This window comes from Abrus precatorius, unplaced genomic scaffold (genome assembly GCF_003935025.1).
Source record: "Abrus precatorius isolate BTA unplaced genomic scaffold, Abrus_2018 Scaffold7, whole genome shotgun sequence".
Classification (NCBI taxonomy): Eukaryota; Viridiplantae; Streptophyta; class Magnoliopsida; order Fabales; family Fabaceae; genus Abrus; species Abrus precatorius.
The window spans coordinates 7922199-7994287 of record NW_020874417.1 but is presented as its reverse complement, the minus strand read 5'-3'; the positions used below and the strand labels follow the sequence as shown (position 1 = coordinate 7994287).

At 28.2% G+C, this 72089-nt stretch overlaps 5 protein-coding genes across 7 annotated transcripts in view; 3 read left to right on the top strand and 2 right to left on the bottom strand.

The window, feature by feature from the left end:
- LOC113872810 (transcription factor bHLH48-like) overlaps positions 1-2301 on the bottom strand; it is a 5482-nt gene extending 3181 nt beyond the window's left edge. The window contains exons 1-3 of the mRNA XM_027510640.1: positions 1526-2301; positions 1312-1440; positions 1128-1193 (exon numbers count right to left, since the gene is read on the bottom strand). Coding sequence (XP_027366441.1) covers positions 1128-1193; positions 1312-1440; positions 1526-1933 — 603 coding nt within the window. The 5' untranslated portion in view covers positions 1934-2301. The remainder of the gene's footprint in view (positions 1-1127; positions 1194-1311; positions 1441-1525) is intronic.
- A 24334-nt stretch (positions 2302-26635) lies between these two features.
- On the bottom strand, positions 26636-34040 carry LOC113873285 (protein cornichon homolog 1-like). Its single transcript, XM_027511336.1, has 4 exons — positions 33852-34040; positions 33561-33742; positions 31164-31286; positions 26636-26898 (listed from the first exon to the last, which is right to left on the bottom strand). Exons 1-4 carry the CDS (start codon positions 33927-33929, stop codon positions 26829-26831), a joined length of 453 nt encoding a protein of 150 aa, XP_027367137.1. The 5' UTR covers positions 33930-34040; the 3' UTR covers positions 26636-26828.
- A 3860-nt stretch (positions 34041-37900) lies between these two features.
- Positions 37901-42191, top strand: LOC113872600 (OTU domain-containing protein At3g57810-like). 3 transcript variants are annotated; one of them, XM_027510288.1, is made up of 8 exons: positions 37901-38107; positions 38857-38922; positions 39390-39552; positions 39994-40590; positions 40752-40873; positions 41135-41175; positions 41496-41594; positions 41697-42191. In XM_027510288.1, the coding sequence occupies exons 4-8, from the start codon at positions 40005-40007 to the stop codon at positions 41866-41868; spliced, it is 1020 nt and encodes a 339-aa protein (XP_027366089.1). In that variant the 5' UTR covers positions 37901-38107; positions 38857-38922; positions 39390-39552; positions 39994-40004; the 3' UTR covers positions 41869-42191. The 3 variants fall into 3 exon arrangements, with proteins under 3 accessions (XP_027366089.1, XP_027366088.1, XP_027366090.1); XM_027510287.1 differs by lacking the exon at positions 39390-39552; XM_027510289.1 differs by lacking the exons at positions 38857-38922; positions 39390-39552.
- A 10063-nt stretch (positions 42192-52254) lies between these two features.
- LOC113873575 (receptor protein kinase-like protein ZAR1) lies at positions 52255-55670 on the top strand. The gene is made up of 2 exons (XM_027511744.1): positions 52255-53586; positions 55030-55670. Exons 1-2 carry the CDS (start codon positions 52257-52259, stop codon positions 55668-55670), a joined length of 1971 nt encoding a protein of 656 aa, XP_027367545.1. The 5' UTR covers positions 52255-52256.
- A 14569-nt stretch (positions 55671-70239) lies between these two features.
- LOC113873069 (transcription factor bHLH130) overlaps positions 70240-72089 on the top strand; it is a 3828-nt gene continuing 1978 nt past the window's right edge. Inside the window, exons 1-2 of the mRNA XM_027511039.1 lie at positions 70240-71120; positions 72009-72089. The exon at positions 72009-72089 is cut by the window's right edge and continues 257 nt beyond it. Coding sequence (XP_027366840.1) covers positions 70679-71120; positions 72009-72089 — 523 coding nt within the window. The 5' untranslated portion in view covers positions 70240-70678. The remainder of the gene's footprint in view (positions 71121-72008) is intronic.

The following is a 72089-nucleotide window of genomic DNA, read 5'->3' as shown; positions in this document are numbered from 1 at the left end:
ATAGCCAGTTATGTTTTCCTTGTGGTAGATGCACTCCAAAAGGAATGCTTTCTTTTATTTACCCCATTTTCGTCATCCCATAAATGATTGATGGATACCAAACTCCTAGAAAAAATGGCACCATCACCGTCACAAGATGGATTAATATTTCAATTGCTTAGGGGACCCATGCATGCTAGTTTCAACACACCCCCCTATGTGTCTCCCAATAGTTTAAAGCCAGAGTCCAGCAATAATACTAGCCCCCGCTATCGAGCCCCACACGCCCACCCTTCTGTCTCTTCCATAAGGCAGAAAGGGTGGAGAAAGCAACGAGGGTGGATTGCCTTAATTGTCTTGTACAAGCCATGACGCATATTTATGTTAGTACTTTTCAATATACAACGACTAATTTATGGCCGAGAAGGAAAAAAAATAAAGAATCACTAAATTACTTTTTATGCAATATTCTTGTCTTGATGTCACTTTTTGTACACTTCACGCACAGCTTCTTTCAAATTGACATCTAACATCCAGAGTCAGAGAAGCATGTTACGGAAACGAAACTAGTTGATGAGGGGAAGGAAAGGCTTGCTATTAGTTGCCTCCATCTCCAAGCAACATCACATGGATATAACACGGCTTATAGTGTGTTGTTTAGATTTCAGTTAATAACCTCTAAACTATGGTTTACCCAAATAATCATAATTAGGGACTTATTTTAATGACAATCCAAATAGAAGACCAAGATCGGAATGACAAAGGCTTTTGGTTTTTATGGGTGTGTTGGAATGATGAAGCTAACCATCAAACAGTCTTGTTAAGTACGTAGCAAGTTGTTATCAATCTTCAAAAAGCAAGACCATAATAGGCACAGGAAGTGAAGGGAGCATGAAATTACAAAAATGCCATGTTGACACCGAGTGGAAGTGAGCACTTTTCTTGATGCAAAAGCATGCACTTTTTTTAGGTGAAAAGGTGACAATGACACAATCTGGTTTACTAAACACCATAATCCAGAGACATAATCGCACTTTTGGGAGACAAATCAGACAGATAATCATGGCATAATCATGCAAACTGAATAAATCACAATTAATACCAATAGTTATATTTATATGCCCTTAAAAACAAGGAAAGGGACCAACCTTATTGCAACCGGGGACCAGGTCTTGTAAAAGTTTCATCCGAGCGTTTATCTTCTCTCTCCTAGCCTACAACACAAATAAATAAAGATAAAATAAAACAATATCATTAAAAATATCTAACTTAACTTTTATTATAAATAACTGTAATTAAAGTAATTAATTAATGGTTAATTAAAGAGGCTACCCTTTCTGCTAAGCTATGGCTGTCAGTGGCTTGACCTCGACGAACTCGAACGTGAACGTACGGAAGCTTCTCGCCGTCGCCGGAGCTTTCGTCGGCTACGCTCTTGCTCTTCTTCGACGACACTTTAACCTGCGTTTCATAGAACCAGTGAATTCACCCAAATTACCGAAACCCTAATTCTCGAGAACGGTTGCAATTGAATCGCTAGGTCTACCTTCTTCTCTCGCTCCTTCCTCTTCGCGCCCTTCGGGTTCTTGTTCTCAACCGCGGGATCGGAGACGCACCCACCGCCCTGAGTAGAACTCGGGTTGGAATCAGTTTCCGGCTGCTCGTGCTTTACCGCCGGCGAGTTATCACCAGCGAACACAGAGAACCTGGCTGCGCGTTCGATCAACGCGGCGTTGGAAGGGAAAGTCAAGTTACCGCCGCCGGAAGCGAAGGAGCTCATCGGATTGTGGCGAGGTGGTTTTCCGGCACGCTCCGGCGAGTGGAGGAGCTCCACGGCCTGCGTCGGTGGGAGCTCGAGAAGCGCGGTGAAGGAATTGGCGGTTTCCGTCGCCGGAGCCATGATTCCCTGAATTTCGTCGTTGAAGTGAATGGATTCGAGTGCCGTTTGTTCCATGATCGAATTGAACCGAACCGGACCGCCGAACTGAACCGAACCGCACTGGGTAAGAATATTGAGAAACTGGAACGGTGGTTTGATTTTGAAGTTTTGGAGAGTTGGAGAGCGTTGTGATGTTAAAGGGGAAGCATGAGAAGAGGGGGAATTGAGGAGAGAAAGAGAGTGGAAAATGGGAAATGAAAGGAATGTGTTTGGGAGTGATATAAAAAAGGGGAAGTGATTTTTAATGGCGGTCAATGTGTGTTTCCTTGCTTTCTCTCTCTTTCAGTTCAATTTTCCCTGTCTCGTGTGTTTTTCTCTGAGGGATTGCTTCTCCGCCATTTCAAGTACTACGAAAGCAACATTGCTATGCTACGGTTTCTCTCTACTCTCTACGCTTCTAGCTTTCTCAATTATACGGGTCTTTTCGTACGGTCGCAAGGGGAGCTGTTCAATACGTAGGTGTGAGGATCCGACGGTTCCATGCTTGTCCCTCTTCCATCGCCAGGCAAATTATAAGAAAATTAAAACACTTAGTTATACTTTTTATTATTACAATTTTATTTACATATAATTTTAGTAATGATTTAATTTTAAAAGTTATATATTTATAATTTAATTTTTAATATATTTCGATAGTTAAAAAAATTTAAATATTAAATATTTAAATATATTTTTTAAGTAAATATTTTTTAAAAATTAATTATAACAGTTACCAAAATAATTTTTTTTATTCACATGAAATTCAATCTTATTTTATCAAACACACTCTTTTTTATTTTTGTTTTTGAATTTAATTTAAATATTTTTATTATATTTTTAATTGTTAATTCAATAAATTCAATAAATATAGTTAAAATTGAAGCGATAAAAAATTGAATTGATATCTAAATTAAAAAAATTAAATAGAATCAAGTAATTCTAACTAATCAAGTAATTTTTACTTAGAGTAAAAATTTTGTTTAATTCCTCTTTATTTTACTTCAATTTTTCTTTATTTTCTCTTCCTAAATAGTATGTAAACATATTTCTTTAATCTAACAATTTAAATAACTATTTTTTTTTTTTTGCATCATCATACTTTAAATTGTGATTTTTATAAATAGAACTGATTAAATTTGTAAACATCATATATTCATCTCAATTCTCTAAGAATGAATAACTTGACTAAATCAGAATAGGAATAATGATTAAAGAGATGTGGTTAAATACCAAAAAAAATGAGAAATTTATTCTGTAGTTTTTGCTTAAGTTTTACTATATTCACTTAAGCTAATTTTATATAATAATAAACACACAAATTTTATTAATATTCGCTTAAGTCATTATTTTTAACTTAAGTCAAGTCAATTTCGCTTAAGCCATACTAATTTGGCTTAAGCAAAAATATGATACTCAATCTTCTTAAGTTAGACTTTATTCCCTTAAGAGAATATTAGAATATCTTGTTTAACTTAAGTAAATTAATGATTGTTGATATTCATCTAGTAAGCTATTTTTTTTCCTGTAATTCTTGCTTAAACGAGAAAAATATGACTTAAGTGAAATTTATAGAAATTATGTGAAGCAGATGCTACTACAAAAAGACATGGAAAAGATATAAAATAGCATTGAACAATATATTAATACAAAAGTTAATTTTCATAATGAATTGAAACTATGAGAATGGATAAGAAAATTTTAATTCTAAAAACCATGAATTATTAGTAATAAATAAATTTCTATTTTAGTTACTAATTTTATAATTTTTTTCAATTTTAATCTTAACATATTAGTAACTTCTTTTTAATTCTTAAATCAATAAAATGTTTGTTTTAGTGGAAATAAAATTGATTGAAAGTTTTAACAAGAGAATTACTAATAATATGCTTATTTAATATATTTTTTATTATTTTCAACTTTTTAAAATTAAAGTCAAAGTATTTATCTTGTAAATTTAAAGTTTACTAAAATATTGATTAATCATAAGAATTATATTAAATAGTATGTTAATAGCCTTCTTTTTTATTAATTGTCATCTTAAAGATCACATAACAACTTTTAGAATATAACATGTCAATGTATCAACTTAAAATTTGGCTCGTGAAATAAGCAATTTTGTTATTACTAATTTTACTTAATTATAGATATTAATATAAAATATATTTTAATATGTTAGGATTTAAATTGAATTTTATATAAATTAAAAATTAAAGTGAAAAAAAATGAAATTAAAGAGTATAATAGTCATTTATAAAATCTCAAAAATTAGTTGATTTACTTAGAGAATATTATTTATAAATATAAAATAAAATTATTTTTTTGCTTTTCCTTGCCACATTTTATGATAAAATTGTTAAAAGTTTGGTACTAATTCTTTCTTTAAAAATTATTGTTTAGTTCATAAACTTTAGATGACAATTGTGGTGCAACTAAAGAACGACAATGAATGTTCCCCTAAAAAAAACGGTGATGTCTAGTTAGAGAAAATGTTGACAGTGAGAATTAAGGGGTTAAATTGCATACCTAATTTGCCTTTATTATATATTCCATATTAAGCAAAAAGTCAATTCAAAAGACATCACTTTATTTGGTCATGTTAAACAGCGTGTTAAAAGATTGTTAAGATTGTACTTAGTCACCAAACATCAATATGATCTAGACTAAAATTAAGTTTACTTGAAGAGTGTCATGACATATACTAGGTGATTGATAGGACCTAACAAACTTTGGTCCATAAAGTTACGCATAATAGGCAATAGTCTCAATGACTAAGCTCAAATTACTTGAATTGACCTTAGATCACTTGTTCCTAACTTAATGCAATGTGAGTTATGGTGCTAAGGTGTCTTGACTAGGATAGATAAATCATTAATTACTTGTTGTTTCTCTATCAATTTTTGTCATCGTAAGGCAACCTTAAGATGACAATAGTTAAAACAATGACATCTTTTTTTTCACGTGGCAAAAGCTTAAGGATACAACATCTCTCATGTTTTGTACACTTTTAAAGCAATAATTATCTCAAGGCATGACAGTTAAGACTAAAGTGAAGGTACAAAGTTGTCCTTCCTTTCATGTACTAAGTTTTTTTTTTTTTAATTTAGTTGCTAAAATGATATTTTTGCACTCATTATCTGTCTTTAAATTTGTAGGGATTTTTTTTTCTCTTTCTCTTTTGCATTTCTTTTAGAAACTCCTTGCACTCCTTTTTAATTTTTCTTAGAAACTACTTCATTTTTCAAGCAATGTTTTCTAGGTAAATTTTCATTTAGCTTACTCCTCTAATAATTTTTTTTTCTTTTTTAGAACAACTCCTACTTCCGAGACACATTTTTGGTGAACTAACCATGGTGTGAATAGTTGGGTGAGTTGAGGGTGGTGGCAATAAAGATGGTGATAGCAATGACTTACGGAAATGTATATTTTGTTGTCACCACTAAGATTAATATAGAAATAGTTGAAAATTTGGTACCAGATAGAATATTGAATGAATGTTTCTCATTAATTTTTCAGTGTACAGTGGTACCCATTTATACAGTTATGGTAATTAATTCTATGTTAAAATCATGGATGTCAATCATACCTAATTATGCTAATTACATAAATAAGAAAAGGGAGAAAAATAGGAAAGGAAACCAGAATATTTTGCAACACTCTCTCTCGAGTTGGTGAATGAATATTTATCATTCCCAACTTGTCAATAAGATCTTGAAATTGCTTTGTGGGTAGTCCCTTAGTAAGAACATCTACCAATTGACTTCCAGATGAAACATATGTCATCTTTATAAGTCCCTAATATAATTTCTTCTTAATGAAGTTTCGATCCACTTCTGTGTTTTGTTCAATCATGTTAAACTGCATTATGAGCAATGCTTGTAACAAATTTATTATCACAAAATAATCTCATAAGAGCTTTATATTGTATCTTGAGATCATTTAGTATATTTTTCATCCACAACAGCTCTGAGATCATTCAGTATATTTTTCATTCACAACAACTCACATATCCCTTGGGCCATAGATCGGTATTCAGCCTTTGCACTTGATCTTCCTACTACATCTTGTTTTTTGCTCTTCCATGTCACCAAGTTTCCTTTTAGGAACATACAATATCCTGAAGTGGATCTCTTATCAACAACTGATCCAGTATAGTTTGCATCTGTGTATGCTTCCAACAGTAACTCACATTCTCTCTAAATCTTCTTCTCAAGTTACCTTTCAAATATTGAAGAATTCTATTTACAACTTGTAGGTGTCTCTCTTAAGGATCATGCATAAATTGACTGACTACTCTTACAGTATAAGTTATGTTAGGTCAAATATGGGATAAATAAATGAGTTTCCCAACAAGTATCTGACAATAGGCTTTATCAACTATTGAACTCTCTTCTTTGTTTCTAATTCAGTGGTTCTGCTTAATAAGAGTTCCAATGATTTTGCACCCCAACTTGTCTATTTCTTTTAGAAGATCAAGGACATATTTTATTTGAAATATGAATATGCTTATTTTTTAATAAGAAGCTTCAATCGATAGGAAGTATTTCAATCTTACGAGATCTTTTAACTCAAATTGAGCTGCTATTTTTTCCTTTAACACTTGTTTTTCACGATCATCATTACCTATAATAACCATATCATCTACATAGACCAAAAATAGTGTCAGTTTACCACCCTATGAATGTTTTATGAAGAGGGTATGATCACCTTGGCTTTGCATATACCCTATGGAAACCATAGCTTAAGAGAACCTTCCAAACCAAACACGAGGAGATTGCTTGAGCCCATATAATGTCTTCCTTAATCTGCACACATTGTCTACTTTGGAACCATATCCAAGTGATATCCTCATGTATATTTCTTTCAATTCTCCATGTAAAAAGTCATTCTTTACATCAAATTGATTTAACTCTCATACGAAGTGGGCTACCAAAGAAAGGATAACTTTGACTGTATTCATTTGCCATCAGAGCAAAAGTTTCCTCATAATCAACCCCATATGTTTGAGTATATACTTTAGCAACAAGTCTTGCCTTGTATTATTCAATGGAGCCATCAAATCTATATTTCACTATATAGACCCATATGCAATATCGTTTTGTTTTTGGGCCTTTTAACAATTTACCAAGTCTTATTTTTCTCCAAAGCATGCATCTCTTCGTTTATGGCTTGAACCTAATTCTTGTCTTTTAACACTTCATGTACTGATGCGGGGATCTGGATAGAGTCAACAGCTGAAACAAAAAGTCAAGTGCTACATGGAAAGGTGTTTAGTAGAGACAAAGTGGGAAATATGGTACTTGGCACAAGACCTTTTTTCTTTTCTCAAGGAAATGGATAAATCATTAAAATTACCTATACTTTTCTTTGGTTCAAATAGTTGGACTTGATGTAGGACTAGGTCGAGTTTTCTTCATCTTTGGTAAACCAATATTGGAGCTGATGTTGGTTCTCAATAGGAGCATATGTTGATGTCTTAACAATATTGTTTAGTGTAGATGTCAAATCCCACATGGTTAAAGAGATAAAAAGATGACCATTTAAAAATTTAAGACACTCAAACTTTAACTTAGCTTTTAACACATTCTCCCCTTGAAGCTAAGGACTAGAGTAGAAAGGTGTTGTTTCATGAAAAGTGACATTTATAGAGGTATAGATACGATGATTAGGAGAATGATAATACTTGTAACCTTTTTTGTTAAGCAGGTAACCAATGAAGCACACTTAAGAGCTTTGAGATCTATTTTTTCACAATGTTACTGATGGATATAAATAAAGACAGTACATCCAAAAACACAACACTCTAGTCTACTCATAATAGGAACAGAAGGAAAGAAAAAAGACATAACTTAAATAGGACTGACTCCATCAAGAACACGAGTCAATAACCTGTTTATCAAATATACAGATGTCAGGACTATTTCTCCCCAACAAATTAAGGAACTGAAATATGAAAAATAAGATCTTTGAAAACTTCTAACAGATGACAATTTTTCTATGCAACCCTATTTTGTTGTGGGGTGTCAACACATGTTAGCTCATGAAAAACACCATTATTTTTCAAAAAATTAGATAAGGATTGGTTCACATGATATCTTCCATTATTAGAACGTAGTCATTTTATTATTTTTCCAAACTGAGTTTGAACCTTATGAAAAAAATTCTAAAAAATTTGTACAACATCAGTTTTATTCTTTATCAAATATATCCATGTTACTCGAGAGCAATCATCAATAAAAGAAACAAATCACTTGCACCAGAAATATTAGACACAGAAATAGGTCTCTCTCACACATCAGAATAAATAAAGTGAAATAGCTTAATACTTTTGTTATTATTACTACGAAAGGTTGTATAATGATGTTTTGCAAATCGACAAATATCACAATTAAAAGACTTAATGGACTCTTTTCAAAATAAAAGAGGAATACATAAACCTTAGAATACTAAATGATGAATGACCTAGACGCTTGTGTTGAAGCCAAAATTTGAGATGTTATAGAATCTGAACTCATTTGAAGGCAAGATTGTGACACCATTTGTCCTTCATTCTCCTTTATTCCTATGCTTTGTACATAATATAAACTTCTTTATTCCTTAGCAGTTCCAATCATTCTACCTATGGTAAGATCCTGAAAGACAAAATGGGAAGCAAAAAATATTACTTTACACTTCAAATCTTGAGTAAGTTTTTGGATAAATTGGATTATTAGATAGTTGATAAACATGTAACACATTATAAATAGGTAGAAAATAATTTAGGAAAATGGTACCACTCTCAACAACTAGGGTATGGGACTCATTAGCAATATTAATGTGTTGGTTGATAAATAAGCTAGAGTAGGTCAAGAAACAAAAAGAAAGGAGTGTCGTATGATCAGTAGCACCAGAGTCAACTATTTAGAGATACTCAAGTATAGTACTAGAAACATTAAAAGAAATGATCATATTCTCTTCACCTCGAACAATGAAGAATGCCTCAGAAAGGGAATAATGATAGCAAACACACACTAATTACTAGTCTTTGTATATATAAATTAATTTGTAAATAGTATTTTCAATGCAACGATTAAATTTTGATAATTGTTTCTTTCAAACAACAAACTTTCTTTGAATTTATTGTTATTCACATGAAAACTTTATAATTATCATATATTTATAATCACAAGTATGGTTTTATTTGGCTAAATTGCATCTTTATTTAGGTCAAGCATAATTTGTATAAATAATTTCACACTAACATATACATAATTTTTAATTAAATCAATTTCTACAACATAGATGCTTTGCTAACATATTGCATTAACCAAATTAATTAAAAACTACTAAACAAAAGAATATAAGGAGGGTTCATTATTTACCTAATTTACACTCAAATATGATAAATTTTATAAAAATTTATTAAAACTACCTAATATATCTATTATCCAAATAAGGGCTAGATTCTTTATTTATAATCTTGATAGGCTTATACTTTGACTAGAGCAACCAAAGCTATCATAAAAAAATATACCTCATTTGGCAAACATGTGTAACATAGTAATTAACACATAAACACTTATAAATAAATATAAATCCTTATGCACATGTCATATGCTAAAGATCAAGTTAGTGTAACAGTAATTAGTTTAGTTACAAGTCACATTATACACACTAACAATTGCAAATGCTTTCAATTATAATATATATATATATAGATAAACTTTTAAAAAAATCTAATTTTATATTTAAGAAGTTATATATAATAATTTATTCAATAATTTTTTTATAAATTTATATTTATTGATGTTTTACAAAGGCAAAACATTAGTGTGCATAATGTGACTTATAACTAGTCTCTCCATCATTTACTATAACTAATCCTAAGACACAGTTAAAAGCTTTTTTAAAATCAACCTTTATTGTTAAATATTCTCAATATCATTTTACTAACATGAATAATATCAATCATGCTTTTATACAAATGTTTTTATCGTTTGATCACTGAGTTTGCATTCCAAGTTATCTTTCAGTATATATGCATATTATTTAGGACAACCATATAATGTTTGATAAAATTTATTTAATCAATCATAATTTAAATATCAAATGAATTATTAAATTTTATTAACTTACTGTTAGAATAAAAAAATTTAAAAAGTTATTGGTCTCCAAAATTTTTAATAATAATATAACTTTATAGATAAAATTACTTAACATCTTATCTAAAGTTTGTAAAAGTATAAAAGATTCTATAATTTGAAAGATGAAAAGAAAAAGTGCATAAAATAACTCACAAAAAAGTATGTGAAAAAGTCGTTGAAGTCTTATTTAAACCTGTATATTGATTTTTTTTTGTGCAACTTAATTTAAATCAAAATATACTTTGATTTCGTACAAAAATAAGTGATGTTGGAAAAGAATAACAAAAACTAAATACTTATTTTACTCAAATTATAATTGTTAATAATTATATATATATATATAATAACAATAAAAAATAAAGTAAAAAAATGAGTATTTTTTAAAATATTAAAGATTGAAATGATACTTTTTATAAAATTAAAGACATAATTAATTGACGTTTATAATTTTAAGAATTAAAATGATAAAAAGTATAAAATATTTTCTAAAAGATAGATTTGTCATGCAACTTAAAATACTAATTTATAAGACAAACTTATAGAATGACCGCATACCTTTAATACTAATTTAGAATATTCACTTATTTAATGAAGAAATCTTAAACCTTTGTTTGAGAGTTTTTAAGGGAAAAGAAAAAAAAATGTTTATTTAATGATAATAATTGTTTGAGAGCTTTTAAATAAAAATAAAATATTTTATAAGTTCTTTAAAACTCTCCAAAGCTTGTATTTTTATACTTTGTTTGAGAGTTTGAATGGAGAAAGAATAAAAGAATTGAAAGACAAGAGTAGAGAATCGAGAATTAATATAAAATTTTCTAAATTGAAAAAACTTAAAATATGATATTAAAATAGTTTTAAAGGGTTTATAAATCCTCTCTCTTTCATATAAAAACTCTTAAACAAGAATTTAAACTCTTAAACTATCATTAACCATTTATTATTGATTTTTAAGATAATATTTAAAGTTAAATTATTTTTTATACATTTATTGGGGACAAAGCTTAAATAGCTTTATTAAGAAAAAAAAATACTTGGATTTGAAATGGTTTCAAGAGTCCAAAGATTACCTAGATTTAGTTTTTTTTATCAAATTGTATCTGTTTGTGATGTTATTAAAAATCTTGTTTCTATGTAATAAAAATTGCAACTTTATTCTTAGCAGTTTGGGAGTGAACCATTATAAGTATTTAATTTTCTTTGCTGGGATTTCTAACGTTGTTTTTGCTAACCTAACCAAGGGTGATTTTGTGCATTTCTTTTTAAATGTACTCACTCTTATATATAAAAAAATCTTTCAGAATGAAAAATATCATTTCTAAAGAAGTATTTTTCAAATGTTCAAACAAATCTCAAAACACAATTTAATATAATCCCATGTATATATTCTGTAATATTTACTGAAATATATTATCAACTTTTTTTACCAAATTAATTAAGAAGTTTCGTTATTACAGGAATTACTTAGAAAATTTGAATATTTTAATAATGTAATATTATTAAATGATATTTTAATAAATTTATATACGTTGATTTAATATTAAATTTGATATTTTTTAAAAATCTGCGTTATATTTATATATCATGGATGCTTCTCTTTTCAAGGGTTCAAAGGTTATACTCTTCTTAGAACCAATTATAAATAAAATTTGTGGTTTTGTTGTATTGATTTGAGAATAATATCAAAATTAAATCAATTCAAACTGATATTGTTCACTTTAAATTTTATTTTATTTATTTATTTGAATTTTTTCTAATTATTTCAACAACAACCTTATTTTTTTATAAATAATTTTTTATGAATAAAGTCTCAAATTAGGAAATAAATTATTTTAGTAGCTTTTTTTTTTTTGTTTAAGAGACAATGTTTAATTAATAAAAATTTAAATATATAATAAATATAAAAAATAGTTAAAAGTATTAAATCGCATCATAAATAACAACTTATTTTAAATTACAGATCATACATCAAAATAACCTCAATTTTTCTTAACAATATTTATATTTAATAAAACATATACTAATTTAGAGTTAATATAAGAATAGAATAAAAACATTTATATAAAATCAGTATATGTACAATTCAGTTTGTTTCAATTTTATCAAACTAAACTGGAAAAAGTTATATCCTTTTATTTTTAATTTTTATTAATAAATTATCCAATCTTTAATTTTTTTTTATCATTTTCACAAATTAGAATAATTTAAATCCATCCTATACATTACATATCCTAACCTTGTCGATGTTACACATGGTCCGAACAACCTCAACAGTTAACATAATAATATGGCCTGCTGCTTATAATAAAAGTAACTTACTATTATTATTGGCATTAAATGGCTGAAGCAGCCATTCTTCATGCTTGTGTATACATGAAGACATTATTCTTTTTAAAATTTAAAACTTCCATTGTCAATGTTACAAATCATTATCTCTCAAAAATATAAGATGTTATGATATTTTTCTTAACATAGAATTTTGACTAAAATATACTTAGCAAACTAATTTGATGAAAATAAATAAATTTTTGAGAAATTAATTTTATATAAAAAATATTTAATGATTAAATTAACGATAAAAGAATTTTAAGAAACTAATTTGACAATCAGAGTTTTTAAAGTTCTAATATTTAAATAATTAAAATAAATTAAAATTTAACTTAATTTATAGAGAGAATTATTAACAAAAGAAATAAAGTTAAAGAACAATGAAAATAAAACTAAAAGTAACTTTAAGGTCAATCGAGATAAAATTAAATTCTTCATACAAAAGAGAGCAATATATATATATTAACGTTTTTCTGTGCTGTACACACAAACTGAACACACACAGACTAACCAGGAGCTGCGATGGATCTCTTTCTTTCTAGGATCTAAACTCATCTACCATCATTCATTTCATCAAAATGGTCACTGAACTACCTCATTTCAATCTGAAATACGATGCACTCCAACATTTGTATACCTCTCTGCAACTGCTCAACACTCAGCTTGAATTGGCCAAAATTAAGAGGAGTTCATTTTATCTAAATTTAATCCTTGGCCAACCTAGAAAGAGCATTGGAAAAACCCTTGAAATGGAGAAAAAAATATATTCAACATAAACAAGAATTTTATGAACTAACATTTAGGTGATTTTTGAAGAATAAAAGAATTTTTATTCTTTTATAAATGTCAAAAAATAACACTCAACAAGATATTTCAATTACAAAAGCTATTCCTTTTCTAATTAGTCAATTATAGGACAACCAAGCAAAAAGACCATAACTAAAAAAAATAGATCCATTGCTTAAGTAAAATAAAATAATCCTAAACCTAATTTGAATAAAAATAATCTCAAACAACATACAATTTTAGACGTCTCACCATGTCAAGGGTAAAGATTAAAATTATGTATATTCCTATATTTTTCATCATTAGTTAGTAGCTTTCGATGGACAATTTTTCAAAGAAACAAGTCAATCTTAGAAGGTTCATCCCATTTTTAAATTAGGTTAAAAATATTATTAGAAGGAGAATTATCTTTCTTAGGGCAAGAGATTAAGCTATGTGCAAATTTAATAGAAAAAAATACTATTATTAGTAAGGTTGTAGAGAATAGAATCTTGGCTACCTGAATTGAAACGAGGATCAATCCTTACTATGAGGTTACAAATTTCCCTATAAAGACTACCTTATAACTTATTTCAACTCCAATAGTCATTAGAAACAAAAAGAGTTTCAAAAGTCTTTATCCCTATCAAGAATAGGATGAAGGAAGAGGCTATTAAGAATTTTAACATCTGGAATTCAATTACTAGTCTATAACTTGGTAGTTAACCCATCCCCTGAATGCCAATTCAAACATTGAGATAAAGAGGCTAAGTTGAAACTAAGCCTTTCCAAATATAAGAAGTATACTGGAAATTACCAAGAAAGGAAAATGACCCAATCTAAATTTAATTTCATATTAAGAACTTAAGCCTATAAGTCATTTTAAAAGTTAATAAATCTCTATTCAAGTTTCATCATATAAGTTAAATTAAGTTGAGGAAGGTCTCTACAACCTAATCTTCCTTCTTTTTTAGGTTTATAGATTTTCTACCATCCAATGAGATAACATTTTTTTAGCCTTAAGGCACCCCTAAATAAAATGCTTATAAATATTATTTATTTAATTACAAATAAAATATGAATTAATTGAATTTGCATTAGATGATTATGGATGCTCAATTTGCACAAGAGTAACCCTATTAGTTAAAGACATAATTCATTTTCCAAATAGACAAGTAATTTTTCAAATCTTATCTATGATAACAGAAATTTTTTCCTAAATAGGGAATACCTTAGTAAGATCCAAAGTGTTAGACAAATTTCATTCATTAAGAATCACAAATAGAATATTTGACACTCAACATTCTTTAAAAAAAAATAAAAAATGCTTTTCATTATTACTTTTTTAACTAGAAGCTGAACATTATTGATCCAAGAAAAATTTAATAACATCAACTTGTTCTTAACTAATTTGAGCTACTAAAACTAATGTTATCACCAAAAAAAATAAATGAGAAATTTTAGGCCATTAAATGAAAAAAAAAAAAAGATAATCAATCAACATTTAACATTTTATTCTTAATTAAGTAAGCTAGTCTCTCAATACATGTAAATGTAAGGAGATAATCATTTTGCCTAATACCTCTATAAGGTGTAAAAGAATTAAGATAACTATTCAACTAGTTCAAACTAATAAAAAAGGAAAAATATAATGATAAATAATATTGACAAAATCATAAAACTAATTTTTTTTTTGAAGGGTGTCAATGATATAATTCTATATAACTTATTATATCACTATTTTTTTAAAATAAAAAGAATTTTTTGTGACTTATCATATTAATTACCTCACTATCTTTATAATAATTAATAAATTTTAATGGAAAAATAAAAAATAATAATTCAGGTATTTACAAATTAATTTTAATATTTTTTAATGAATCAAATCAAAGAATTTTCTATTTTTTAATGACTAATTTAATATTTTAGTCCTAAATATCATTAAATATTTTTTTAAAAGTAACAAGTTCTCAAACAAGCATACGCGTGTTTTGATCAATTTATTTTACATAAAAAAAGGCACCTTTTTATCCTTTTAAATAAATTTTAAAGAAAATATATCATTTTTAAACATTTAAAGTAAAAAACATAGAGTCAAACTTGCTTAATTAACTAAAAAATTAATTTTAAAGTCGATAATGGATCATTCAATATTTATTGGCTCTTGACCCAAAAAGGTGAGGGAATATTAATTTATAGGTGTCTAGAAAAATAACATGTAAATATTGATAGAGTTATCCATACTATATAAGTGAAGCAAATTATTTAGTACATGCATTTAAGAAATGATTTGTGTAAGTTTAGTGAAAAATTATCTACTTATATAATTGAGTAATTTCCTCAAACCAATTATTTGTGACACGTATTTAAATCTTAAATAATAAATGTGATATAAAAAAATATATAAGAAAAAAGGCATTTAATACTTCCTCTTTTATAAACAATATCGTTAGTGAGATTAATAACTATTTAAATATAATTAAAATATGACGTTATAAAAATATTTGATAATTTCGTTTTTTATGTCATGTATAATTAATTATATATTACAATATTAAGAGTGACATTGTAAAAAGAGTTCAGAGGTTTAATTATTGATCAACATAGAAAAATATATATGAAAATTGTTTTAAAAAGTGTAGCTTATAATAAAAGGTTAAGTGACGAATCTCAATATAATTACTTTTATATATATTTTTTATAACAAATGGTACAATATAATTACAATAATTTTTTTAAAAAAATTAACAATACATATTGTTGATTTTAATAAAAAAATTATACATATTACTTTAAAAATATTTTTATCACAAATTATTGATCATAAATTCTCAATTAATAAAAACTGCTTTTGTTGACATATTTTTATATATTTAAAATTTTATTTGGTTCCTATTCAAAACTCATATTTTTAATTTATTTTCTAAGTATAAATTATTTTTTTTATAATGAATAAAAATAAAATGTCTTAAATTTCAAAGATCATCTTATAATAATTTCAATAACTATATTAAAATACAAAAAAATTATTTAAAATTAAGAAATATTTTTTACAATTTGCCATGAATTATCATATATTTTTAACCTTTTTGAACAGTCAATTTTTTGCGTGTTTATACATAATACTTGTTATTTAGTGCTACACAAATAATTTTTTATTTTAATCTCTATAGTTTAAATATTTTTATATAATATATATATATATATATATATATTATGTATAATAAATTACAGTAAAAATATATTATGTATAAAAATCAAAATAAAAAAATTAAATATAAAATAAAAATATTATAACGAAAGTTCATAATAAAGACTATTTTAAAATGTTTTTTATTTAAAAATTAACTCAAAAACAATAGTTTAATATAAAAACTAAAATAATATTTAAAGTTTTTATATTTACATGAATCCGTGAAATGGATGTTTAGTTTAAAACTTAAAAGTAACGAGTAGAAATTACTAACAGTGAATATTTGACAGTAGTTGTTGGATAATTCAAAGTATGCAACAAGAACTGCTGTATTTTATCCAAAAAGAAGAAGAAAATAGTCCCAGCACATTCCATCATTTCTTCTTCTTCTTCAAAAAGAAAAAGAAAACCAGTTGTCTAATTCTGAAAGGGCAATATTCAATAGCATTAATGGGTTTTATTCTTTTCCGAAAATGGAAGGCAGCACAAACTTTGAACGGATTTCTTAAAGTAAACATTAAATATATCATAGTAAATATTTTAAATCATAATATATAAATATTTTTTATATTTTAAAATAATTAATACTTACAATATTTAGTATTAAAGTTAATGACAAGTTTAGGAGTGCATAAATACTTAGCAATTGGCCTCATATCAGCATAGAATGGTGAACTTTTGTGTGGCTCCAAAGGCAAAGTGTTTATGCAACTTACTAATCCAATTTGTTTATGTGAAATGGAGCACAGTGGTTAATAAGCACTTATATATATGTATTAAAGATGCATGAGGAGTGAGTTGTGGTCCAAGGCCTTGAAAAAGTTAAAAACATGACTATTTCTATTTATTGCCAAAGAGTGTTGATAGAAGAAGTAGGGCTACCTATATCCACTCAATAACAAGAAGCTGTTTTAGTGCTCTGATTACGACCCTACAATGAACCATATGTACATGTACCTACGCTATAAACTGCTATATATATATTTCAACTCTGCCCAAAAATCTGGTCAACTTGCAAAATGTACAGGGTTTCAGAAAATTGTTCAGAAATGATACTCTTCGTTTATTTAAACTTTGATATAATAATTAACAATACTTAGGTGGAAGTAGTACATGTTAGTATGTTATCTAAACACAAGTACTTCCAAAAGTCTTTTTGGTTTTTGGTATGTATAGAGAGACTTTTTGTTTTAATTTAAATAATTTACTGTGGATTTTGTGCTTTGATTGGTTGCATGAAATTTAAATAATGGATGGTAGGTAACAAAAAACAAAAATAAAAAATAAAAGTGAGCTGGTTTGGTTTGGTAGGTATACTATGATGTAATACGGATGCAAGAGACAGGACCTAGACACATCCTGACAACGCCAATTGGGCCTGTTCCATGGTGGGTTAAGAGCCCATTGAGTTGGGTTAGATTTTAATGTTACTTAACAAGGGCCTAATCATAAATGTGGGCCATAAAACTTTTAAATTACCTCTCTTTAGATGAGTTTTTTTAACCCCCCCCCCCCCCCCCCCCTCTTTTTTATGCACATTCTCTGTAACTTTTTTCATTTTCAGAAATTAAAATTTGAAAAAAAAAATAATACGTTTTAAAAACTTGATTTTGAAAAAATTTATAAATCACTTCCAAAATTAAATTTTTAAAAGATATTCTAAATTAAATTTTGAAAAAAAAAAGTTACAAAAATCACCCCCCCCCCCTCTTTTCATGGTTGAGCCATCTATGTCTATCTCTATTTCCATCTTGTGATGGAGATTCCTCTGGCTCTTATAGTGTTTACTTGCCCATACCCACAACCTAATTATGTATTTTAACTTTTAAGGGTAATTGGCCTGAGAGAGAGAGAGAGAGGGGACAAGATTGAAAGAAATCAAAGACATGAATTGGGTCTTTGTACTTGGTGATGGGGTTCAATTCAACAGTGAAATACCAATTACAATTACAAGGGTACCGCTATTTATGGACTTTCCAGCTGGGTAAAGCGACCTTATGATATTAGGAGTATTCCCTCTTTCCACTATAAGGTTTCAATGACAAGCTAGGTCATTAGTCTATTCAGAACTTGAATGTGGAATATTTGTCAAGATAATTTTGTAAAATTGATATTTTCATCCTTGTGTGAATCCAACTTTTAATCTTTTTTTGTCTTTTATAAAGACATGCATATGCTGACATTTCATCTAACCCCCTGTACATTTCTACTTGCTATAAGATGATTTTATGTTTTTATTCATTTGTTTCTCATGGGAGAGTAAAGATTCTGATCATCTATATCAGAATCAACCATCTTATATTGGACTTGCTTTTCTCTGGTTCGTTCAAAAACTAATTTAATCCTAGTGCTAAAAATTGTTTATAAAATTAAGATTGGTATTGTTTAATTAAACAATTTGATCTTGTTAAATACCTAACACGTTTTTTTATAGAAGTCAAGCCAAAATTCATTTATTGAATATCTAAAGTGTGTCTAATTTTCTGTTTAGAATCATAATTTTATGGTTTTGGTAGAATTTTTTACTTTCAAAAGAATACAGTAAAAAAGCTTTTACAGACAAATTATATCACATAATCTTAAGTATTCATGATGATTCTTGTAATAATTTGTTCTAAAGTTAAGAACTATAGATATTTGGTGAATTACTTGGATAATAGACACGTGATATGGTACTTTCTATTTTGATTTAATAAAAAAATTAAGATTATAAATGTGTATCTGGAAGAAAGATTCAGTTTGTTGATATTTGATCGTGATAGTATTAAAGTAGTCTAACCTCTAATGTACAAACCATCTAGAAGTTTAATAAGATATCCACTAATTGGTTGTGTTATCAGTAATATAATAGTTATCAATAATTAATATTTAACAATTCAACAAATTATTCAAAATAATTAACTAATTAAAATCCACAACAATATTAAGATAAAATCATCATAGAATTAAGGATAAGAAATCATCATTTCTCTACTTTGACTGCATTAGTCAATTATTGTAAATAGACAGGAGAAATATCATAATTAAGAATCGAAACAATATTAATCATGGCCAAAGCACAAAATCATCCACCTATTTAAACGAAATACAAAGTCTTAATATTGTAAAACATGTTACTATTTTCACACATCATACAAAAGAGTTGTGGATAGTGATAAATGTGAGTAGATAAAATATAAAATATAAAATATGCAAACACTCAAATTTTAAGGATGCTTTCAACGATGTGTCGATATGATCAATATGTCATCGAATGCAAATCTCAAGAGAATAATAATTAGATGTATGAATATAAATATTTACTCATCTAAAATAATAAATTTAGAGTTTGTTTATTTTAAAGTTAAATATAAATATATAATTTAAAAGAGTTAACTTAAAATCGTTAAATATAATTAAAATACATGTACAAATTAATCTTGTCTATTAACTTACGTTAAAAGGTATAACTTTTATTATAAAATATGAAAATTAATTTTTTAATAATGAGAATATAGGGATTTAATTAAACATTTATGAGTCAAATGAGCTTAAAAAAGCTCGAATAACTAAAATTAATCATATTTGTTAGTTATTGAGTCTGTTAAAATATATTATGTAGCAAAAATTAAACAGTATTTATTTGAAGTTAATTATACATAATTAATTGAGTTTTTAGTTAATCTAATTTCTAAGAAGTAAAAACAGTGATGTATGTGAATAGTAGTCATACAGAGTTTATTTGAAGTTAATTATACATAGTTAATCAAGTTTTTAATTAATATAATTTCTAAGGTGTAATAATAGTGATGTATGTCAATAGTAGTCATATAGATATGTAACTAAAAACAATGAGAGGGGAGGAAGATAATTAAAAATTTAAGTAGATTAAATTTATAAAATTGTTGCTAAATTTAAAGATAATTGGGTTGAATTGAACTTCAGTAAGCCAATCAAATGATAAATTAACATATTTCTTAAAATAATAAAATTAAATAAATTTCAATGCAATTAATCTTTCATTATTTTATTTTTTATAACTTTTTATGTTTACTAAAAATATTCAATATAATTTTTTAGATAGTAATTTTTTATTAAAAATATAAATTTTAATATATTAATAATATTAAATATATACATTTTTAATAAAAAAATATTATTTTTTTAATTTATTGTGTATAAGATTATAAAAAACTGCATCTTTTATTATAAAAAAAACACATGTATAAAAAAAAACTTTAATAAACTTAGCCATTTTATTGATATTTTTTTTTTATCGATTGCAAGTTTTTTGAAAATGCTCAACTAATTTATTGTAATATTATATTTTGAATAAATTTTAATTTCTTCCCACAATTTGAAGGGAAATTAGACTGTAATAAAACTAAAGTTAAATATAATACATATTTTTAATTATTAGAAGCTTGAAGACTAAATTGTAATCAACCAACATTATTCTTAATTTAAAATTTTTAGAAAACAGTGATAGAATCCTGTTCACCTTACTTGTATATCTTGTGTCCTAAATAATTATAAAAGAGATATTTAATATAAGAAATGAAGGGTTACAATTTTATCCTGATTTTGTCTTAAAAATTTTTAACTAGTTAATGTTACAAATAATTTTAAGTATTTTGCCTAATCCTATATTCCTTTCTTCATCTCTTTTTTTTTTTTTTTTCTCTTTCTAATGTAATTAAGGGTAAATATAACACATGCTTTTGATCATTAAAAGCTTGAAGACCAAATTGAAATTAACCAACTTTTTATTCTTAATTCAAAATTTTTTAAAATAGTGATAAAATTATGTTCACCTCACTTATACATTTGTCTTAAATAATTATAAAAAATATATTTAACATAAAATATCAAAAGCTACAATTTTATTATGATTTTGTCCCAAAAATTTATATTAGTTAATGTTGAAAATAATTTTAATTACTTTTATTTAATTTCATATTTCTTTTCTCGTCCTTTTTTTTCTCTTCTTCAATTATGTAATGAAATTAAGGATAAATATAATGCATATTTTTAATTATTAGAAGCTTAAACACTAAATTAAAATTAACTAACACTTTATTTTTAATTCAAAATTTTAAAAAATAGTAATAGAATCATGTTAACCTCACTTAAACATTTGTGTCCTAAATAATTATAAAAAATATATTTCACACAAGAAATTAAAGACTACAATTTTATCCTGATTTGGTCTTAAAAATTTAGGTTAGTTAATGTTAAAAAAAAAAAGTCAAATACTTTAATCTAATCTCATATTCCTTTCCTCATCCCTCCTCATCTTTGTCTTCAATTATGGTGAAATTAAGGATAATATAACACGTTATTTATTATTAGAAGCTTAAGCAATAAATTGCAATTAACTAACATTTTATTTTTAATTCAAAATTTTAGAAAATAGTGATATAATCTTGATAACCTCACTTATACATTTTGTCTCCTAAATAATTATAAAATAAATATTTAACATAAGAAACTAAGCGTTTCAATTCTATCTTGATTTTGTCCAAAAAAATTTAGATTAGCTAATACTGAAAATAATTTCAAGTATTTTTGTTTAATCCCATATTCCTTTTGTCATCATTCTTCTTCTCTTTCTTCAATTATAGTTTCTCTTGAAAACATGATTTATGTTTGACATAAATCTGATTAGATTTAGACTTTAGTTTCATGATTGAAGCATGGAAATTAAGATCAGTCAATCCTAAATATATCTGAGGCCAAGTTGATAGAATTAAACCAAACTCGGTATAAAAACTTAATATAAGTTTGCAATTGTATTATCTCATAATGATTGAATTATAGGTTTAATAGGGTTTGCACTCGAAGCATCATTCCTTTGAAAATTTTACTACATAAACTTGAATACCTTAGTTTAATGTTTATGTTAATTAAATTTTCTGTGTGATAACTTTTGGATTCAAGTTTCAATCGTTCTTTGGTTTGGTCCTTTTTCTATATTCATGTTTTATCCTAGCATGAGAAGAAAATGTTTAAAAGTAAGCTTAGTTATTGACTGGTCTTTTCTTCTAAAAATTGAAGAGAAATTGTGGGTCTTAGTCATATGTTGTTTAAATGTGTATGTCAGATGACTTTTTGTTCGTCTATACAATTTTTATTTTTATCTCCTTTTATCATTATTTGATAAATTTATATTTGAATTAGACTTTGTCATTGTTATGTTACAAAATTAAGGTTAAATATTTGACATTGAAAAAAATTAATCCTAAAAATTTCTAAATATAAGTATGAGATAAGTAAGGAGTCAAATAGAATTTGTCTTGGGTTCATTTACACTGTAATGTCCATGCTTTTACAAGTAGTTTGAGAAAAATTCTAATGAAATGAGTTTAGTGCTATAGTATTTGTGCATGATACATAATTTTTTTTATTCTACCTCACACTTTATCAAACTAATATGTTTTCAAGCAAATTGTCTTCTTTTTTTTTTCAAAACACATTAGATGAATTATTTTTATCAACTTAGAACCCATAGTGACAAAAAAAAAAAGTAGGACTTCAATGAATAAATTGTAATAGCTAAAAACATAAAGGTTTTTTCAAATTTAAACAAAACGATTTTGATTCCACATATATGTTACTATTAATCATCATAAAACTAAAGTCCAAGATCATTAACATGCATAGCGAGAGAAGGATAGAAAATTGAAACAGATTCTAACTTAGAAACATAGGGAGGAAGTTAAAGTTGCAACAAACAATTAGAAGTTAAAGGTACAACAAATTATGAACACTATTTGTTATATATGAGATAGAATACTTACCTCATTTTTAGTATTTATTAGTACTTAAAATTTTTAGATATATTTCTTTTAAATTGTATAAAATTGAGATTCCTCTTTATAATTGGAGAATAAATTATCAGCATTTATTGTGGTGACGTGATACTTGGTATAATAGTTTAGAAATAAGAGTATCATTTAGGTTGTTGTTTAGATTTATATTCATCCTTAACTAAAAAAGATATCTGAGTAACATATATTTAAGTTATACAAGACATTTACGAGAAGTAATTACATGTGTGAGAATCTTAGAAATTTTCAATAGGAATAAGTTTACATCAAGACTCTATTTTGAGTTCTTACTTGTTTAATATAATTTTAGATGTGATTAAAAGTGACATACAAAATATTATCATTTAGTGCATGCTCTTTGTAAATGATATAGTGTTAGGTTAGGGATTCAAAAGAAATGTTAGTGCTAAACTTGAGTTATAAAGGGAGATTTTAAAATCTAATAATTTTTGCTTGAGTACAAGTAAGAAAGAATGCATTGTAGGTCTAGCAAAAAACAAGATTAGAATTATGTGTTGAAAGTTAAAATTATAGATGATGTTATACCACAAGTTTCTAAATACTTGGGATCGATTGTACAAAATGATGAAAAAATGAATGAATATGTTACTCACAAAATATAAGTTGGGCAATTCAAGTGAAAAAGATATCAAGAGTTATTTGTGACTGTAAAATACGAGTTAAGATAAAAGGAAAGTTTTACTATACTATAATATAACTATCCATCTTATATGGTAGTGAATTTTAAGCCTTGGAACAACACAAAAAGAAAGTGGAAGTAGCAAAAATGATAATGTTAAGATGGATGAGTGAACACAAGAGAAAAGATAAAATATGAAATAACAATATACGAGAGAATATTAGAACAACACCTACAATGAAAAAGATAATTAAAAATTGACTGAAGTAGTTTGATTATGTGTAGATAAGATCTTTGGAGACAACAGTAAAAATAGTGGATTGCATAACTTTTAGTCAGATGAAAAAGAGTTGATGGAGATCCAAAAGAACCTTAGATAAAATTATTAAAAGAAACCTTTTGCTTAACCAAATTTTTAAAAATTTAGTTTTTAATTTATCTCAAATTTTCAATGATGTCATGTGATCTATATAATCAATTTCATTTAGTAGATAAAGCTTGGTTGTTATTGGTTTATTACTTTATTAAAGAGAATATTAAGAATTCTATTAAATAAGATAAAAGGTCATCAACATAAGAGATCATTTTGATAAATACCTTTGAATGTTTGCTATTTAAATTTAAATTGAGAATATTTTAACTTAAATTTTACCTCATTGAAACTTACTAAAATCTTAATAACTTTTTCATTCACATTTGATTTACTTTAATTGCTCAAATTTAGAATAAGAGTGAGCTTCTTTATCTAAAATTTGCAGCAATTGTGGAAGAAAATAAATTATTATAAATAATTCTTGCAATGTAATATAGAAAGATTAATTGGTGAGATCATGCTCTCATCGGGCTTGACTAGATTGTTCCTTATTACATTATTCAAAAAAAATTACTATTTTTTCTTTTGCATTGGAACTGAGAGGATTGACTTAATTTTTAAATTCTTACACATGCGATAATTTAACATTTTAAAAAGTAATTTTTGGTTCATCAAAATTTTTATATATGTTACACATCCTAAAATAATTTTTTTATCCAGAATTGAAATGTATTAACAATATACAGTGATTTTGTTATGTTGGAAACAAGTCAATGAATAGATGCATCCCCATTTTTAATGGTCAAAATCGTAACTTTTTTAAATTATGTTACAGTATTTTATTTTAATGATAATATAAATAAATATTAAATTTTAAATAATATATCTACATATATCTAATTTATATGAAATTTGATATGCATAATCATAAAAATAATATAAAATTATTAAATAATATAAATGTTCAAGTTTCACACGTTATCAACGGATTCTATATGTATAAGACAAACGATTATCTTCTAAAAAGGAAAAAAAAAATTACCCTTACTAATACATATGAAAACAAAATGTTAGATCAAACACACCCCACTACCACGCGTCCTTTCTTTTTTTTACTTGATTGAAAATACAGCAGAAATTGACTAGTAGATGGTTGAAGTGGCCCAATGGGTCCATAAGGCCACCCAATTGCAGTCAAATCTAGGGCCCAAAAAGGACCCAGCATGTCCCAAACCAGTAAATAAAGGTCAACACGTAAAGGAATAAAAGGCCCACATGATGCTATGGATGGGCCCAATAATCAATTATTAGTTGGAAGAAAGACATACAGTTCTCAAGCTGACGTCAATATGTCGGAAATGGTTAGCTGTTAGAAAGATAATGGGGCCCACTCTAAATGGCATTGTCATTTTCATGGACCACTGCAATTGTATGTTTAGGGGCCAATAAAATCATATTCCTTTTGAACATAATTTATTTTCCACAGCCATAGTCAGGTTTCTCCTTTATCACGATTCCATTCGTTTATCTCTGGAGGATGCAAAAAATGGGTTTAGTAAGAGGTAATTTTTGACATTTTCTTTACAGAATATCAGCTGTAAAGTTCTTCGAAAATAACGTGCATTCAAATAAATCTTGCATTGTTAATTGGTTTGAAAGTCATTTTTCGGTAAATTTTAGAGTCCAAGAACCACAGTTCATTCGCAGTTCATGACTGACCCTAATCTGATAGAACTTGCACAAGGATTGAAACACAGATCCTGCTAAATAGATTGACACGTGAATGCAATAGAATCTTAAACCACTATGCTAACTTCAAATTATTTTTTTATATGCATGGCAATTGATGTAAAATTTTAATACATTTTTCATTTTCCATAATTTATCATAATAAACATACGAATGTGTTTTCGGAAAAAAGATACAATTCACAAACTAAACAATGTTGAGTATCATGAGTCATAACATGATTTCCCTTGTGATAACTCAGTAGAGGCGTAGTAATAAGAAGAATTGGCAAGTTCAAATCCTACAATACATCAAGCTCCAAGGCATACCATGAAAAATGAGAACCTTAAAAAACGAGAACTGTAACGAACCCCAAGCATACGGTATGACGCTACACTTCAAAAAAACACTATCGACCCCGATTCATTAAATGCTAACTTTTAATTTTAATCTACACTGAATTTTAGTGTAAATGCGACACATTTGTGAACATGACTTCGCCTTTTCCCTTTTAATCTTTACATTACTTCAAAGGTGTGAATAAACAATGTAGAAAGAAAAAGAAAAAACCCACTAAACCTTTTAAATAACATGCAAGGCCATAACTATTGCTATAAGTGGGCTCTTTGAGCCTTTTTATATTCACTGGACCGAAAAAACACTAAATCTACACATATCTTGGGAAATATTCTCACCTTGGCATGCATGCTTTGAACACCCAAACTTGACCAAAAAACTAAACACCCAAACAAAATGTACCGTTCAAATAATCTCTCAACACTTTTGTTAACCATGAAATCCGAAGGAAGGGCAATCTTTTTGAAGTGAAAAAGACTTGTATCAAACAATGGGGATCCATGATATTGGAATCTTTCATTCAAATTAATGACTAACAGTTCTATTTCTGTGAGCACCTGAATTCTTAGTTGAGGTACAGATCAAGTCACAAATTCCCACCAAAAAGGGGACCCCTCCCAACAACCCAAAAAACGGGGATTGCAACTTACACATTGTTTGCCATGCTGCCCATGTAGGTTACCACCAAAGGTTTCCCAAGTCATCATCGTCTTCAATTCCTAAATAGTAGACAGCGATTAATGTAAGCCTGCAAATAGAAAATTGGGAGAAAAATTGACCTTCAGGTTCCCTGAGGGAGCTAAAAATATCCAGCCATGAAGAATGAAGCTTGCAAGAATAATTGTAGAACATTTTAGATACCAGATGGAAACAGTTCATTTCATTTTTCCAAGGATATTTTTAAAAAGCACCATAAGAGAAAAAAAAGAAGGAAAAATATTCAAATTTATAGGTCAAGAAGGCAAGTGAAAACATGCTTAAGTTTCTTTGGCACAACATCATCTGAAATGGTTTATAGGAAAAATGTTTTTCATGTTTCATCTGCGACCTTAGCCCCCTCACAAACTCCCACCCAAAGTCAACTAGTGATTTACGAAGCACGCACATTGACATATATACTAGATACAGAAAATTCTCATTCCTATGGTAAGGAAAAGGATAATACTAAAATTTAGGAAATAAGAAGATAGTAGCAACAAGATACACACAGAAACTCACATATCTCGTTTCCATTATTACAAAATGCTAACTTGCCTTCGCACTATCTTAGTAGCATGCTAATAACCAAAAATACATTTGGGAATTAGGAGACCAAATTAATGCAAAGTTATCATGTGCTTAATATCCAGTCAAAGAAAATTCAAAGTTCTCTTTATTTCTTAACCAAGGAAGAGCTAGGGTAAAGGTAGGACCTGGGGAAAGTGCACAGGTAGCCCCATGAGGAGGGAGAGAGGGAAAGAAGATGGAACATGAAGCAGATTGCATTGTGGGACGGGAACACTCATTACATGTTCCACAGCTCTAACAACTGAGCAGACTCAAGGGAATCAAGGTTTTCAGTTTAAAACATAAATACATGATTTTAGAGACCCACAAGAGCCCCAAATTGTGTCGATCAAATAGTCAATTGCAGGCTCTGCAGCCTATACAGTCTGGATAATATGATCACGAGAGAGCAACCAAGCAGTTTGTTAAGGGAAGAAGTTGGTATAAGGAATATAATTTAGAAATTCACAGCACACCATGCTAAAGGGTTTCATTAACCTCGTAATAAAGGTAAATTTGGCACACACTAATATGCTCTAGTACTCAAGATTTTAACGACTAACAGAGACAAGTCATGTAATCTAGACTGATGAAATTACAAAGACTATAATTAGGATATGAAATGACAGATTTTAATGAATGGGACGGTGAAAAGATATTATCTCTTCTCAAGGAGACATTTAAGTCCCCGAACAAAAGGCTAATAGGAATAGGATTATGCTTTGATTCTTTTAGTTACTTTTTACCAAGGAAACAAATTGAATTACTCCATAGGCAAAATGTAGCATGTTGTGATTCAATTAGCTAAAGCAGAAAATGTTCTTTTATGCAACCTATAACAAGTTGAAGCCCTCAAAATGGAATGCCATGCGGTTTTTTATTGTTTATTATGCATAGACCTCACACAACTCAGCCTATGGTCTCATAGTCAATCTCAAACTCAGGTAAAGGAGAAGGGTTGTATTCAGTTTTTACCGGAAAGTAACATAGACTATATGACTTGAAAACAATGTTAAATGAGCTAGAGTCACTACATCAGCATCCAAATGTAGTGTTAAATAAGCAAGGATTTACACATTTATCTAAATGAACATAGATAAAGAAGTTAGAGTGCTAGATTTAATACTTTAAATATTGGTACTTCCATAAATAAGTCTTTAAAAGTGGTAGAGACCATGATTCGAACAAGGATTAACATCATTTACCTTCAAAAAATTAAATGAGTTGGAAAAAAAAACTAAGGAGCTAGACACTTCAGAATGTAAGCAGTGGTACACAAGAAAAGTTAGAAAAAAGAACAAGATTGGGAACAGGTTCTAATCATTTGATTTAATGGTTGCATGAGAGACTCTCAATATCATCAATTTCCATCCTCACAAGTGGGTTGGTAAGCTTTTTTGAAGGAAAAGCTTTCAAAAGATTTGGAGGGGTTGGCTCAAAACATTACCCAAGAAAAGATTTTCATATGTATCTTATAGAAATTTACATTGGTTTTGGTTTTGGACAGCTAAATAAGGAAAGACAAGTTATTATTGATTTCGTAATAAAAATATGATTTCAAGATTGTGAAAACTTGCTTTAAAAAGCAACAAGAACGTCTAACCACCAATAAAAGAGTTTAAAAGAATTGTAAGGTAATTCTAGCAGACAGCCTCATTACAAAACATAGGGTATTGGCCTTTGTTGTTCATTTCAAGAGATGTAAACAAAGAACCCAACAAGTTGTAGATCCTAAAATCAAGTAGTGACAACTCAAAGGTGACATATATATGATTGACTTTTAACAAGTTATTGGAAGAAGCTAATTGAGAAGCATAAAGTAATGCTAAAAACATTTGAGATGAGATATTTAAGAAGGTTAGGAGGGTTATTAAGGCTTTATTTAGTAGTTAGTATTTTAGGGACAAGGGAGGGAAGAGACAGGCTTTTGTGTGATTATAATCCTTGTTTGGGAGTTTTTAGATGAGAGGGGAGGTTTTATAAACCCTTTAAAAACCTCCTAATTTCATGTTCTTAAGTTCTCCCAATTTGGAAGATTTTGTACAAACCATCCTTCCTCCTCCCCTCCTTTCCTTCTCGTACCCTTCAAAATCATTTCTTCTCTCTTCTTCCAAACTCTCAAACAAAGTCTAAAGCAATATTAAGTGAATCCAAAGTTTTGGTTTGGGAGATAAAATCTTAGTGGTGAATTGAAAACAAGCATGAAAAAGATAAAGACTAAAGAAAGTATGTTAACGTTTTACACATGCAATAATGCAAAAATTTGGATAATAACAAAACATTAGAAATGAGACAAAGAAAGCTATGAGGGAGGCACAATTCCAGGCCTTTTAAGAATTTTATTGAGATTTTGGAACAAATGACGAAAAATAAAAGATATATAATTTTGCCAAAAATAGGCAAAGAAAATCAAGAGATTTGGATAAAATAAGATATATCAAGGATAGAGAAATAAAAATTTTATTTACAAATCAAGATTTCAAAGAGAGATAAGAGATCTACATTTATAAATTTTTTAATGATGGGCAAGAATTGACCAATCATACAAAAGGATTAGGAACCCAAGTAAACAAATAAAACTTGGCAAACAATCACAGAATTTTAAAAAGTAAAAGAAGCCTCTAAAAGGATAGATAATGGTAAATCTATTAGTTCTTATAGTATTCCTATTGAAGTTTGAAAATAGATAGGAGAACAAGGCATTATTTGACTCACTTGATTTTTAATAAGATTTTAAGACCTAATAAAATGCCAAATGAATAAAGGAAAAACACTTTGGTTCCTATGAGCTTGCACATGACAATGCAAGCAGAGGGTGACCAGTTAGACTAGGAAGCAGAAATACTCAAGAGGGTTGAAACACTGAGGGAAGATGTACAGCTGGAATTCCCATGCCGAGCAATATTCTCTCTTTCTCTCTCTTCTACTTTTGCATCTTCATCTCTCTCTCTCTCTAAATTCCCCCATATTCTGTTTCTTGATTTGTATAATGCTTGAAATTAGTTAACAATGGAGATTGGTTGATTCTTCATTGAGAATATCAAATATACAACAATACAAATGAAGTGGAATGCTGCTTTTTGGATTGGGAGCCATTTTATTTGGCAGAAAAGAGGCAGGTACAAACAGGGGAGGATAAGATATTCTCCAAAACATAAAAACTAAAAGTGGAATTATGTCAATGAACAAAAAAATGAGACAATGAAATTAAAAAAAAAATGAGACAATTACTATAATGCATGAAAGATGACAAAATATTTTGACGATTTATATGGTGCATGTAGACAGAGACACACCAGCATTCTCATGTGTATGCATATGAGAATGACAAAAACCCAAATGCAATTTCACAACTTAATAATATTGGAGACCAAAAGAATTAGGAAGGAAAAAAATAGTAGGATAGGGACTAGTCAAGAAATTTTAATTACAGGGTTCTAAGAGTTTCTGAAGCCATGGCAGCTAAATTGGTTGATTGCCTAGTTAAAATAAATATTAATATAATAAAGAACAGTGTAGATTATATGTTTCAGGAAGGAGGATTAGAAAATTCCCTAGAAGATTTGCCCAAATATCTAATTCTTGATTCAAACTTGAAAGTGCAGAATATTTTTCTTCCTGCAGCAAGAATCCTAATTAAAGGCCTTAATTAGAAAAAGAAATAGACACAATGTAAGCAGTAAGACTGTGACACCAAAGCATCGTAGATACGCATTAAGCATATGCTATTTTAAGGGTGTGACAAACCTGAAGATGGTGACAATGAGAACCACTAAGTACAAAGCAAGTTTGGCTATCCGAAATTTCTTCTCAGCATTAAGTACCCTAAACACTTCAGTAACATCAATAAGATGCTCTCTTTTCACATACCTAAATCATTGAAATGACATAATCATGACAAAAGAACATAAAATGAGTTTATAAGTTCTAAATGGAAGTACAAAACAATATAAGTACAACTGTACAACACAAACTAGTTAAACATATCAAGGTATTGTCATCGAAATTTCTTATCCAATATGTATATCATCCCAAAATAATTCATCATTAATTTAAATATGAAAGTTGGAAAATTTTTAAACATAGAACTGTCCCTCTTAAGTTGCATGGATCGAAGATTCACTTTATTTTATAAAACCAACAAACAAAGTTAACAAACTAATGCAACACAAGTTCATTTCATTAACACAACACAACTAGTACAGTTAACAAAATAATAGCTCAATAATGTAAAGTAGTAAACTATAATGTCAAAAAATAAACAATAAACCTCATAAGGCTAAACAAAAGAGTTTAAACTTTAAAGAATTCCATCTAACTTGTCATCATGAAATATCTGCTAGGACCCATCTTTTAAAAACCTATATTTAACTAACAGACTTTGGATGGTTCATCATCCATCCAATAATAAATGGTGATCAATCTAACTCATCCATTGAGTTTTATTTTTATAATTGGATGGGTTGGTTGGATTTATGAATGGACAGATTGAATGGTTAATGAATAAAAGGATTGAATTGCCATACCTAGCAGACACTGATGAAGTAAAATTTCAGAGTGAGCCTATTTGCTAATTTAGTAAATTTTTCACAGCAACTTTTCCAGCAAGACAAAGCATCAGCACCTAACACTGTTTCAGATTTTAAAAGGAAATACTATTGCCTCCTAGGCTAAAACAAGTAGAACAGAATATTCTCCAACAAATCAAGTCTCATGAAGTGCAGTGGATTATTGATTCAGGCACTAGAGATTGCATGACCAGTGCTCAAGTCTTGAAATTTTTAATCACTAGTCAATGATAGATTCGAACATTTTGGTCTTAGTGGCAGATGAAGGATCATTTTAGCCGAGGGATAAGAATAAAGATCCATAAAATTTATTTTTCCCCCTTCAGTCTGCATTAAATGTACCAAAATAAAAACATGATCTATCCCCTAGACATAGACTGGTCAAGGAAATGAATTGTAGTTTAACAATATTGTCAACTCATTGTGTTTCCCAGGACCTTTTTTTGGGGAGGACAAGTGACAGCACTGAAGAGAGGGAAGGTTTCTACTATATTACTGGCTGTAGTCCTCCTTCTAGGATTAGATCCCCAGCCTATGCTGTTTCAGTTTTTTCTATCAAAACAGATTCTAAGGTACTCATAGGGCACTATTGTCTAAGTCACCCTAGCTTTCCCCACTTAAGTGTAGCCTCATCTTTTTGTAATAAAAACAATATTATTTTCATGTGAGAATTGCATCCTTGCAAAACAGACAAGAAATTCATTCTATGCCATATAATAAACCTAAACCACTTCATTCCGTACATGGTATTACTTGGGAACTGACATGAATTCCATCATTGACAGGAAAAAAAATGGTTCATCACCGTTTTTAATGACCATTCAAGGTCTTGTGGGGTATTCTTTATCGTTGATAAATTAGAAGCTTTCCAAATTTTTCAAAATTTTCATTATCTGTGCTTAATGTCTTCCAAACTACAATTCAGATTTTCAAGATTGATGATGGAAAGGAATATCTCTCAATTTATGTCATCCAGTATCTCTTCTCCAAAAGGATCTTTCACCAAACTTCTAATGCACATACTCCATGGAAAAATTTTTGGATAAAAATAAGCAAAGGAAATCAAGATATTTGGATAAAGTAATATGTATCTAGGATGAAGAAGGAAAAGTTTTGGTTACAAATCAAATATCAAAGAGAGATGAGAGATCTACTTTTTACAAATGTTTCAATGATGGTTTGTTTGGCCTATCAATAAAACAATAAATGCAGAGTGCCAGCCACGGCCAGAGGAAACCAATATTTCCACTTACACAAAAGTCAGACCAATGCACAACTATTATCACAATCACATCACACAAGTAATAACTTCACCCTCTTGATTCCCCAACCAAAGCAGATCCGTGCAGGCATCTACATAGGAAAAATAAAATAAAATCTAAATATAAAAGTTCCCCTGAAAAGTGTTTGGTTTTCAGTTCAGATTAATTCCTTAAAAATTATCACACATTCGGCATCAGCAACAGAAAACATCACATCTAAACAAAGCAATAAACACAATGTCATGCCAACAACACATTGTTCACTTTCATCAGATTAAAAAAAAAAAAAGAGCAACAAGAACAAGTTCACTTACAGCATGACATGATAGCAAGTAACAGGAACTGTGAGCAAAAACATGAACCAGTGACCAGTGAAGAGGCAGAGAGCACACAACGCTCCTTGTCCAATGAACTCAGGAAGAACGAAGTAGTTAATCCGGGACGAAGCATCGAATGGGTTGATATAATCAGCTTCCAAATCAGATAGGATCAAAACCTTAAACAACAAAATTAATAATAATAATAATAATAATAATAATAATAATAGATTTATTTAAGCTAAAAAGATCACATCACATCAAAAAGAAGGATGAAAGGTAGAAGACCTGGTAGAAGGTTAAAGCGAGAAGAGCAATGTTGGTAGGGAAACAAATCGCGAGCCAAAAGAGGAGATTCCAACCCATTTATTTACAGAGAAGAGAAGAAAAGGAGCAAAGTAGGGTTTTGTGGCCGTTGGGAACAGAAACTATTCGAAATTCAAAGCAGTGTTGATAAAATACTATATGCGAGTTCCCCAGCATGAATCATTACGGTTAACTTCATTAGTGCCTGTCCGGTGCTTGTTTTAAGATTCATAACTGAGATTAATCTAATTCATATTTTAATTATCTCATGTAATTTACTGTTTCGCCAATTAAATAAATGACACTTCATTCAATGAAAAAGTAAATGTCACATCAAATATTATAAATCTTAAATTTTTATCAATTTTTCTAATGATATTTATACTAATAAATTGCTATTTCGTCGTGTCTTAATACTCACATTTTAACGTCATCTTAAATAAAAGAACTGTTTTAAAAAAAGTCAAAAATCAAATAGATTGAAAATTTTAAAAAAGTCCTATTGAATTAGATTAAATTTCAAATTTAATTTTAAAATTGATTCAGTTTTATTCAAATTAAATTTGTATGCACATATATACTTTTATTTATAAAATGAAGTGAAAAGGGGTTGTTCTTTTACAAGAACATTAATTCACAGGTCTACAGAAAAGAACATACCCTAGAAAAATGTTCCACCCAAAAACTACATAATCAGACAAAGAATTATATTACATTACCACCTGTCTTATTACTTTACACCAACATAATCATACTGCGTAGTTAGTTTCAAAGACCAACAATGATATCTACCTTAGGACACAGCCACATTATCCTTGCCTAGAAGGACCGAAACAAAACATGATCTATACGCCAGTATGAGGAGACCACCACTAAGAAATTGAATTAGGTTTCTACAATGAAATATTAGCATCAATATTTACTTGATGTATACTTGGATGGATGTTAAAAGTTTTAAAATTTCATTTTAATATATTAAACGTCAACTAAAATTGGTGTCATTATGTTTGTCAATTTTATAACAATTTTGCTTTTAAGTCAATATGATAAATTATAATATCTGTATTGAGTTAAAAAAATTATATAAAATTTTTACTTACAAACTTACTTTTAAGAGAAATTTTTTTAACTATAAATATATTTTATAAAATTAAATTTATTCAAATTAATGTTTAGAGACACTTACTCAAATTTATATAGATAATTTTAAAAATATAATAAAATTTATACTTTATTCACTAAGAATGATATAACTCATTCATCTTTATTCTTTACTTGAAACTCAAGTTATTAAATCAAGTGATATAAAAAAATATAATTTATTATCTCTCCAAAAATATTAAAGATATTTCAAATTATTTATTGGTTTAAGTATATTTTTAGTCTTTATAAATATTGAATATTTTGCAATAAATCTTTATAATTTTTTTTGTTAGAATTTAGTCTCTTTTGTTAACTCTTTTTTGTTAAATATTAAGCTAGCCGATAGAAAATCAGCTTAATACTGTCACCACATGACTTACCACATTATTTATTTTATTATTTAAAATAAATATTTATAAACAAATCCTTGAACATATTTTACATATTTACAAAAAAAAAAAAATTCTCTTCATCCCCAACTCCCTCCCTCGTTAGTAGCTGTTGGCGCCCCATCTCTCTTCACTTCCAACCTTCAACCCCACCCTCAACCTCCAACTTCTTCACTTCAACTCTAACCTTAACTTTCACCCCTTTTTCCTACCTCACCCCACCTCTTTCCAGCACCTATTCTTCACTCTCATTCTTCTCCTACCCCCACCTGGCACCCTTCCATCTCCTTTTATACTATCCACACCCCTCACATTACTCAACTCCAACCCCTTTCCACATCCTAATCTCAACCACAACTTTAATTCATACACCCTTCCCCTTAGTTAATCTCAACTCCTTTTCACATTGTAATTTCAATTCCAACTTTCGCACCCCTCCCATCTCTCTCTCCACTATTACTCCCATCTTTAACTTCCACACCTCTCCAGCTACCTAACCCCAACCCTTCCCCATCCTAATCTCATCTCCCTCTCCACTACTCACTATAACTTCAAGTTTCACACCTCTCTTGCTACTCACACTCATCCTGTTATCCAACCCTAACCCTTTTTCACATTTTAATCCTAACTTCAAGTTTCACGCTCTTTTCGTTATCCAACCCCTCTCCACATCGCAATCCCATCTTTAGATAAAAAAAAACTTACATTTTTTTCATATGTGCATATGATCTTAAATTTGCATACATATAAAAACTATGCTAAATCCAATTCAATCTTAATGAACATAAAGGTGCAATATATTTATAATAAATATTGTGTAAGGGTGAGAATTGAAGTTGGAGTTAGATGGAGTGGTATGGTAAGAGTGTGATAGTAGAGTAGGGTAATGATTTATGGGAGGGAGAAGGGTTGTGATTTAGGGAAAGGGGTGTGGGGAGGGGGAAGGGTTGTGGTTAAGAAGAGGAGGTGGGAATAGAGGTGTGAGGAGGAGGAGGAATTGTGATCTAAGAAAAAGAGTAATGAGAATAGAAATGTGAGGAAGAAGAATGAGAAAAGTTGGCAATAGGAATAGAGGTGTGGAGAGAGGGAGGGGTGAGACAACAGAAAGGGAAAGAGAAAAAAGACAGATTTATGTACAATTTATGTAAAACATATTTAGAAATTTATTTGCAAATATTACTTTTAATTAATAAAATTTTTTTAATAACATGGCAGTGCTGAATTGGCTTTATGTATGTTAGTTCAGTATTTAATAAAAAAAAATTAACGGTAAAAACTAAATCTAAATTTCTTAATATTTCAGAAACTAAATTTTAATAAAAAAATTTATAATAACTTATCGCAAAATGTCCCATATTTATATAGACTAAAAATATAATTAAGCCTTATTTATAACAATAGATTCTTATTTAGATATAAAAATAATATAAAAAATACACTACTTTATGCACATTTGATTAGAATACTCGTCTTTAAACAATTTTTTACTATAAGACTTTATTTACATTTAATTCTAACAACAATCTTTATTATATATCTTTTATTCTCTAATTGATCTTATATGACTTTATTTAACAATTTTATAAATATATATTTTTAAAAATATAAATTCCTCTTCCAATTTAATTCTAAAATTCATAATTTATTGCACCATTTGTTTATCTCTAACTCAAATTTTCTTCCGAAAATAAAGTTTCACAACCATCTTTAATTACTCTTTTGATTCCTTCTTTAAACTTATTTTTCTTATTTTACTTCTATTTCACTTCATTTTTTTTAAAATCTTGCCACTAAATTATTCATAATCTAAATTTTCCTTCATTATTTCTCATTTCTCTTCTACTTTAGTTCACTTTTCTCTAAATCTTTCCACTAAATGAATCATATTCTAAATTATTCCTCGTTTAAAATTATATTACTGTTCATAAAAGCTCCCTGTACCATAAGGTTTGTTCTTTTGTTAACAAATGGCAACACTAGTTGCTAATGATGCATACAAAGAGACGTATTTTCGTAATGCCATCCTTTTTGCCTTCTTAACATACAAAGTTTTATATATAAAATTCATATTTCACCGTATATATTTATAAAATTACAATATATTGTTTTTTAGATAATTTTATTTTTTAAATTATATCTTATTATTTTAATATATATATATATATATATTAATTTAAATTTATTCTTGTGTCTTATTTTTCATAAAATAAATTTTAATTAGATAAATTACTTTTAAATAAAAACATAAAAAAACCAAATGATTCAATTTAATCTGATTCATTTTTAATAAAATGAAATTAAATATCATATCTAAATTGACTTAAACCAAGCTATTACATATTTTTATAGTCGATTTTTTTTATAAGACGATTCAAACCTACGAATATATAGCTATGTATAAAAGTCTCGATTTTGGAAAAATCGTCAATGGAAGAGTCCGAACCAACTTTCAATCAGTTAAATCCGACCCAGTTGAGTTGCCTTGACCCGTATAATCCAGAAGGAACTCGAACTTGCACTCACGTTTCTGAACTGAAACATTATTTGAATCTACCTACGGATCTTTTCTTGCTTTCCCCATTTACATTCCAAATATTATTATTCTTTTCTTCAATTCCTGAGTATAGCATACCTTTTCTCTTAACACTATTCTTTAGTGCCCCAAACCTCATTTACCCATTCTTCACGTTCCTCTCTCTTCCACAGGTTTGTTCCCCTTACCTCTTTTCATTTCTCCTTCGGTTTTTTTTTTTTTTTACCTTTCTATATTATATTTGTTATAAATAAATTATAGCAGGAGAGGAGTCATTGGGAATTATTATTGTTGTTGTTGTTGTATTACCCGCCCCATGTTTGCTATGTTAAATCATTGCGAATTATAAAATGTTTTAAACACGGTCTTAAAAAATGGTGTCATTGTGGTAGTTTGGATTGTTGATGATGCTAACTGATACGGGATCAATTTTATTCTATTAAAAAATACTGAATTGGGTGCTAGTTGAATTTTCGTTAGTGTAATTCCATGTTAATAACTGCAAAAACAAAATGTTAAATTTAGTGAATTTTTTTATCAAGAGTTCATGATAAATTTGATAAATTCCATGACAACACTCTCAAATGTTAAATTCAGGGTTTTATTTACCAACTTGGAAGGTGCTTGAATAATTAGAATTTCACTTTTTGTAAAGATGCATGATTTACTTTTTTGTCGCAGAATGAATTAGCTTCATTTGGAACGTTGTTGGTAAAAGTAGAGTTGGATGATTGTATCTTTAGTTTAAATTTGTACGTATTTGTTAAGTAGGCCCTGTTCAAGGGAGCTTTCCAATATGTTCAATGAGAGATTTCTAAAGTAAATGAAACATGTAAGTATGAGATAATATAGAGTCTCAACTGATAAATAGGAGAAAAGAAACACCGCAGGGTTTGAACAGGTTCTTAACTTTATTGTGTAGATTGCATAAATGATAAATCCATTGTCAAAAGGATGGCAAAATTACCATTGTAAGATGCATTCAAAGGTGGGAATTACGTTTGCTGTTTTCATTTCTGATTTAGTACTTATTGGCATATACTTAGAGGAGGTGTTTGTAAGAGGTTCAATGGAATTTATTTGAACTTATACTTATGAGAATAACTTGTGACTCTTCTTGGCTCTTTTTGGTTTATTTTAATAAGTTTCTTGGAGTAGCTTATCAAAATAAGCTGTTCTTTTTAGCTTGTTGTGATAAGTTTCATGTTCAAATTTAAATGTAAACTCTTATGTATTAAGAGCTTATAGAAAGAGTGCATGATTGAGCAGTTTACCTAAATGCAGCCATAGTCTTGCTTTTCACGGGATACTGTTATTTCTTTAATGGTTGCTGCTGATAGTGTAAGTAAATGATATAATGTGGTGTGACATGAATGAACTAAATAACTAGGGAGGGAGGTAATGGAATTCAGACTTCTAATGAATCTAATCAATTATTCTTTTCTTTTAATTTAGAAACTCTATCATGGGGGTTAGGCAAGCAATGCCCTTCTGTTCATGGTGTCAGAAACATCTTAAATTTTAAACATTTGAGCATTCCAGATATCCAGATTGGTCCTTATTTTCTTTTGAAACCTCAACGTTCCTAATGCCATAACACCCAATAACATAGTACAATGTAAGATCCTTTTTCTTTCTTTTTGTGGTAAATAAAATCATGAACTTCTTAGTAACCGTTCAATGAGGTCAAATAGACTAATTGCTGTGAAATCATATCGAAATTGAAATTTTTATTTCATTGGATGTGATTTAAACTAATACTGCTGTTGGACTATAGCATTCGTTCTGTTGATCTGGCGGCATCAGATGAATATGTTACTAGCCACACTTTTAAACAGTTGACATTTTTGGTATTTTCAAAACTATATTGTATCCTAGTTTCAAATAATATTTATGCAATTTACACTAATCTTCAAGTTCACTTCCAAATACAGTGAATTGGTTCTCTTCAGAATTTAGCTAGCCAGTGGCATAAAATATTTGTGTTAATGCCAATATGTATATTTGTAGGAATTTTATTTTGGATAGTTTCTGATGAATATTCTTGGCTTTGATTCAGGCAATGTAAACATGAGTGTTTGTGTTCCTATCAGTCAATCTTCTATAAATGTTGTTGTCCTGAGAGGTCGTAGTCAGCTGCTGATGAGCAGCAACAACTGTGGTCTTTGGTCCCGAGGAATATCCACTTCATTTTCTTCTGGTTTGTATTCTGGGAAGTCAGAGATAAATCATGTTGGTCTCTCTATTTGCACCAAACTGTCTTCTTCCACTACAATGGGCCAAACAATCAAAGGAGGTTTCCTTGGATCATGCTGCTCCAAGCAAAGGGGAAATACTCGATTCTTTAGTTCTCTAGTACCTCGAAAGAGGTATCATGAAATTTCATTGGCATGCCAAAATTTGAATTTGAGGCTTTTGGTACCTAAACAAAAATTGCTTTACAAAGTTAAGTGTAATTTGGGACCAATAAGTTGGCCACGAGGGTGTGCATCTGTTGGCTTGCTATTCGGATTACTTGTGTGTAATTTAAGTTCTGAACCTGCTCATGCTGAGGCAAATTCTGAAAATGAGAATCCAAAAGATGACTCCAACGAGTATCAGTGTAATGTTAAATTCTCTCATGGGAAGAAAGTTTATACTGACTATTCTGTAATTGGTGAGCCGAACATTCTGCTAAGACCCTGTAAATACACATGCACAGTCTATTCACATGTTTGCTTATGCATTAATACGCACATTGGTGTAGATAGAAACGAAGGCATTTGTATGCAATCACTGCATTATTTATGAACCTTACCATGCTGAGATGCTGAGCAGGAATACCAGGAGATGGAAGATGCTTGTTCCGTTCTGTTGCTCATGGGGCCTGTTTGAGGTCTGGAAAAACCCCTCCTAGTGAAAGAATTCAGAGAGAGCTGGCAGATGATTTAAGGGCCAAAGTATGTTTTCTGTATCACTATGCATCATGCTAATAAGTTTAGAATACACCCTTCCTCTTGGCAACCTTGAAACAAAGTAATGGTAAAACACAAAATGGAAGAATTGAAGGCACATTATTAATTACTATTCAAAGTGGTTGCTAACTTTATTTTGGTTGCTTTTCAAATTATTCTTATGGTTAGTCACAAATCAAACTGTTTGTAGTCATCTGGTGACTACCTCTGCCCGTGTTCCTGATTTTTGTTTGTTCTATTTGTCAGGTTGCTGATGAGTTTATCAAAAGAAGGGAAGAGACTGAATGGTGTGTTTCCACATTGTTAATTAGTGTTAAGTGTCAACCGCCGATGAATTAAAAGAAGATATGGAATTCCGGATGTTATTAGAGATCTAAAACAATAGCATAAAATTCTTTTAAATAATTATACCACCACATTCTTTCTTTATTTTCCTTATCTTACAGCTACTTTCTCACTTCTTATTACTTTTATTTATTTATTTATTTGTCCTTCTACTAATATCGTAGTATAAGTATATAAACCATGCATCACTTCGTTTAATGTATAATCATGGAAAATGATAAATGATTATTTATCAATGAATATGGTTGTCTCATCTCTTCAGGTTCATAGAAGGTGATTTTGATACATATATTTCACAAATAAGGAAGCCTCATGTGTGGGGAGGTGAACCCGAGTTGTTCATTGCTTCACATGTTTTGCAGTAAGTGACTCTTCCTTTCAGACAAGTCAATTCACCTTCCTTTAATGCAGTTCTGTACTGTACTATACACATTTGAATGTTGAGGCGAGGCCCATTCTGCAGGGTGCCTATCACTGTATACATGTATGATCAGGATGCCGGTGGCTTGATACCAATTGCGGAATATGGCCAAGAATACGGCAAGGAAAACCCAGTTAGAGTTCTCTACCATGGGTTTGGTCACTATGATGCATTAGAGATTCCTAAAAAGAAGGGTCTTAAGCCACGACTGTAGCATCTCATATTTAAAATTTGGAAGAGATTAAAACCTATATTGATTTCCTTTAGTAACATCTGTAATCTCATCTATAGGTCCAGTTGCAGGTGCCCAAATTGCAACTTTATGTCTTTCAGGTCTAGGAGAAAATATGGTCTAATTTCAAGGCCCCATGAACAATTATTCTCACTTTATTTCTGTGCCATGCACATGGCTCTTTATGTTGTATTTTTTATTGGTCTGAAGAATAAAGAGAGCCTTTAACTTCTGGTGGACCTTAAGGTTCAAACTATCCACGAACTCCTGTAAGCCTTTTCCATGAAAGGTAGAAATAGTGGTCTCCCCTCCTGTCAGTGCCTTGCCTACATGGGTTAAGATGCGTTTAGGGAAGCACCGTTTAGTTTTGAATAAAATCTGAATTTTGTCTTTAGGTTTAGATAAACTTGCATAAGAAGGGAAAAAAGTCAAAACAAGTAAAATTTATCTCGTCCGTTAACTTAAGTTTTTTGGTTTTTATAAAAAAAGTCATTTACTTTTTAAAATATAAAATGTTAATTTCAACTTTGAAAAGTATTTTATTTATTTTATCTTTTAATTTTGTAAAGGGCTTGCTCTGAATTTATATAAAAAGTAATGTTATCTTAACACACTATTTGAGTGTTTATACTAAGTGATTTATATAAATTAAAAATATTTATGCTATAATTGAATAGGGTGTTTAGAACAGAGACCTAAGCTAGGTTCTAAAATAATTTCATTTTCATATAAATCTTTTACATAAATGCGAATAATTATCAATTGACTATTGATTAAAAAAAATGAAAAATAACTTATTTCAATAATATTATTAATGTTTTAATGTAATTCTTAATATATATTTTTTGTGGTCACTAATTTATTTTTTTTTATAACATTTAAAAGATTAACTGTTAAAATATTTAGTTTTTCATTAAATTAATTTTTTTGAAGTTTTTTTATTATTTTTCTGTTTTTCGTATTTACGTTTACACCTCTTCTGTGCTTTCATTCCTTCGTTAGCTTCCATTGGGCTCACCATTTAAATATGTTTTGGTCGAATGCCCGCTTTCGGTTAGTATCAAAGATGGTTAACAATGTAAACATAATTAGTAGCTAAAGCAATAAAGGCAATTAAAATAACGAATTTGTTAACATTGTTAAGGAATGAAGTGGTAGTATTGGGGTTTTGAACTTATTACCTCGTACAAACTATCAAAAATTTTTAACATTACTTTATTTTTTTTTTTCTATCCAATTTAATCTGTATTTAACTTAGATCGCACGTTTAGAGGTAGTAAATGAGTTTATTATTAGATATTTTTTTTATATATAAAAACTTAAACTTAAAACCTTGTTTAAGCGATATTGAGTTGTTACTCATAATAGTAATTTAATTTAATGGCTTACAAATAAAAAATATTAAATAAAATAAAAATATAATTTTAAAAAAATTAATGAGATATATTTGACATTTTTAACCTGAATTTGTAGTTAACAAGTGTTCTGTCTATTTAAAACCTATTTTATATTTTTAGGTCTAATTAGAAAAAAATTAATATTAAAAAAATTAATGTAATAAACATTTTACTTTACTAGCAAAAAAATTACTTTTAATTTTTTTTTCTTTTTGTATTAGCTACATGAGAAATTAAAATAATTGTGTATATTTTTTTTTTCTAAATAAGTAGCAAACATATAGTTTTGATGAGATTTAAAACTATAATTTTATTTTTTATAATATTATTTTAATTATTTAATCATTAAGTACAAAGCACTAAATGTTTTTACATTTTTAAGGTACTAAACATTTTTATGATTAAATATTTTATAAAATATAAAAAATATTAGGAGAATGTTATAAAAATTTCTTAACATCTTTTATATATAATAATTAGATTTAATTATTTTTTTATTCTTGTAAAAGTAACAATTTTTGAAATAAATTCTTAAAAAAAATTATTATAATCTAGTTTCTGATATTTTAAAAATATTTAAAATTAATTCATGTTTTTTTTTATTAAACAATAAGTTAGATAATAAAAATTTAACTCATCAATATCATGTCATCATTACTTTTAATATTTTATTATTTAAATACAACTATATAGAAGAAAAAAAATTTCTTAATTTCTCTCTCTTTCAACTTCCATCTCTCTCTCCACATTAGACCTCATCTTTTTAATGTTTTTTTTATGACCTACGATGTTTGAAGCCCTTCCAAAATTCATTTTACATACTTACCTTTTATTCGACTCCAAAATCAAAATCTTCACATTCGTCATATTTTCTTTGTTTTCTCGTATCTCTTTGCCACACTTTTTGCTCGCCCTTTACCACCTACACCTTCTCGCCACCACAATCCTCATTGACCTCAAAATTTAGCACTCCAACTTAACAAACCCTTCTCTAACCAAAACCTCACAAATTAGATCACTCAAAGTCAAGTGCTTCAACATCACCACTACTACCACAAGGCTTAGAATTGGTAGATCAAAGTCCTAAAATTCTTCAAACACTCAACCCCATTTTCTTTCACCATCAAAACTCTTAAAGGACAAGATTGAACTAACAACTCGCGTTTCGTGAAACTCAGCACTTGAAGCTTCTTTGTGTTGATTGAAGTGTTTTGTGAGTGTTAAAAAAGAGGGTGTTTGTGTGTGTGTGTGTGTTTTTTTTTTAATGGTGGGAATTTTATGAGGTTTTGTGGCTGATTTTAAAATGAGTATGTTGGGAAATGTGTTTTTTGAAGAGTTTTGTAGGCAATTTTAGATTTACATGTATTTTTTGTACTGAAAGATAGAAGCTTTTAGTGTGTTTTATAACTAGTTTTGAAGATTTAGAATTAAAAGAGAAGGAGTTCAACACCTACAATGAAAAAGAATTAAAATAAAGTAAAATACAAAAATTAAAAAAAATGAATTAATTATTAATTTTTTAAAATATTAATTTTTACATAATAAAATTTTCAACATAATAATTATGTGACATTGATGAGTTGACTTCCGTTATCTAACTCGTTACTTAATAAAGAGAACATTTAATAACAAAAATTAATTTTAAACATTTAAAAAATGTCAAGTATTTTTGTTAGAAAAAAATTAAAAAATTAATTCTAAAAGTTACTTACTTTTAAAAAAATTAAAAATATAATTAAACTTGATAATAAAATTATTTTTACATTTTAAACATACAACAAGACAAGAGTTCCAAAGTTTGATAACAAATCATGATAGAATATTATAGAGGTGGTTTTGAGTTTTCCACTTAGCTTCTCACATGTCATTTTCTAATATTTTAAAAAGTTTATTTAAATTATATAACATCATCTATTTATTTAAATTTTATTTCATTATTTCAAATTTTTTTAACTTTTCACATTTTTCAACCTCAATTTTTATATATAATCTTTACAATTATTTTTTATTTTCTTATTAAATATCAATAAAAGTGCACATATTTGTAATGACTTGAAAAGTTACATACTATATTACTTATATTAATCTTATATAAATAAAATATACATTTATAATATTACTTTTATGATATAATTATAATAAATTTTACTACCTTTAATCTAATTCTTACGAGTTTCAAAAAATAATATTTAAATATTTATTTAATTTAATGCTTTTATATTTATTATTAATATAAAATTTAAAAGTCATAAACATTTAGTGTAAGTAATTAATTAAACTGATAATCGTATCTATTTAGAATTTTATGAATATGATAGTTTAAAATTAATTATTGATATAATGTTATAAGGAATATAAATAAATTATAAAATAAAATTATACTAGTTTGTTAAATTGAATTAATATGATAAATGAATTGATCATTTAATTTTATTAAATTTAATTGATAATTATATTAATAATTGATTTATATATAATGTCAATAAATTAAATTAATTATTTTGAAACATGATACCAATTTATTACATAACATTATTTTATAAATAAAATATTTATAAAGGATGTGCATTAAAAAATGGAGTTAAATACTTAAAATTTTTAAACATAATTGTTAACAGTGATAAATGAATAGAATAATTCATTTAAATAAATATTTTTTAAATTAAAAATTTTGCTAAAAACAGTATGAGAATTAAGAATAGGAAGAGAATAATATGAAAAATATTTATCTCTCAACTTTCACTTTTGATTTTCTTTTATGAAGTTAAAATTGTAAAAAAAATAAAAATACTGTATACTATTTTGTATATAACATATATAACATTAATATAAATTCCGAGAACATACTATAAGAATTATTACTTATAGATTTTTTGCTAATCAATCACATAGATTTTATAACTTATACTTTATCACTTGGATCTTTTATTTAGACCAAACTACTAATTTGTTCATTTAAATATTTATAAATATTGATGTTGTCATTCAAACATTTATAATATCAGTTAAGTACTTCAAATATCGAAAAATATAAATATTTTTATTTTAATATATAATAATTTGATAAAATAATTATTTTGATATCATTTGAAAAATTTATTCAAAAATCAAATTAAAGTATAGCATATTTTTAGTTCATGTAAATACAACTACATTTTGTTTTATTCATGCAATTTTATTTATTTATTTATTTTTACTTTGATTCTCATAAATTTTAATTTATTTTTAAAAACAATCCTTATCACCATTTAATTTATTGATAATGTTGCATGTCATGATTAGGAGTATGTCATAGAATAGTTAAGTGACAATAGTAACTAATTTTGAAAAAAAGTAATCATATTTTGACAATCTTTTCTCCATTACTATTTGATTATAAAGAAGAAAGAGAAAGTAAGAAAAGAGAAATGTAAAAAATGTAATACAAATAAATAATGAAAATAAGATGTAAGAAGAAAAATGTGTGAAAATATTAGTATTATTTTAAAAAAATCTAATTTATTTATATTTATAAAGATTTAAAATATATTTAAACTTCTAAATTAATATGAATTAAAGTTTTGAGATACTAATAAGTAATATTTATAGATAAATTACATTACTCTTACTGGTTAAAATATACACTAATAAAAATATATTGTTAGCATAAAATCTATCAAATTTATAAGCTTAAAATGAAAGAAAATAAGAGATAGAGATAGGGAGAAAGAAATGGAGAGACAATTGGAACCTGATAAAAAAATATTAACAATAATTTGATTTGAAAATTTATTTATTTTTAATTATAAAATATTATCTTATTTTTATTTAGTTTTTACTTTTTTATTTTCAATATTTTTATACAAATTTTAAAAAAAAATAAAATGAAACAAAAATTACAGTTACTAATTAATAATAAAAATAAAAAAATTAAATAAACATTTTAATTTTTTATTCAAAAATATTTTTTTAATCTTTTTAGTAGCTAAAAAATATATTACGGTTTATATTTTTGTTTTTTACATATGAATGCATACTAAGTATATTCTAATACGAAAAGTAACATTCTTTTGGTCTCATTTTAGTAAAAAAATGTAATTTCCTTCATTTTAAAAACGATAATTAAGCACACAACTCTAGAACACATAAATAAAAATTAAGAAAAAAGGAAAAATTTGACAGGCCAGTTTGAATGTTTGAAAAAGGTTAGCTGTGTTTGGGAAAGCAACTTTGTCAGTGGCAACCAAAAAGTGAAAGAGAAAAGCAGGCGTGGCGTCCTTTCTTCAATGATTTACTCATTTTCTGACATCAAAAAGTTACAATTTACAAACTCCGTCCATTATCGCATTCAAATCAAATCTCGACAAACCCATTCAGTTTTCTATTTATTGACAACTGTCACGAGCAAATACTACCTAAGTGACATCTAAATCATCTTTTAATCATCATGGATATACATGGAGAATGATATTTTTATATTAATATAAATTTAAAATTTTTTATATTTAATTTAAATTTTTTATTTAATTTAAATTTAAAAATTAATAAAATAATAAATTATATTTTATTAAATTTAAGTTAAATAAAAATTCAGTTTGAATGTACAAATTTTTAAATATATAAAAAAATTTTGTCTTAATATTTTTGGTCTTCATATTTTAATTCTAATTTTTATAATTTCTTATTTTTAAGTCTTTAACGTTAATATAGTTAAAGTAAAAATTAATACGTAATAGTATTTTAATGAATTAAATTAGTATTAGAGATTAAAAATAAAAATTTATTAAAATAAAAAAAATTGTGTTATGAACTATTCTCCTCCACAATAACCTCAAGCCAAAAATTATGCAGCTTGACAAAAATTACCACATAAAAAATCTCTAACTTTGACTTTTTTATGATATTCAACTCTCCCCATTTGCTATGGGTGAAAGGATAGAGTTGAACCCCACTCTCTACTCGCCTCATTCCTATGCCTATTTCATTACATTGGTATTTTTTTACTTCATTGCAAAAAAAAATAAAAATGAAAAGAAAGCATACCAAAACATATGAGAGACTAACAAATTAAAGCAAGAGTAAAAAGGAAAAATCAAGAAAAATACTAAAAAAAGAATCACTCATGTTAGATGTGTAAGTTAGGGAGAGTAATGTAAAACTTGAGCTTTTTGATAATTTTTTAAAATATTTATTAAAATAATAAAATAAAATTATTTATCAATAAGTATTGTACCTATCAAAAGTGATATTTATTTAAAAATAAATAAATTAAATTTACACTCTACAAATGAAATATACACTTTATGCTTCACACATATACATGCAATGTGTATTGAATACTATAAAGATAAAACACATAATTTAAAATTTAGATATTAAGGCTTGTTGAATGGGAGAGTTACCATATGTTGTCATTTAAAACAATTTTATCTCAACAAGAGAAATGATTACTCTTAAAAATCATACCTTATTTGAGTTTAGTGAGTTTTGCAGAAGTTGCACAATTAACTCTTTTTTTTAATACCTAATTGATATCTAATTAAAATATTCGTAGAGAAATGAAGTTCAGAAACACAACATGCTACTTGAATAATGTATTATTACTCTTTAGGATATTGTTATTCATATTGGTCTTTGCATTTATGAAAAGCTAATAATTACACTTATAAGAAGTGATTGAGTGCAAATTGTGAATGACGATCTTAGTATTCAACAACTTTATGAGACATTTGAAAGTAGTAGCTTAAAGTTAAGTTGGTAGAAACAACATTTCATACATGTTGTGATGCATAACCAAAATTCTCTTTAACTTGCACAATTTATGAGCACTTATATTTTTAAGCTAATTTAAAGATTTATGTTGGTCAAAAGCAACATTGGAGTTTTTATGTTGGAGTTGTGCATGACATGAAACATGGACATGGTTGCTATTGGAGTCTTACTCCATTAATTGTTACCTAAGCATGAGATAAATTTCAATCTATTACTCTTGACAATTTCCCACATACACTATATCTTCTTCCTTATAGTGCATGATAATTAAATAACCGATGTTATAAATTTATTATATAAGTATGATTTCTTGAATTAAGTGAAAGTTGTTTTATGCTATGATATTTGATTTTTAATTTTATATTTGTAAGGGAATAATCTACAAGTATTATAGGAATGACAAAAAAGATTTCAATACTATAGATATAAATTTGATATTTTAAATGTGATAAGATAATTAATTATTATATTATTTGTTTAATCATCAATATTACCTAATTTCATATGGCTTGATTTTGATGTCGTTTATAGTTAATATAATTTATGATTTTCAAAATACAAATAATACAATAACCTTATAATATAGAGTTGAATATATAAAGGGTGTTGGTGTCACTTGTATGCTTCCAAATTTATGAATAATACCAATCTAATCATATAATACGTAATTTTGAGATGATGGAACATATTTTTTATCCCTTATTTCAGCTCAACTAATTATATAACCTCATTCTTTGTGTCAAGATTAAGAAAAATTGGTTAACTAATTTCAAATATATTTTGAGCTTTGATTAATGACCTATAATATGGTTGATTGAGTTTAAATTCTAAATATATTAAGTGGTACATTACTCGCACCAAGCATTAGAAGAAAATAGATGCTGCTATTTTTGTATTACTTATAAGTACTTCTTATCAAAACTGAGTTAATATTATATTAATGCTTGTTGTAGGTAATGCACATGAAAAGGTGTAATATTTATATAGTAATAATGAATAATTTATATTTGATGAGATGAGTAAATTATGTGAGATAATATTATTATTATATAATGAGTAAGAATATATCTTGAAACTAACATCATCATTTGATCACATTTAGAGTGACACACAACTAATCTTAATAACAAGAAAGATAAGAGGCTTATAATGTTACTAAACATATGTCTAGACAATATAGTTTTCACTTTCCCAAATGTCCAAATGATGAGAAGATGTATACTATATTTTTTTCTAGTTTCTATTTAACTTTTTACAACCCACACCAATTACTTATTTTCACTTCTTAGAGCGATTTCATAATTACATATCTTTTCTCTCATCTCATTGCCTTTCACTTTTAACCTACTTACATATTATTTTAATATATCAAAACCTTTTCGTTATTAAATATGATTGTATATATAAATATTAATAACATGCATGAGTCATAATTTTATGAACATGATTTTTTTTTAATTTTGTATTAACTATTATGATTTTAATATTTTGAATATTTTTTTTCTTCAATATTTTTTATTCCTAAATTCTCTTATTTTTTTTTTACAATTTATAAAGTATCTATATTTCATTTATCTTCGTGTATTAGTTAAATAAATATCTTTGTATTTATTGATTCTTTCACTACCAATTTTTTTTCATCTTTAGCTATTAATTTAAATTTTATATTTTTATTTATTTTTTATATTATTTTATTGAATACATGACTTAACAATAGGAAGAAAAAAGAAGGAAAAAAGAAACTTACGAGCTCGGTACAAGGTGAGGATAAAACACTTCTTCCATATTTATTTTTTAATTATGGTTAACTCTAACTTCTATTTTTTTATACTTTTATAATATAATAATAGTTTAATTTTAATATATTATCAATATAAAATTTGTTATACTATTAATTGATTATAATACATTGTGAATATGATTTTATATTAATTATTATGACACACACAACTTATTTAAAAGATTTTTAAAAATTAAAAAAATTAAATTAAAATTTTTAAAAATTAAAAAATAATAAATTAGAAAATTAAAGATATAATTTTACGGCAAAACATAAAATATAATAAATAAACTTATCTAATGCTCTTACTTTTCTAATACATACACCTTTTGAACTAAACTAATTATATTATTTTATTTTTTAAATTTATTATTTTTCATTATATTTATTTTTTAGTACATCATTTCTTTCCTTACAATTTAATAATATACCTTCTAATAAGAATTTAGATAAATTAAGTAAAATATTTAAAGTTTAAGCTTGTTTTATGAAAAAAAAACTCAAACTCGACTCATTTATTTAAATAAATAAAATTTAAAGTTTGAACCTGTCTTAATTTTTTTATAAAAAACATTTTTAAGTTTAAACTTGTCTTAATTTTAAAAGAAGTAAGGTAATTAAAAGATAATAACCTATTTAGAATATGTTTAAAATTTTTTAAAAGAAATTAAAACTTTTGAAAATAAAAAAATAAAAAATTAAATATAATTTTACGGCAAAACATAAAATATAGTAAAAAAAAAAACTCAATTTATAAATTGATACTATATCACACGTAAAACTTACCCACCTTCTGTCAGTGGCGTACAAGTTTTTTTTAAAATATATTAATTAATAATTTAATAAATTTTTTAATAGGCAAAAGAGATTGATAAAAAAGATATATCGTAAAAAAAATATAATAAATAAAATAAGAGTAAAGATATTTGTATAACATTTTCATAAATATTTTATAATTTAACAGAGAAATAAAAAGAAGTAATGGATAAAATGAACAACATAATAGGAAGAAAAGAAATTATGAAAGCTTATTCAATGAGTATCATTACATAATAAAATAATCTTGTTCGTTAATATCTTAAAATTACTTATTAAGAATTTAAAATACAAAATTATATTAAAAATTATGTAAGAGATACATTAACAATCTTTTATTACAATTTTGCCATTGAAGAAATATTAGAAAAACACGTTAAAAGATCATCCTCTGTTCCGATCCATTAAAAAAGTGTTAAAAACACTACCAAGTAAATGAAGTCGTTAATAAATCCAAAGGCAGAGCACTGAGACAAAATTCAAACTGAGGCACCTCGAGAACACAAAATTTCAAATACAGCACTCCCTTGTCCAGTGCCGGCGATCGCATCTTCTTCTTCCTCCTCCTCCTCCTCCTCAGCAACCGCAACAGCAACACCTCGTTGCCCAAACACAGTAAACAAAACATGGCACAAGTGGACCTTAATCTCCACATTCCTCCTGGGATTCTGATTTTGCTATGTCTCATCACTTGCATTCCCCTCACAATGTCCCTCAACAACGATGGCCTCTCACTCCTTGCCCTCAAAGCAGCAATAGAAGTGGACCCCACAGGTGCCCTAACCTCATGGTCAGACTCAGCCACCACACCCTGCAACTGGGTCGGAGTGACCTGCAAACACGACCGAGTCACCCAATTAACCCTTCCATTCAAGAACCTAACCGGTTACATACCCTCCGAACTAGGACACCTCACCCAGTTAAAACGTCTCACTCTCCCTCACAACAATTTCTCTTCTTCCATCCCCTCTAGCCTCTTCAACGCAACCAGCCTCGTCGTTTTGGACCTCTCTCATAACTCTTTCACCGGTTCGCTACCTCAGTCGGTTTCGTCTCTCAAGAACCTCATGCATTTAGACTTATCCTCCAACTCCCTCTCCGGTTCCCTTCCGGTTTCCCTCTCCTCTCTCTCTTCACTCGTCGGAACCTTGAATCTCTCACATAACCAATTCTCCGGTCGGGTTCCGGCGTCTCTCGGAACACTTCCGGTCGTCGTGAATATAGATCTCCGGGACAATAATCTCACCGGAGAAATCCCTCAGGTTGGATCCTTGCTCAACCAGGGCCCTACCGCGTTCTCCGGTAATCCGTTTCTCTGTGGGTTTCCTCTGCAAAATGCGTGCCCCGAAGCTGTGAAAATTCCGCCGGAGATTTTACCAAGCACAGGAGACAATCCTCTGAACCCAAACCCGAAACCGGAAGCGCAGGAACGGAAAGCGCGGGGAGGGTCATTTTTCTCCGTTGCGATAATCTCGGGTGTGGTGTTGATGGCGGTGACGGGTTTTCTAACGGCGTGGGTTTTCCGACGACGGCGTTTGGTTGAGGAGGGGTTGGAGAAGGGAAAAGTGGAGAATGGGAATGAGAACGAGAATGGGTGTGGGGAGGAGGAGAAGGGGAGGTTCGTGGTGTTGGATGAAGAAGGGATTTTGGGGTTGGAGTTGGAGGATTTGTTGAGGGGTTCGGCGTATGTGGTGGGGAAGAGTAGGAGTGGGATCGTGTACAAGGTTGTCGGCGTCGGAAAAGGGGCTTTGGCGGCGGCGACGGTGGTGGCTGTTCGGCGATTAAGCGAGGGGGATGCCACGTGGCGGTTGAAGGAGTTTGAGTCGGAGGTTGAGGCTATTGGGAAGGTGCGACACCCCAATGTTGTGCCTTTGAGAGCGTATTACTATGCCAACGATGAGAAACTGCTCGTCACTGATTTCATCCGCAATGGCAACTTGCACGCCGCGTTGCATGGTACCCCTTCTCACACCCTTTCTCGATTTTTTACTCAGAATATTTCAAAATTAATGTTCTTTGATATTAATGATCTTTAATTAAAATTACTATAAAGGAAGATAGTAATAAGTGCTGTTTTATATTCCTTAGACTGGAAATACGTATATTTTTTCATTTGACTTTTTTTACAATATTAAGAACATTATTAGGTGTATGGGGAATAGACTGATACAACAACATTATTCCCCTTTAGCTTAATTATAGAGCATGTTTTCTTTTTAAATTTTTTGAGAAAACTGTAAACTAAAAAAATTATTTTCTCTAATGAGATGAATATTTAAATGGAGAAATTCTAATGTACGCTATTAAGTCAAGTCTGTAAAAACATAACATGTTCCTACGAGAGTACTTAACGTTGAATTCGAATCTCTACATATTTTGCATGCCAAAGTCAACATAATTAGGGAATCACTTTTCATATTTTTTCTTGCATAGTATAGTGGCATACTGGCATGAGACTAGTGCTTGGGCAACTTACTACTGTTTTGGCTCCAGTAAGTGAAAACATACCACCCATTATGAGTGTACGTTGGTGAGGGTCACCGTGTGATTGAGTTCAAATTATAGTTTTTACTTGAGAGCTAATAATGTCGCCATGATGCTATTGTACGTATACAAGAGTCAAGAGCTGAATAGCAAAAACTTTAACCAGTTAGAACTGTCTATATATTTTGGGGGCCACGGGCCACCCTGTCCTTAGTGAATTGTGCTTCTTTGCACTAGAGAATTGAAACCACTTTTTAATGGCTTTTGTCCGTGATCACATAGTTATAGCTTTATGCAGGTACATTTTTGGCATCTTCATTATTGTTTCTAGCATTTCTAATGGACATTCAACCATATTCAACCAAAGTATCATTTTTGTGGTCCTGCTTTTTGTAGATACAGTGGTGAATGCAAAAATTTAGCTGCATTGTGTTGACCCCATTTGAGTGACTGAAAATTCCATGGTTTTTCCTATGGGATCTTCGTCATTCCGTAGTGTCTGTCTCGTTACATAATGGGCCACTGGTTATCATTGCATCTATATTGGGGGGTGCATTCACAATTGCACTTAATGCCATGGTCATGAGGTGTGGGGGAGGTCTCCAAAGTAGAGAGATTTTAATTCTTATGTTCAGGTTAAACCTTTTAACTCTATAGTTACGATTTTGCCACTTGGATGTTAAAAAAAATGAATTTGTAACTCAAGCATATGTTATAGTTGACTTGTGAAGTCATTGTCATCTTCTGTGTAACATGAAATACCTCTTAGGAAAATTAATGTTTGCCTTCTCATTTTCTGCACTCTAAAACTCTGCTGGTGGTGGTTGTGTGGTCGTTTTCAGTTTCCACTTGGCATTTTTAAGGGCTGTTTGAAGCATTTTTCTGCTTTGTATATGGTGTTTTTTTTGGTTGCAGGTGGGCCTGCCAATTCATTGTCACCGTTATCATGGGCAGCAAGGTTAACAATTGCTCAAGGAGCTGCAAGGGGCTTAATGTACATACACGAGTTCAACGGTAGGAAATATGTTCATGGCAACCTTAAATCAACAAAAATCCTTTTGGATGATGATCTTCATCCTTACATATCTGGTTTTGGACTTACCCGTCTCGGTTTGGGCGCCCCAAAGCCTACTCTATTGGCACCAAAACGGCAGAACTCAAACCACTCTATGGTAACCTCAGCAATTGGTTCAAAAGTTTCAGCTTCCTCTAACAACTACTTGGCTCCTGAGGTGCGCATAGGTGGTGGAAAGTTCACTCAGAAATGTGATGTGTATTCTTTTGGTATAGTGCTATTGGAACTTTTGACAGGTCGGCTTCCAGATTTAGGGGCAGAAAATGAAGGTAAGGATCTAGAGAGTTTTGTGAGAAAAGCATTCAGGGAGGAGCAACCCTTATCAGAGATTATAGACACTGCACTTTTGCCTGAGGTTTATGCTAAAAAGCAAGTTATTGCAGCATTTCATGTTGCGCTGAACTGCACAGAAGTTGATCCTGAATTGCGACCAAGAATGAGAACCGTGTCTGAGAGCCTTGATCGCATAAATATTCAGTGAAAAAAGATAGAACCTTGTAAATTTTTTGTTCTTGTGGCTAACCTTTTGCTTTTTCTTTGGTGGTTTGAGTGCTGTTGGTTTTGTAAGATTCTTGAACATTTGGAAAAGTAGATGCAGGTTGTTTGATGCATTGATATGAGCTAATGCCAATGCATTTTCCTTCTTAAAGGAAATTACTTCCCTTGCTCTTCACTTAAAATGGCAACTAACAACGGATGTTGCTAGCTATTGTTAATATTAACCTATGCTTAAATATATAAAGGGTAGTGTGTATGGATAAACGACTTAAGTAATTGTTTATTTAATAAATATTTTTTATATGATAATCTGTGTCATAAATTAATCATAAATTTGTCGATATAAATTAAAAATGATTTATTTTGATAAGTTATATTCAACCTGCTAGTAATTTCCAACCAGTGAATCATGTACATATTATAAAATTGTTCAAACTAAGTGAGGTACAGCTGCAGCTAGCAATTCTACAGACAAGCAGTTAAGATTGCATGTGAGAATAATGAAGAATAGTAAGGAAAACCGGTACATGCAAAGAAGACACAAGATTGAGTATGGACCACCGTTACAAAAGATTTTAATCATAATAATAACGGAATAAGCATTTTGACAACAGGAACTCAAGCAATTATGCATGTTTGAAAAAGAAAATAAAATAAAAAAATTCAAGTCAAGCACTTGTATGCTTTTATTTTATTTGTTATGATAATTAGGGCTGGGCAATCGGTGGGTTTGGCCTCTAAAATCCAAAATCGAAGCATTCTATTTGATATGAATTTAAAAACTAATTTCATATCACAGGCTGCGAGTTTAGCGGATGGATTCAAGTAAATTTGGGTTAAAGTATTGAAAGAAAACAAAAGATGAAACGGAGGTTTTTTATGTTAAAGAGAATTTAAAGATGATTTTTTATACGTTATTTAGGAAGATTTTATATAGCAAATTATAGAGGAAAAAAAGATAAAAAATCTACTGAGTTTTTTGGATTCATATCCTTAAATAATAAATAATACAATAACCAACCTTCCTTTTTATTTTTGAGTATTTTTTTTTTAAATACTATGATGGTTCCATTGTTTTCTTATTTTGTTAACAACTAATCTATTCACATTTATAACTAATTTTTTATATTAGAAAAATAAAAATAATCACTACTAATAGACAAAACTATTAGCTGTTTTTACATCCTCTCAAGTTGGATGGTGGAGGTCTTGCATTCCCAACTTGTTAATGAAAGCCTTGAAGAAAGTGGAGTAAAGAGATATGAAGTAAATGAATAAGTCCTTTCTTGATCTTTTCTCTAACACTATGACAATTTATCTCTATATATTTGGTTCTCTCATAAAATATAAAATTATGAGCCAAATATGTAGCAAATTTGTTGTCACAGTAAACAAAAACAAGTTGTTTGATGCTGATAAGTAAATATACAAGAATGTAATATAACTATTATATTTCGCAGGTTAGGCTAGCCATGACCCTATATTCTACTTCTGAGAAAGATTTGGACATAGTAGCCTGCTTTTTAGACTTTCAACTTATTAGAGAACTTTCAAGAAAGATACAGAATCCTGTAATGAATTTTTTGCTTACTATATAATACGTCTAGTCTGAGTTTGAGAATGCAAATAACTTGAGTTCTGATTTGGTTGAGAAGAATATGCCTTGAGAGGTTGATCCTTTTAAGTATCTAAGAATCCTTATGCCTGCCTTGTAATGGATGTTCATTGGTTTACTTATAAATAGATTGACTTGTTATACTACATAGTATATTTCGAGTCTTGTGGTTGTTAGGTTCAAAAGTTTTTTAACCAACCTTTTCTAATAAGTGATATCAGTGAAAGGACTTTCTTAGTCTAATTGAAACTTTATTAAAGGGTCAAAAGAAGTTTTTGCAAGCTTACTTGCCAAGTGACCACTATCTTTCAGGAGCCGGAGAGTGTATTTCCTCTAATTGAGATGTATTCTAGCTTTGGATCTTGCTAACTTTAATCCTAGAAAGTATCTCAAGAATCCTAAATCTTTGATTTCATTATTACTATGCTATTAACATAGATTAGTAGTACTGTTAAGGATTCGCCATGCCCTTTGGTAAAAAGTACTTGGTTTGCCTAGGATTGCTTGTATTGCAATGATGTTAGAGTTGTCGTTAGGGTTAAATGCCACTTTCTGCTGGTTTGCTTAAGTCCATAAAGGTTTGATTGTTGTAGTAATTTCGTTAGGCTCACAAATTGGTCCTTGCTAAGCATAACTCCTTCAGCATCATTGTCATTTAGACTTGATTCTTTTGAACTATTGTCTAGTGGGAAGGTACTGACATTGTTGGCCACCCAATTAGTTCTTGTCTGGGCCCTTTAAGAGAATCCACATTTAAAAAACAAGTATCAATCGTGTAGTTTATCTTCTTGCAATGAGTACAATACTTGATTTTTTGTTGACTCTTGTTATTATTGGTTTTGTTCTTATTCTGCCTTTCTTTTGATTTGAAACAGAATTCTTAAAGGCTTGTTGTGAGGATATTGATAGAATTGTGATTATGAGTTTCCTACTAAGGATGCATCATTGGTGAATTGTCTTTCTTGCTGGATCACCATGGAGAAGGCTTCTTTTATATCTAGTATAGTTTTGATAACATGACCTAAGACTATACTTGAGCATATTATTCATTTAACCCTTTGAAAAATATGATCACAAGGTCTTGTTTCTTATAACTTACCATTGAAGAAATTGCCCCACAAGAACAGGGGGTGGAGCATTTGCAGTATGGTGTGAGTCGATAATTCTCTATTTCTTCCCAAATTGATTTTAAGCATGTAAAGAAATTTACAACAACAGAGGGACCTTGTTGGAGATGATGAAATTCTTCTTGAAGATTTGACATGTGGAAGATGTCTCCTTGGGAGTGTTGTTTATGGAGATATTTCCAAGCATTCATCACTTTCTCAAACCAAAGAATGAATTTGACTATGGATGCATTGTTGCAGCGTTTCCACAGATTGAATAAAGGATCACTTTTCATTTGTGAAGATATCGTGCCATCCAGAAACTGCATCCTGTTCTTTATTTCCAAAGCTTGGTGCATTTCTTGTGTCCAAGCATAGTAATTTTTCCTATTGAATGGGGTTAAAACAAGAATAAGTGTTGGGTTTCCATTGGGATGCAGGTAATGTGAATTGGACGGGTTGGTATTGTAATCAATATAGGGTGATTTCACTATTGATGAAGGAAAAAAAGAGGAAAGGAAAAGAAGACGAGGAAACTACCCTGCAAGGCTCTTGATGCCATCTTGATATAAGAGAGAATTTGGAGGTGTATTTTTTTTTATATCGAATCTACCAAAACTGGTATGTATATTTTACACAAAGTAGCTACTTAGGAAGGCTTTATAGCAAACTAAAATAGCTAACTAACTGTAACAACTAACGATTAACATATTTACAGCTATAACTAAACTCTATGTTGGAAAGATAATAGTAATTATTACTAACAAATAAAACTATTAGCTATCTTTACATATGTTGTAGAAAGAGATGCAAGAAAAATAAAACCAAGGAAGAGACGAGTACCATTAGAGATGAAGAATCTTTGGAAATGCAGCACTGTCAATGACAATGTACCATTAGTTTCTAATATTGATGTTGAAGATGAAGCACCATCAATATTAGAAACTAAGCACGGTTGAAGTTGGAGATGAAACATTGTGGAAATCGGAGAAGAGCGCTGTGAGAATTGCTAATTAGATATGTGCTGAGTGAGAGAAATTTTTGCATGGAATATGACTATGGTTATTCGACCAATAATAATTTGACACATAAATATTTTTGACATGTGTAGGAACATGAGTGGTTGTGACCATGTGTGGAGTGGGGTTGAGAACTCTAGAAGCATTTATCAAACTCAAATTTTGATGGGTTTAAAAGCATAAATCCATATCTAAATAAATGAATACATTTCTAACCCTTTCTCTCACACCATAAATCCACTTCTAACCTTTTTTCTCACGCAATTGGCTAAGCATCGATCCAAACCGTGCATATCATTTTTATTCATTGTATTCTTCAGTTTTGGTTGGTTGTATTTTTCCTACTCAACCCTAAAGATAATAAAAATAAGTAATTTAAAAACCTCCTTAAAATTTTTAATATTATTTTTTGTGATTTTAAATTTATTCTTACTTACTATTAAACATGTAAATCGACTGATAGCAAGTTATTCCAACTTAACTTATGGTCTACGAAAAATAATTTGTTCTTACCTTCATAAAAACTAAAAAATGCCAAGCATTCATAAATAAATTATACTATAAATAAAAATAAATTAAAAGATAATAATACATATTTTATTATTGATATATTTTATTATATTAAAAATTAAAATAAATAAAATAGTTAACTTCTAAATTCAAGAGAGAGATTTCAATAATCATAAAATTTAATCTAACTATATATAAAATGTCAATAATTACGATTATTTAAGAATTATCTTGAATGAATATATTTTTAGAAGTTAATTATCTTTTCATTATGTCGCCTTGAACATTTAATTTTTTTAGTCTACTTGTAATATATTTTTTCTTAATTCATTCTTTAACTTTAATAATACTATCGCTTCAATTTTGTCTTACTTTATATAACAAAATGTTACATTAATATTTTTTAAATATAAAAATAATCATACAACATAATTTGATTTTATTTATTTAAAAATTATTTTAATTTATAAATTTACTAATTTATATGTAAAGGAACAATATCTTTAATTTGATCCATAATATTTGAAAACAGTACAAATTGTAAATTAACAACAAAATCAAATATTCAATGGTGAAAAAATTGCAGGATTAAATAAAAGATAAAATAATTTTAAAAAAAAATCCCATTTTTAATGAAGATATAAATATATAATTTAAGAGGGAAATAGCCATATAAATGACCATGATATTTCGGTTACAACTTCTGGCCCATATAAATATTGTATGACCTTTTTTTGTTTGAAAGATATTGTTGGATTTCCACAACCGCTTGTGGCTCCTGCAACGTCTTTTCCGTCGGCCCATCTTATGAATATCTTTTAAAATTCTTTAATTTTAATTTTAGGGTGAGCCTTATTTTTAATAATTGTGAAAAATTATTATATTATATTAAGATCAATTCATATATTGTCAATTCAGATGTTTTTACCTTCATACGTTATTTTTAATAGTTTTTATAAATATTATATTTTATTAATTTAACTATTAAATAAGATGATATGTTTATATTGGTCATCAACATTATAATGGATAAAGTACATATTTGTAAATATGTAATTTAATTATCAACATTGCCTATATTTTAAGCATATATATTAAATATTAAAATACAGTTATATAATGAACTGTGAATTAGTTTTAGATTTATGAGTTTTTTATACTTGATTTATTTAAGAAAAAAATTTAATTTAACGATGAAATATTAAAATTTAATATTTATAAAAATTAATTAAATAAAGTAATTTTTGTCTGAAGTAACTTGATTTTCACTTTAAATATATATACCATACATACATGTGTACATATACACATAATATTTTTTTTATACATGAAAATAATAATAATAATAAATTTTAGATTGTATAAATAAAGATGAGTGGTTGATATTATATTATAGTTTTTTTAAAATTTCATAATCATTTAAAAAATCGTATAACTTTTTAAAAGTGTCATATAAGTCATACATTTTAATCTTAATTATTTATAATAAAATTTTGTAGTTAAAACTTATTCTTACATTCTGGTACGAAAATAACATTTTCGTTTAACTTAATTTAAGAAGTTATTTAACATTCTAATTACGCATAAAGACATTGATAAAATTAGATTGAAATTTTTATAAAGTAAATGAAGTTAATAAGTTTTTTATTACTTTATTTAACATGTTATTTGTTATTTAAAATATGATAAATATTTCTGATTAAATTATATATTTATAAATTTTGAGATTATTTTAAAATTGGTATGTGTTAATATTTGAAAAATATCATATCATTTAATAATTTAATTGATATTCATAAAAAAGTAATTCAATATTGTCTTATATAAATAGATACGTTCATGTATGTACATAAGACATTTCATCTGCAACAAGAAACACGCAAAACGATGAAATGTTTCAATTATCTTTAATCTCTAGCCGGGTCAGCATATATTAAACATGAAATAACATATTTTTAGGCATAACAAAATATAGCAAACGATTTCTCATCACTTTTTCATATTTAATTTTGATTAAAAGGGTCAAAACACATAAGATCTATATAAAAAAAATTCAAAATTTTCAAAACAATCAAAGTAGAGGCACACAGATCTGATACCAAATGAAATAATAATATAACTATGCAGAAGTAAAATTGAATCGAAAGTAGATTTAAATAGAAATTAATTTGCAGTTTTGATTTTCTAAATCCTTACTCATTTCAAGCACCATGGTGTCTTATTTTCTGAATAGAGAGAGTGGATTTAGTGACCAAAATAAATGTGAATATAAAATATTCACTAACATTCTGAAAAATCAACAAAACGAAACTTCTGCAGACATGGATAATAAAGATAAATAGATCATATTAAAACTAAAATGGATTCTTCCCTGCAACTGTCGTTGGCTAAGAATGCAGCATTATCCTCTCATAGTGCTGTTCCTTTATGGTTGAAATTTGTTGTGTAATTAAACTAACATTTCTATTAAGCAAAATAAATTTGTAATGCAAAAGAGTGCTTCACAAAACTTTACTTCAGATTAAGAAATGAGAAAAAAAACTTCTGATAACTTTTCCAAAACGGCACCACTGGGATCACATCAAGCTTGGCAGGAACTAATTTAGAGTCTTAGTCAACACAAAATGGGGGAAAACCAAAACGATACACATACACACAAAACAAAATGTGTATGAATGTACTCTTTAATACTGCTGCATGTCTCTCTCACATGGGCTCTCTTTGTAATGTATAGTTCAGTAAATAAATACAAAGTTTTTGTGGTTTAAATAATCAATGCAGATTCCATATTAATAAAATTAAATTATGATTATTGTGAGCTGCAAGGTTAGGGAATTCTATATACGGATACGCAAATGGGTGTTTTTCTTAATTTATAGAGGAGCTCTATAAAGAGTGAATGAATTTACTTTGAAGTGACGGTGAAACCATGAATTTGAAGTGAGAAAGATGTTAATCAACTGATTATGACAGAATAAGTCTACTTTTTCTTTTTTTTTTTTAACTAATATAGCTATATATAATAGCTTTACCATGATAACAGAAGAGTTGCAGTCCAACATTCAAATGCACTAACATGGAGTTAACAAAAGAAAGGATCACTATCCAAATCCTAAAAGATAGAGATCACTAAAATCAAACTAACTACCTTAAAGACTAATTCATAGTTATTTAAAATCCTAACGGTTTATCATCAATCTAACTTGTTAATTACTAATTATATTGAAGACATATTTATTTGGTTAATCAATTTAGAGAAAAGTTATACAACTAAATATAATTTTAATTGACTCATTAGTAAGATAACTCTATATTAATATATTAGTTTGAGGTATATTTGACATGTTTGTTGTGTAAAAAAGATTAAATTTCTAGTTTAACTTATTTATTGTGATACATTTCTCACAAATTATTTAATATATTATAGGAACTTGACATCTTCGTCCATTTGTTTAAGATGTCACATTTACATTAAAATACTTTTCATTGTGTTAGAAATTGTTCGATAGCTAAGAAAATATGAGTGAGTTTGTGTAGATCTATAGACTAAAAAATTTATAATTTCCTTTAATACAAACAACTAGATTATGACTCAATATAAAAATAACATTTTCTTATTTTTAGTTACATTATGGTAGATATGGAGAGTCATGAATGCTGTTGGTATTGCTGAAAAACAATATCTCATTTTATAAAATTATGATTGATGTTATGAATCTTACCAACCACAAGTGCAGCAATATTAGACTCTCTTGTGAGATTCTTTAGGAAGCTGATAAAAAATTTGAATTCATCTTTAATGTTGATGAGAGTGCTGAGAGTCTATCAAAAACTAGTTTGGTACAATAGTTAGTTTGGTGCTCTTATTAGAAATAAGGATGAGAATTGACTTAAAGAAACTTCTGAGTTATTAATATTCAAACAATACTCGTACTGAACTTATAACCGTATTTTAATAGTTGAAAATAACTTGAAATTTAAATATCAAACATTTTTTGTGTTACTTTGACACAATAAAAGTCATAAAACTTGTGATGAATTTTTTTTTATTTTTTTATAAACATGCTAATTTTATTTGAAATATAAAAAAAAGACTAAAAAAAGACTAATAAATTACCATTAGACACACCCTATACAAAAATGATAAAATGCATTTTGCTTGGACATTGGGCCGTGCCTGCCATCATTTACATCAATTAGCAATAATCACAATTGATATATTTACTAGATGCTGAGCTTCTTGACTGGAGGTTCTGTTAGGAAAATGACTACCTTCCTAAATTATACTCATCTTTCTTACTTATATCATCTATTTCAGTTCAACAATAACTTTTTAACTACTAGCTTATTACTCGATCTAGCTGAGGAATTATTCTCAAGTATAAACAGGAGTCTCTAAAAAATTAACAAAATTACATGTGATTGTACCCTCAATTCATATTTAGAAATCAGCAAAGGTTTAAGACAATAAAATACTTAATATTATATTATTACGTAAATTAAGAGATATTTGTGTAGGATAAAAATATAATTTGCTAAAATTTAAAAAGTGTGAATGTAAATTACCTTAAACTTAATGTTTGTGTAACTTGCTTAAAACACAAACTAACTTGTTGTCATGTCTATTAATAAATATAATGTAAAGAAAGTTTAATTAAATGAATATAATTCCCTCTCTTAATAAAAACATTATTGGTAAAATACTCTACTGGACCATAATGCATAATTATTGTATGAAAAATTTGCCTTTGAAGCATTGTTGTAAAATCTAACTTCTTTGAAAAAAATGTGGTAATATAAAGGACAAATACTCACATTTATTATTATCAAGTTAGTTATTAAAAAATTTTGAAATGAATTTGATAGTATATAGTGTAAAAATAATTAGTTGATCATAAAACTAAATTGATGTTTAAATATACATTAAAAGACTAAAGCAGCCTCTAAAATCGTGAAAAGAATCAAACATAAGATCTCATATATCTTTGACTGATGAATTAAACACTCATTCATAATGCATACTCATATATTATAATATTTTACATTACTTGAAATGGAAAAGAAAACAGATAGAGGCAATGACAGAGAAGTAAATGCAGTCTCACGTATCCGTGTTTGGCTCCACACAAACAGCACCTTTTCATTTTACTTTAATTGTCTTGTACCTTTCAGATCTCAACCTTTCTTCCACTTTATTTACCCTTTCTGGCTAACTTTCTTTTTTACATATATCATCAAACATGCACAGATACCACGGGACAAACCATGGGACCACTATGCCAGTATTTATAACGTTACTAACGAAATCACATACACGTTATACAGAAATAATTTATGTTCCAAAGACAAAAATAATAAATAGTTTAGAATAAAATAATAAGTTGAGGCAGAATTTTCTCACATATAGTAAGTTTAAAAAATTTTATATTTAATTTTCATCTAACGTGTTAAAAATTTTTAAACTTACGTAAGAAGATTTTTCTCGTGTATGATCATACAAGAGATTTTATATAAATTTAAAAGGCTTGAAGGATGGGATGAGATTCCATCCAAAGTTGCCTTTCAGGGTCTGTAATGAGATAACTCAACGATCAAAATTCTTTATTCTTTTCTTTTACGAATCAAACGATCTAACTTTACGTCATTTGGGAATAAAAAAGAAACATTGCATAATTCTAGTCTATAATATTCTTAGTACTCTGAGACCGATTTTGTTCCATAATTGACATTGCTGTACAATTATCATCATCAAAATTCATGATCAGGATTAGACAGATACAGATTGAATTGAATCTATGCATTATGCCATGTTTTGCTCTTTGCCACCAAAAGAAAAGAAAAGGAATACAAAAAGGAATTTCGTTTCTCCTGCACAGTAAGAAAAATGTCTTATTATTATCTAAATGAGAAAGGTTATGAACACACTATTTAATACAATTTTTTTTATCAAAATTTTTGCTTGAACCTTTAGCATATGGTATCGTTTACATTATTAAACGATAATATATCCTGTGTGATGCTGCTAGATATGCTATTCGATTCAAATCATTAATTGTACAAACCACAACAGGCTTGTTTTATTTGCATATAAGTCTCGTTGACATTACCTTAATTTCACTATTTTTTTTTTTTAAAATTACCAACAGTTTAATATTATATTAATATAAATTTTGTCATAAAAAAATAAACAATTCTTAATATAAATATTGATGTATGAGTTTAAATAAACAATTCTATTATATATTACAAATAGCATCATAATATTAGTATAGACGTTTTAACCTAATGCACCATACTTAAATATCTTTGCTTTATTAATGGATTATCCTTTAATAGAAGAAGATGTATGGTATATTCTTTCAGCTACAGCTCAAGTACTGATCCCAATATGTTACCTAGTCACAAGCCTATCTGCAAGGACAATTTTTGTCTATTAATAAATGATAAATTTTTTTTATTGTGCTAGAAAAAAATAAAAAAGGTTAAGTAGATACAAATTAAGAGTTTCATAATAATTTAATTTTATTATGATATTTAAGGTGAAATGAATGTATTATTGTTCAAGTATACGTATGATAACACCTCTTTGTAAATTTTTTTTAAAAATTCAAATGTTTATTTTAAAAGTTTATACATTTACAATATATACATAAAAAAAATGATAAAACAAAAAATATAATATAATTAAAATTTCTTAAAATATCTAATATTAGAGGTATTTTTTTTTTAAATTTATCATTTATATGATATGTTGATATTGTTATTATATCAAACTATCAAGATAGATGGTAATAAAATAGAGACTGAATTGAGCATAATTAAATTCTAGCTAAGAGTTAATTTGAAGAAAAAAATTGTGAGTCACAGAAGTACTTTGACATTATATGCATTCGATTGATTTTAACAAAATCATATATATTTCGACGATGTTCTATTTTTTTATTTTATGTAAATTTATTATATCTATTTTAAATGAAAGAAAATTGTACATTGGACGCTTTAGATTATATTCAACCTAAGTCAATCTTTGTTTTAAATGACCAAATAATCAATGGTTTCCTTAACATGGGATTAATCGTCTAGGTCACATCATTTCAATATTAATAAGAAGACCTCAAATGAGAGTTGTGGATCTCCAATATCATACTTGATCGAGATCGAAAGAAGTGATAAAACAAAAACACAATAAAGGAAGGTTGAACTGTGTTTATACATACATACATACATATATATATATATATATATATATATTTGAAATATTAGTTTAATATGTTAATACTTTTTTAAATGTAAAATAAATTTTTGTCTTCCAACAAACATTTCAAAAATTATTATACAGTGTTGTTTTGAAAGTTTGAAAAGAAAGCTTTTTAAAAATAATAACTACTTTTTGTGCTTTGAACAATATGTTACCGATCAGAGTTAAGAGTGCAAGAGATGAATATTCAAAGCCTAAATACTGTTGATATTCCTCTCGAGGTACAACATTCCAAGTATTCTTTGAACATAGCATATTTAAGCTAACACACTCCTAGCAACTAAATTTTTTAATTGAAAGAAATAAATATGTTATTAGAAGGATACCTTTAATAAATATAAAAGAGATAACTATTTTGTTTGAATTAATTTATCAATAAGTACTTATAAAAGACAAAAATTAAAAAAGTAAAATGTGTCAAACTTCTCTTATAAATAAAATAAACTTATGCTCTTTTATATTTTACAAATTTTTTCAATCAACTTCTTGAAAGCATATTGAAAGCATGAGATGCATAAGTTAATTTTTATTTATCAAAAGGATTTTTGTTGTCTTACTTTTTATTTTCTTCTCTTACAAGTACAGCTCAACTTTATTCAAATTGAGCCAAATTAATGATGTAAAAAGAATGAAGAGTGAATGCATTTAATATTTTAAGTTTGTTGAATGCATAGTACTCACTTTGTCTTATTTTTTCAACCTCTTTAGTAAAATACACTTAAGTTTGTTTGTTATCACAGTCATACATTTATAAAGGGTCTAGCCTGGTTTTATTTCTAAGCATCGCTTTTATCAAGTACTTTCAAGATAAATTTCGTCTTACATTAAGGTAAATAGATCTTTTATGTTTTGTAGATCCTTAATTGTGTGATCTTTCTTTGATTAAATAAATCTTTGAAGTGAAAGGATACTTGGATCATATTTTGAGTCTTCACATGTATTAGAGTATTTTGTGATTATACCATTGAATATTTTTTGTATTTTATAAGACGATACTACACACTTTAACACATGGTTAAAAATTTGACATTAGCAATTATAAACCTTTCTAAATCTTTGTAGTTCCAACAAGGACTAACTCACTTAAAGGTTTATAAGACTTAATTAGATCAAGATTGAATCGAGTCTTCAATGAAATAACATAAATAAAAATAAATATTAATGAGAATAAGTCTATTAAAGAATTTAGAGAAACAAATGAAGGTAGGTTCATCAATATTTAGTGTTTTGACCTTAAATTATGGTTCTTGGACACTCGTACGATGGACTTTTCAAATATAAATATTTCTACTTATAATGTTGTCACACACAAAATCTTCAGTGGACACCTACCTCATATCAACCCGTATTAGTCTCTATAAAAAAGTTTAATTGCTATTACTAAATCTAATTGGTAATAAAATTATTTTATTTTGGTTCCTGCAATGTTATATAATAGTTCATTTTAATCTCAGTGTAAGTGAAGATATTTTAATTAAGTTCTTGTATAATTAAACACATTGACCTTCTTCGTATTTAAGATAAAATTTTAATCATTCTCTTTAAATGTTTTATAATTGTTTACAGTGAAAATTGTAAAATGTAAATAAATAAATTTAAGAGCAATTTGAGAGCTAAATTTTAAGTTATTTTATATAATTTTAAGTATATTGTTAAATGTAATATTCATAGTGACATTGTAAAGTAAAATATTAAGCGAAAATAGTAAATAACGATTATGCGAAATTGAATTGAATGTAGAAGTTTTGCCAAGACGCGCTAAACAAGAACTAAATTGTAGGAATAGAAACAAGCAAAATAAACTCAAAACAAATTACAGGAATATAAATTGCATAAAAGTAAACGTATGATTCTAAGCAAACAATAACAAGGACTGTAAGTGCTCTGGTAACTAGTGTTTGACTCGGTGCAAAATTTTAGTGAGCAGAGTGTTTGGACATAAGTGTGTGGTGCAAAAAGTCGTCCCTTGGGAATATAAAGCTTTGTGACATTTATAGGCGATCCTCCTCAACTGCTTTCATTCTTTCGCCGGCACTTTTTGATAATTGCCTTCTGAACGTGCTTTTTCTCAACTGCTATCACCCATAACTGTTCATGATCGTGCTTTCTCCATGACTGCTTCGTGCCCACAATCGTTTCTTCGTGCCCACGATCTCTTACCTTCAATTGGTGGTTAATTGCTCCTTTGATAGTTGCTTCAAACCTTAAAATTTTTCATGAGTTCCTATTTCGTTAGGATGTAGAAACCTAAGATTGTGTTTTATTTTAGTAAAAAAATGTGTCTATGCCACTGGTCTTCAAGGTATGTTTCTCCTCATAAAGACATAATCTATTTTTTACCACAAAACCCTATATCTTGAACTTTAAACCCTAAACTTACATGTTAACTTGTTTGTTTAATTAGTAAATTAGGTGACTTGGCTAAAAAAAAATCTAATATTGTATGGATCAACTATTTTATAACTCAATTAGTTGAAAACTCACTGCAAATTCAATTGATTAGTAGTTACTAACTTATTTTAACAATTCTAATTAAGTTAAATATTATCATGTCTTAAATTTTTTGTTTATATTTTAATTTTTGTAAAAACATATAAGTGAAAAGGATTAAAGTGAACTTTTTAAAAAATATTAAAATTTAAAAAAATAATTTTATAAAAAATAAAAATGAAACATATTTTGTTAAAAAAATAAAAATTCAACGCTTAAAGAAATACTTCATTCTCTAATTCTTCACCATGAATCCCGAGTACAAAAATCTATACTAGAGGGAAAGAGTAAGGACACTCGGTCGAAACCCCGATTGATGACTTTTTGTACATTCTCATTGGCCCAAATTAGCATCTCAGTCAAGATAAATATAATATATAAATTTTAGTGTATATTTAACATATGCAACAAAAATTTATATATTAAATAAAATAAATTTTTTATTAAAAGTTATAAAACTTAAAAAACTTATATTAAAAAATATATTATTTATTAATTTTGTATTATATATATTTAAATACATATTAAAAAATGTATAACTTACCTTCTCTCTCATCCATGAGATCTTCCTAGCTTTCACTGCTTTCTAAAGCAAATCTGAAGCTGCACATGTACCCCTCTCTCTCTCTCTCTCTCTCTCTCTCCTGTCCCTTTCACTGGATCTGTCTTCCTATCTCTGCTGCTTCTACACAACACCATACCCACCCTTTGAACTGTGTGCAACCTTTCTTTCCCTCTGTTGCTTCTACCACAAGATCTTATCCCACCCCAGCTTAGGAACTAAGCTGAAAAAACAAAAAGGAAAAAAACTTATTTGAGTTTTCTCTCTCAACGAAAAAAAAATAAATTCTGAGAATTTTTTCTCTCTTGGATAAAAAGCGACCAGTCTTTTCAACCATGATTCCCCAGCTTCTCATATCGTGGTGACTTTGCTTTTCATCTTTTTCACCGTGACATGTAATAAGATAAGCATATTATATAATAATAGTAACAATGGATTCCAATACCCATCAAAGTTATCAACTGAACCAACCCTCATCTGGGTTGCTTCGTTTTCGCTCTGCACCAACTTCGCTACTTTCAAATCTCACACCTTCTGTCAGCAGCAACAGTTTCTGGGAAGGTTCTGAATCGGATAAATTGATTTCTAGATTTGTGAGTAGTAGCAACGATACTGTTGCTGTTGCTTCCACTAGCTTTGAAGAGAACAAGGATTGTTCAAAGGCTTTGAGTGTCATGAATTCTCAGGGTTATGGTGTTGGTGGGTTGCCACCTCACTATCCGAGGCATGGTTCTTCTGCTACGGAGGGTTCTTATGGGATGGTAGGGTCAATGGGAATGGATCATGAAACACCCCACAAGGGATTTGGTTCAAGTCTTCTCAGGCAGAATAGTTCCCCTGCTGGTCTTTTCTCCAACATTACCTTTCAAAATGGTATTATATTGTGCTTATTCTGTTCTGTTCTGTTCTGCTTCCTCTTTTGTTTTTTATTTTATTTTTATATAATCTACTCTTTTGGAAATTTTAATTTTCGTAATAGAATTTCTAGTTGCGAATGGTATTATATGTGTTTGGTTTAGCTTATTTTAAAGAAATAATTGGTTATTTTTGCTATCTTACTAAAAAGTAATAGATTGTTATTTCAAATTCTCTAAATATGCCCTGAATTTAGCTACTGGCTATGCTAAATTTTTACAAGCCTATAAATTCTTCTAGTGTCTTAGTATAGAAAAGGATGATTTTGTGGGGACATTTTATGGGATTTGTCATGCTTATAGGTTACGCGTTCGGAAATTTTAATGTTTATATTCATGCTTCTGGAAATAGAATTTTTAGTTGGGTATGCAGCAGAGAATTGTCATATGAAGCTATGCAATTTTTATGAGTAATAATGTAATGAGTATTTGCTACTTACTGTGGTGAATTGAGTTGCAATCACAACATAGAAGCCTAGATATTCTAGTATATGGAAACAGAAAATAATAATTGGGATTGACATTTTATGCAATTTATTTTGCTTAGAATCTGATAATCGAAATTGTCTATACCTGGTAGGGGATGAAATTTCTCAAAGTCTACCCTGAGTGAAATTTACGTATTCTTGGCACTTGTTTTATTCAGGTCACCTCTTTTATGCATGTCACTTTGTGTATTTAGACACAGGATTGGAAATTCAAGCTTATGTTTTACATACAGATACAGTTGTGGTAACTTGAATTTTATAATCTAGATTCTATAACGTATGGCAGAACATGATATGTTTTTAAGATGAAATATTCATTATTAATGGCTACTGAGAAGTTATAAATTTGTTAATGGCAGGGTTTGCCACCATGAAAGGTGTTGGAAACTTTTGTGGGGTGAATGGAAGTAATGAAGTTAATCCTTGTATTAATAGATTGA

Bases quoted from the DNA above. Each gene is read 5' to 3' on its own strand.
- LOC113873285 (XM_027511336.1), bottom strand. From the start codon at position 33,929: ATGGGTTGGAATCTCCTCTTTTGGCTCGCGATTTGTTTCCCTACCAAC. The intron at 31,287-33,560 runs GTAAGTGAACTT...TCAATGATTTAG, and splicing joins ACTTGCTATCATGTCATGCT to GTATGTGAAAAGAGAGCATC. The intron at 26,899-31,163 runs GTTTGTCACACC...TTCTATTTGCAG, and splicing joins CTCATTGTCACCATCTTCAG to GCTTACATTAATCGCTGTCT.
- LOC113872600 (XM_027510289.1), top strand. From the start codon at position 40,005: ATGAGTGTTTGTGTTCCTATCAGTCAATCTTCTATAAATGTTGTTGTC. The intron at 41,176-41,495 runs GTGTGTTTCCAC...TCATCTCTTCAG, and splicing joins AGAAGGGAAGAGACTGAATG to GTTCATAGAAGGTGATTTTG. The intron at 41,595-41,696 runs GTAAGTGACTCT...CCCATTCTGCAG, and splicing joins ATTGCTTCACATGTTTTGCA to GGTGCCTATCACTGTATACA.
- LOC113873575 (XM_027511744.1), top strand. From the start codon at position 52,257: ATGGCACAAGTGGACCTTAATCTCCACATTCCTCCTGGGATTCTGATT. The intron at 53,587-55,029 runs GTACCCCTTCTC...TTTTGGTTGCAG, and splicing joins CTTGCACGCCGCGTTGCATG to GTGGGCCTGCCAATTCATTG.